Consider the following 72089-nt stretch of genomic DNA (forward strand, 5'->3'; position numbering starts at 1 on the left):
CTACCTGATACCTGTTGGACTGTTCCTGACTACTCTGTTTGCTGCCTGCCCTGATCCCGGCTTTTGGACTTTGACTACTCTGTTTCTGCCTGCCCTGATTCCGGCTTTGGACTTTGACTATTCTCACGGATTTACCTTCTGTACCTGATCTGCCCGTCTGTGTTTGACCCGGCTTGCCTGCACCCTGCTGTCTACATCCTGCTGCTGGACTACAAGACACCTCCCTGCTGTCTGCATCCTGCTGCTGGACTACAAGACACCTCCCTGCTGTCTGCATCCTGCTGCTGGACTACAAGACACCTCCCAGCTGTCTACATCCTGCTGCTGGACTACAAGACACCTCCCTGCTGTCCACATCCTGCTGCCGGACTACAGGACACCTCCCAGCTGACTACCTGATTCAGCTCTCTGCTCCAGCCTTCCAGTCAGGCACTTGTGCCCCTTCTCACTCCCGAGCCCCTGTCATCACTACCAGGGGTTCCCGAGTCGGAGGTATACGAGAGGCCGTTCCCTGCATTCCGGGCTCGTACGTGACAGTAAGACAATCTTTTGAGAATTGTTTTCAGGCTCAGGTAACCATCCTGGATTTCTGCAGCAGTAAGTCGGAGTGGTGGGAGCTTGCCAAAAGCTGGATTAGTGGGTTTTTCAAGGCCATAGCAAAAAGGAAACAGCTTGGTAAGTACATTGCCTACCAGCAGCTACGGAGAAAACTTGATCACCTTGTCTCGAGTGGTGGAGATTCCGGGGCAATATCCTGAGGTGAAACTTCTCCTTAGGAAGTATCAGTATGACCGGCACGCTTCTTTGGTTCTGGAAAGGGACTACGGGAAATATCACTCGCCCCACCCTTATCAGAACTGCAAACAAAGCGCAGCAGTTAAGACGGTTGTTGGGCTAAGGGATAGTACGGGCTCTTTGACGAAATCCAGGTCAGGGATCCTGGAGGTCTTTTTATGTGGATCTTCTGGGGGAGAAGTACCTTGATCGGGCAAAGATGTTGAGTTTTCTGAATTCTACACCAGGTCTGGGAAATAACATTCCGCTTGTAAGTTTGACAGGGGGAATCACAGCAGAAGAGGTAGTCAAAGCTATAGATGGTCTGGCTATTAAGAAAACCCCTGGGCCAGATGGATCGGCTGAATTTTATAAGACTTTCAAATCCAGCTTGGTACCTTATCTTGTGGAGGTATTTAACGGCTGTCTGCTGGAGGGTTCGCTCCCTCCCTCCATGAGACAATCTGCTGTGATTCTGTTGTCAAAAGGCAAGGATCCCTCGATGATTGAGAATTGGGGCCCCATTAGCCTTCTCAATGCCGATAGAAAGATTCTGGCGAAGATAATTTTCTGGCGCTTGTCGTCAGTAGCAGACAGATTGCTTTCTCATCAGCAGCACTGTTTGGTCCAGGGCAGAAGCACTTTTTCAGCGGTGTTAGCTGTCCAGGAGGCTCTGGAACGTTGCAGGGCTGAAGGCTGGGGAAAGTATTTGCTGGTACTGGATCAGGCGAAGGCTTTTGATCATGTCAATCATGAGTACCTCTGGCTTCTCCTTGACAAGTGTGGCCTGGAGGGTGGGTTTATTGGAAGGCTTAAGACTTTATACAGAGAGGCAGAGAGCTTCATGCTTGTTAATGGTTAGGTTGGACGGCCCTTCGGGGTTGGATCGGGGGTGCACCAAGGGTGTCCGCTGAGCCCTTTGCTATACGTGTTAGCAATCGACCCCTTCATCAGAAGGCTAGAGAGCGGACCATTGTGCGGGGTGCCGGTGGGCATTACTGGTGAGTCGCCCTTGAGGGTTGTAGCCTATGCTGATGACGTTTCTGTCTTTATCTCTGGGACAGAGGAGGCGCAGGAGGTGGTTTCAGTTATAGAGCAGTATTCCGAGGCATCAGGCTCCAAGGTCAACCGTGATAAAAGTGACGTTTTTTGGATGAGTGAGGGAGGTGAGAGCTTTGCACTTCCGGACACCTTCCCGAGGCCTCAGCAGAAAGTCAAAGTATTAGGCATCGAGTTTGGCCCTGATGATTACAGTAAGTCAAATTGGGAAGCCAGGCTGAATGATGCTGATGTCAAGGTGAAATGCTGGAAAGGGTGGCGGCTCACCTTGAGGGAAAGGGTGGACTTGATTAAGACCTACCTGATTCCTACCTTTCATTCCATGTCAGCTTTGTTTGCATCTTGCCAGAGTCTTGCTATACCAGGATTTATAGTTGTTTCTTCCAATTATTATGGGGGAACAGGCTGAATCTTGTGAAGCGGAATGTGACTTACCTATCTAGGTGGAAGGGTGGCCTAGGGATGCTCAACCCGGTTGTGTTCTTCTCTCTGATGTTTTTGAAACACAATTTTGGTAACATGCTAGCAGAGAGACCGCCTGGATGGGTAGGTATTTTCCAGATCTGGTTTAGACTTTTTCTGGGCTGTTGGGAGAGTGGCGGGCCAGTTAAAAGCCTAAGGATCAAGCATGGTAAGCTCCCAGCTTATGTTGCCCTGTGCCTGAAAATTCTTAAACGGTGGCATGTGACAGCGGAGGATATCAGGTCCCTTCCTAGGAGACTCCTGGGTGAGAAGATCGTGGGTACTGTCTTTCATGCGCCACTGGCCTTAAGGGATTGCCCAGGTCATATTATAAGGGAGGGTTTACGTTTAATAAATTCTGAGTGGATTCCTTTGAAATTTAGGGACCAGGCCTGGCTCGCTTTCCACGATAGGCTCTATGTGAGGGGGAACGTGAAGTGCCACTCTTTGGACAATCGTGGTTGTCCAAGAACGGAGTGTCAGGGTGAAGTGGAAACCATGGACCACTTCTTGCTTCAGTGCCCTTTCAATATCGAAGTATATAAAACGGTGGGGTCGGCTCTGAATATTCCTTTCCTGCCTTGCATGTCTTATGCTGAGTGGGTGTATGGAGCATTGCAGAATCGCAAGGGATTTGATTTGGAACTCTTTTTCTAGTCAGCTTAGTAGTCCGATATTACACCTGGAATGCACGGTGTCAGGTATCCCTTCGGCAGAAAGTCCTTCCTGTTCCGGTGGTGGTGTGTGAGATTCTTGGTGAGGTAGGAAAAATTCGGGGTCTCGAGAAAGACAGATTGCGGCAAAGGGTCTGGATAAAGGCGTGGAGGAATAAAAGGTCTGTAGCTGCTGTTTGTTGATCTCTGGGAGTTGGGTTCTTTCCCTGTTTTCTCTCTGGACACTCCCTTTAGATTCAAGGATAAACATAATTTTGAAGAAAGGCTACATACACATGATAATCTATGTTTCTTGGTTTGAATGTTAATCAAGTTGAGTAATGTGTAGAATTTTTGAAGATGTCTGTGCTATTTAGTCATCTATGTATATGTATGTATATATATATATATATATATATATATATATATATATATATATATATATATATATATATATATATAGTATAATATAATACAGTGATATTCCTCTTGGTTGAGGAAAAAAAAAACCCTTTTGTTCATATATTATAGGTTGAAGTAAGCCTTTATTATTATGTTTAGTCGTGTATTCAATATGTTATGCATATTTAAAAAATATATATATATATAATATTTATTTTTTTGTATTTTTGTATGAAAAAAGTTGGAATGTGTTTCTTGTTTGCAAGATTCTCAAATAAAAAAATTGCCAACTCAATATTGAACCCTATGGACTAATGCCCTGTACACAGGGTCGGACTTTCCGATGGAAAATGTGCGGTCGGAGCTTGTTGTCGGAAATTCCTACCGTGTGTGGGCTCCATCGGACATTTTCCATCGGATTTTCCGACACACAAAGTTTGAGAGCAGGCTATAAAATTTTCCGACAACAAAATCCGATCGCGTCAATTCCGACCGTGTGTGGACAATTCCGACGCACAAAGTGCCACACATGCACAGAAGAAATTCCGAGACGGAACAGCTCGGTCTGGTAAAATTAGCGTTCGGAATGGATAGAGCACTTTCGTCAGGCTGCAATGTTTAAAATAGTTTAATACAGCGCACTCTCTGCTTCTTTATAATGCTAGAAGAATGAAGTCGTTTTGCTGCTCATATTCACACAGACTTCTCACAAACTTCTTTCTTTATTGTAGGTGGTGGGTGGTATGTCCTAATAGATACGGCACCTCATCCCTGAATAGTAATATACAGAAGGGGCAAAGGTTATGGGATTATTAATTAATGAATGAAATTGGAACACATTTATTATAAAATATATTTTTATTAATATATAAATTTAAAAAGTATACATAATTAATACATATACATTCTGAACAGGTGGATTCAATACAAACAACAATCTTAATATTGACCAACACCAAAGATGATAAAAGGTAGTCGAGTGTCACTTCATCCCAACTAGTTTCGCCAATACATTGGCTTCATCAGGGGAACATTTGAATAGTCGAACCCAACCCTGTAGACTTTATAAAGAAGGTCCTCACACAGCAGGCGTTGGCCCTCCTGCATGCCCTGCAGTTTGGTGGCAGCCATGCAGGCAAAGGCCTCTTCAGGAGTGGGGGTGGCTCTGAGGGACGCAGAAGGCTCCTGAATGAGCCTGAGTGCTGAATCCTGCACGTTACTCCCCTTCCTGGGTCTTTTGTTTGGAAGGCGGAGGGGAGGAACCTGCGATTCGGTCAGGCTCCTACTGGGCCCGGCCTTCTCCTGGCTGCCACCTAGCCCCACCTCCTCCTGGCTGCAACTTAGCCCCTCCTCCACCTGGCTGCCACTTAGCCCCGCCTCCTCCTGGCTGCCACTTACCCCTGCTGCCTCCTGTGTGCCACATTCCACAGCCTCCTCCTCCTGGCTGAGGTCTTCCTGTGTATGAAAAAGGGACATGGTTTTAGTTTCTTCTTCATCAATCACACACAATTTTCATCTCATGACTGTTGCCAGTTTAATGTTATCAAATATAACAGACTATCATTCTGAGCCTAGCATTTTTCATTCTTGCCCCAATTATTTTTGCCCACTACTAGTGATCAATAATAACATCTAGTAAACATCATTTATTGCTTGCCCAGAAATCTGTAGAAGAATGCTATACCTGGCTCCAGCTGGGCTCCTCCACTTCTTCCTGGATGGAAGTCCCAGGTTGGACATCGGAAGCCTCAGCTGGGGTGGAAGATAGGGTGAAAGGAAGAGTGGAAGGAAGAGTAGAGAGGGATTCCCTGACTCCAGTCTGGTCTGACAGAAATTGCAGTCTCTCATAGTACCACAGCCTGGGGACATAAACGTCATCTGCTGCTGCTCCTGATCTCTGGGAATCCGTGACCTTCTTGCGCTCCCTAAGATAAGTGCTCCTCAGGCCACCAATTTTGGCTTTTAAATAGGGGATGGTTGCCGTGGGGACCAGCGGCTTCACCAACTCCAGCAGTTTCTCCAGCGCTGCCTGCCTCTTTTGTTTATGATTATAATGAGGATGTTTCACCTGCCACAAACAGGGCAGCTCCCTGTATTTGTCTATGAACAGGGGGAGGAAGTTGTGGTCATTGAAGCCATCCATTTTATCTGCAAGACACAACACAAGACAAACCCTAATGTCAGGCGAAACTCTCCTAATCTTGTTACAATATAGGCCTCAATCTAGAAGCAGTATAGGCCCAATTTTAAATCTTACCTTCGTTATCACGATCGGCGCCTCTGATACTCCTTCCTCCGCTCACAGATCATATGTAAGACGCACGCGTGTTACGCTTTATATACACTGCGCATGCGTGAAACTGGGCCCGCCCCTGACGTTCTTTCTAGTCCATTCCCCACCCCTTCTCATTCGGCGCAGTGGGGAAGAGCACATGGCGGAGACACAGCAGGTTTCAGATAATTACACCAACGAGGAGGAGGAGGAGGAAAGCCCAGAGCCAGAAACGTCTGGATCCAGAAAGAGACGATTTAAGGCCTCAAATATGTCCTTTGGGGAGATGTTGGAGATGGTGGACATCCTGAAGAAGACCGACTATGACGGGAAGTATGGACCTTACCCCAACCCCAATGTCAGAAAGGCCATGACGATCGATCCAAGGATCAGCTCAGGAAGCGGTGGTCGGACCTGAAATTAAGGGAGCACGAGCAGTACAGAAGGATCAGGAGAGTGCTGCAAAAAAGTAGTTGTCCTCTGTTCCTATTCTTTCTTTTTATTACGTTCGTGCTGCTCCATGTGCTTTTATTTACTGTTGTACAGATTAAAATGGCAACTTTCATGTTCATGGGCACATTGTTCGTTCGTATGAAACATTGTTCTTTCGGCCTAGAAAACACCATTGTTTTGGCCATATGCATTTGAATACATTTTTTCGGCCCTATTTCTATTCAAATAATTTTGTTGTCTAGATGGGTTTGTAAGTAGAATGTAATGCAAACTAGATTCTGTGTAAGGAGAGGACACTCAGCAGCTGTTTACACATCTGGACGCTGGAGCACTAGTGTGGGACACCAGAACACCCTTTTTATTAGGGGTGTCTCCATCTGTGAAGCTTGTACAAAACAGGTAAGTATTCCAGCTTGACAAAGGGAAAAAATATTTCTTCATCTTGGAACTCTGCCCAAATAGACAATTGTACCCCACTTCCAAGCAATGTTTCATATTCCTATTTCTGCCATGAAATATCTGTGTGCTAAGTATACCTATTTTTTTTTACATAGGGGAGAAAAGACTCGGAGGATACCCCTCATCCGTGGAGACCACAGACCCCCCACCTCACGAAGAAGTGGAGACCCACCAAAGACAACAGGAGGAGGAAGAGGAAGGAGATGTGGTGGAAAGAGATGGATGCCGGCATATTTATAATACATGGTGTGTTTTTGTTTCTATCTTTTTAGATGATTGTGATATTGTGGATCCTGGGCATTTCACCAGTGAAAGTGCACAGATCCTGATCGGGGAGATCATGGGGTATAATAGGGACTTGGAAAACATTCAGAAAAACATCAATGATGTTCAAAAAAAATGAAGAACATCACTGATGTTTTAGAGCGAGTTTGAAACAACTCCAAATCCCTTCCCTCTTTGGTGCTTTTTGTAATCTCAAAATTTCTCTTCTTTTTTGACAGATTTGAGAAAAGCCAAATTTTGAAGATGCACACAGTGTGTCAACATGTGCTATCTGCCATCACCGGAGATCAATGTATGCGTTTTGGGGGTGCAACCCCTTCCTCAATAATAAAGTAGCTGGGAGGAAGGGGTTGCACCCCCAAAACATGTCCCTTGATCCCCCCTGATGGCAGGTAGCACATGTTGACATTCGGCAATTTGTGTGCATCTTCAAAATTTGGCTTTTCCAGGGGTGACTTCACCCCATCTGAACGCAATATCAAACACAGTTTATAAATACTCAGTTCTGATATTGCCTTCAATTTCTTTAAAAGTTGAACTTTGTAAGTTACAGATTTGTGTCTTTCTTGTTGGTTTTAAACATGCCTGTTTTACCCTAAATGGACATTTCTACTTTTAGTAATGTGACCCAAAAAATTGTTATACATCAAACATGTTGGTTTGTTTTAAAAACCTTTGATAAATGCACATGTGATTTGTGCTGGTATTAAAAAGATTGATAATCAAGAATGTGTGGATTATTGTTTCAACGCTCCCAAACTTTTGTTGTGCTCAAATTGGTGTTTTCGGCGACATTGGGGGTTATTTCCTAAAGGAAAATCCACTTTGCACTACAAGTGCAGTTTCAGTGCAGTTTCAAGTGCACTTGTAGTGCAAAGTGTCTTTGCCTTTAGTAAATAACACCCAACAGTGCTTTGTAATGTTACACAATCACGCCATTTTCAGGACTCACCACATTTCTGTCAGGGTCAGTTGAAAGAAACACAAGCAGTAAATGTCACCAAAGATTTTAGTAGTTAAAATGATTTTTTTATTTTAAAAATGTTTCAGACATTGTCTGGCATATTGATGCCCCCCCTACCCGCAAAGTAATCAAGGTATCTAAGACAGACCTCACAGGCACTCGGTGGGGAGCCAGGACGGCCACTTTCAAGCGCCGTCAGGGTTGGTTCATTATGAATTCTGGCCTCAGGCCCAACTGAGGCAGCATAGTTGGCAGAATTTTGCCTTAAAAAGTTGTGTAGAACACAGCACGCCAGGATGATATGGTTCAGTTTGTACTCCGCCATGTGTATGGGTGTAATAAATAGGCAGAATCGGCTGGCCATGATTCCAAATGTGTTCTCCACCACTCTTCTGGCTCTGGCCAGCTGGTAATTAAAAACCCTCTGGTCCGGGGTGAGGGTCCTCATAGGGAATGGCCGCATAAGATGGTCCCCCAGCGCAAACGCTTCATCAGCAACGAAGACGAATGGGAGTCCTTCCACATTGTCTTCTGGAGGTGGCAAGTCCAAGCTGCCATTCTGGAGACGCCTGTAGAACTCCATCTGGGTGATGACTCCACCATCGGACATCCGGCCATTCTTCTCCATGTCCACATACAGGAACTCATAAGTAGCCGACACCACTGCCAACATCACAATACTATTGAACCCCTTATAATTATAACGGTATGACCCCGAGTTGGGTGGTGGGATGATGTGGATGTGTTTCCCATCAATTGCCCCGCCACAGTTAGGAAAGTCCCACCGCTGGGCAAAGTGAGAGGCCGCAGTCTGCCATTCCTTTGGGTTGGAAGGAAACTGTGGAGTCAAACAAGAAAAAAAAAATAATCATTTTGCACCTAAACAGGGAAAGCAGATTAGACACAAACATTCTTGGCCAACATCAGTATAACATTTATTTTAGGGAGTTTTGAAAGACCAAGGTATAAGGTCCACCTATCAGATTCCCCCCCCAACCATGGGCCATTTCTAACATTTTAGGGGGGAGATCTTTTGGACAGGTAACCCTCTCCACTGCATTGAGAGATGAATGCCTAAATAATGTAGATTAGACACAAACATTCTTCGCCAACATCAGTATAACATTTATTTTAGGGAGTATTTAAAGACAAAGGTCTAAGGTCCACCTATCAGACCCCCCCCCTCTCATGGGCCATTTTATACATTTTATGGGGGGGGGATGTTTTGGATAGGTAACCCTCTCCACTTCATTGAGAGATGAATGCCTAAATAATGTGTATTACTTTGGCCAGCCCCTCCTTACTTACACTATTGACAGCCCACTGGACAGGTAAGAAGTGTCATAATACAAAGAGATAAATACACACTGTACACATTTTAGCACATTTTTACATTCTGCAATTACCTATCAAGATCATAATAGGATACAAAAACTTTAAACAGTACCATTTTAAAGTATTCAGGCAGGCCCTTGCACTACATGCTTTGGGGAATTCATCCATAAATATGACAACAAAAGAGGTGGGTATAGTGTGTATGGGTTTGGCAAAGTCAGCAGATAGAGGATTGAGGATAGATAGAGGATTGGTATCAGCTGAGTTAGCAGTTGGGGGGGAGGGAGGGTTCCAAATGATTTTGGGACCCAAAAAAAAAGCCCCTGGCACTCTGCCTGAATTTCAAACACACATCACAATTTTCAACATTTTAGGGTGTGTTTAGAGTAAAGCACTACTATGGAGCTGACAAAATACACTGTTAAGTGACTACATGAGGTGAATATAGGGCCAGGAGAGCATGCTGGGGAGGTAAGTGAAGGCAAATATGCATGAAGGACAAAAAAATAAGTACATAAAAATCTAGCATGCATGAGGACAAAGGGGACATTCACAGCATATTACAATCATGGTAATTAGGGAATGAGGAAAGAAATACAATATATTATCAAACATTAAATACAATAAAATGTGATATAAAAGGATAAAAATCTTACCTTAATATACTCCTTCTGCAGGACCTGGATGATGGCAGAACATGTCTCCGGGATAATGATCCCCAGAGCCTGGGGGGGAGATACCTGTCGAGAACTTGAGGTCCATCAGGCTTCTCCCCGTTGCCAAGTACCGCAGGGTGGTGACGAGCCTCTGCTCCGGAGTGATGGCTTGCCTCATGCAGGTATCCTGCCTGCTAATATAAGGGGTCAGCAAAGCCAACAAACGGTGAAATACGGGGTCCGTCATCCGGAGAAAGTTCCTGAAATCATCAGGATTATTCTCACGGATCTCACAGAGCAAAGGCATGTGACAGAACTGATCATGCTGGAGCAACCAATTCTTGGTCCATGAACTCCTCCCCACCCTGTTCATGGACTGGACTTGTGTCAAGGTAAGGACCCCAACACCAAGCCCCCGCACAGCACGAACTCTACGAGGAGTACATATATGCAACATGGCTAGAAAATGGTCGGCTGCTCAGAACGAAGTAACAGAACGCACTGAAGAACAGCAAGGCCTGTGAAAAGCGACCTGAAAAACAGCAACGGGCGGACAAGAACGCACTGAATAATCCAATACGAACTGACTGCACGCACTGACGAGCAGATACAAACCCACAAGCACAAACTGAACAGCAGAAAATGATCTGAAAACCACGAGTCTGAAAAAGCGCGAATCGTCTCTCACCAAACTTTTACTAACATGAGATTAGCAAAAGGAGACCAAAGGGTGCCGCGCTTGGTTCAGAACTGCCCTTTTCTAGTCTCGTCGTACGTGGTGTATGTCACCACGTTCTTGGCGATTGGAAATTCTGACAACTTTGTGCGAGCGTGTGTATGCAAGACAAGTTTGAGCCAACATCTGTCAGAAAAAATCCATTGATTTTGTTGTCGGAATGTCCTATCAATGTCCGATCGTGTGTACAGGGCATAAGAATGGAATGCCATTAAAGTTCATGGGCATGTAAAGGCAGGCGTCCCAATAGTTTTGATAATATAGTATGTAAAACACCTAAAACACAGCAAAGGAACATAATAACTTACTAAATTGTGTACAATCTGCACTCGGTAAAGCAGTACAGGTCAGGCAGGTGTAATATACCACCCTTTATATGACAGCAGCCCAGACTACACCATGCCACATGAAAAGCAGCATCTCCAGTGTCCCTCCACATACACAAACTCTACATGAAATGCTGCATCCCTAGCATCTCTCCAGACATGCACACTCCAATGGTCTGTCTCATACTGTATATAGCAGCTACTATGTGTTTGTTTAAAATAGTAGGCCTTAAAGCATTGTCTTTCAACCTAAGTATTTGAGCATTTCGAGACACTCCAGTCTAAAGCCTGGTTCACATTACTGCATGTTACAGAATGAGTGCAAAATCGTATGCATTTTTGAAACACAAACATTCTGCCCTTCAGCATATGCACAGGAGTTGCATCATTCTTAATGGTACCCCCTAGCATTGGCAAACTCTGTGTTTTGGTTCAGCATGATTTTAATAAAAGGGCAGGGGACATCTTTCCCTGCATTTCTGTAGGTAGGCCAGCCCAATGAGTGGAATGCAGCTTCAGAGATGTTAACCAATTGCTTGTTCACATGTGTGGTTGGTGGGTAGTAAGACTATGTGGTTGAGCCATTTTTACCACCCCCAACTGCCCCCTTTAGCTGCAGAGGCAGCAGCTGGGCTGTGGATGGAGTATTCCGCCAGGTGAATGGGGCAGCACTGCAACCACCCCACAAGTGCATGCATTTCACATGGTTGCAGAGTGGTGATGCTCCATTTAGGGGGTTAAAACATGTGGTGAGGAGGCGACGTATTGCCAAATGCCTCTGAAAAGTTCAAATCACTTTGTGGCAGTCCTTGTTGCTCTTATGAACAAGCCCTAAAACAATCTGTTACACACATACTGTACATAAACACACATGTAAACACACATATACATTCAAACATACACACACATATATAGAGACACGCACACACACATACGCGCACACACACACACACACACAAACACACATACATACACACACATAAAGTACATGTGCACACACATCACATATTCACATATAAATACACACATACAGTATCTCACAACAGTGAGTACACCCCTCACATTTCTGTAAATATTTTATTATATCTTTTCATGTGACAACACTAAAGAAATCCGAAGGACACAGCAATTGCAGAGTGCATAGGATGTTCGCCCCCAATGAGCGTGCAGGGATCGTGGTTCTGGGAGGACATCCATGGAGGCTCTCCCAGAATAAGAGTGTCACGCTGTAGCCATTTTTAGGCTATAGCGTGGGCATGAAGTGGTTAAGCTAGCCATAGCTAGACAAATGTTTTAATGAGAGTAATGAGAGTAATTGAAAATTTGACCATACCTAGACATTATGGGTGACGGAGCACCCTCTGGTTCAGTTCGCACCAAAACACCTCGAACAGGCAAAAAGTTCTAGCGAACATGCGAACCCTATTAAAATCTATGGGACACAAACATGAACAATTAAAAGTCCTCATTTTAAAGGCTTTTATGCAAGTTATTGCCATAAAAAGTGTATGGGGACCCGGGTACTGCCCTAGGGGACATGTATCAATGCAAAAAAAAGTTTTTAAAACAATATTTTTTTCAGGAGCAGTGATTTTAATAATGCTTAAAGTGAAACAATAAAAATGAAATATTCCTTTAAATATCGTCCCTGGAGGGTCCCCTTAGTCTGCTTGTAAAATAGCACATCTGTGCGATGTGTAGAACAATATCGCAGCAATAATGACATTTCTAAAGGGAAAAATGCTATTTAAACTTGCTCGCGGCTGTAATGTATTGCTGGCTCACAGCAATATAGATGAAAAATCATTGAAAAAAAATGGTGTGGGGTCCCCTCTCCCAGTCCATACTAGGCCCTTTGGGTCTGGTATGGATTTTAAGGGAGACGCCAAAATGAAAAAAAAAATTGGTGTATGTCCCAAAATCCATACCAGACCCTTATTTGAGCATGAAGCCTGGAGGTCAGCATGGGAGGGTCGAGCGAGCACCCCCTCCTCCTGAACCATACCAGGCCACATGCCCTCAACATGGGGAGGTGGGTGCTTTGTGGTGGGGGGGGCTCTGCCACCCCCCACCCTAAAGCACCTTGCCCCCATGTCCTCTTCCCAACAACCCTGACCGGCGGTTGTCGGGGTCTGCAGGCGGGGGTCTTATCGGAATCTGGAAGCCCCCTTTAACAAGGGGGCCCCCAGATCCCGCCCCCTATGTGAATGGGTAGGGGTACATTGTACCCCTACCCATTCACCAAAAATAGCATCAAAAATTAAAAACCACAAGAAAAATTTTTTCACTATTTCTTTATTAAAAAAAAAAAAAGTGTCCCACGATGTAAATACATTATCAACCACGCTGCCTGACTGACCCGAAAAATAGAAAAAAAAAAAAACTCCGCCTCCATGGGAGGCTTCCCGGCAACTGCTGTTTTTTCACTTTGACAGCGTCACATTACATCAGAAGGGGGAAGGTCACTCGGTTACGCCACCAGGTGGCCTCACCCTTGCCTATATAACTGCTGTCAAAGCCAAAAGACAGCAGTTGCCGAGAGGCCTCCCATAGAGGCTGAGCTTTTTTAATTTTTTCTATTTTTAGGGTCCATCGGGTGGCATGACTGAAGCTGGATGGACATTGCGGGACACTTTTTTCTTTTTTAACCACTTGCCAACCACTGCACACCGATATACATCGGCAGAATGGCACGGGTGATCAAATAGGTGCACCTGTACGTCCCTTCCTGTGGGCGGGGGACGTGATCGCACCCCCCGAGCATGCAGCAGTCAGATTTGTTAGAGAACCGATCAGTCCTCAGGTCTGGGCCAATTATTTATGGCCTGGACCTGCTGATCAGTCCTGATGAAAGAAATCCTTCCGCTGCCTGTGTAAGAGTAAACACAGACAGGGGAAGTGATGTCATCTCTCCTCGTGGAGTCTTTTAGATTCCAGTGAGAGGAGAGAGGATGTCTAAACATGAGTTGCACAACACTACACTAACACCAGTACACATAGGTACACTTGTCACCCCCCCCCTCAATCGCCCCCCAGTTAACCCCTTCACTCCCTGTTACTGTGTCACCAATTGCAGTTTTCAGATTTTTCACTGATCACTGCATTGGTGTCATTTGTGACTGTAATAAGTGTTAGGGCAGTTAGTAGTAGGCCCAGGTAGGTCTAGGGTACCCCCCTAAACCCCCCTAATAAAGGTTTAACCCCTTAATCACCCCCCAGTTAAACCTTTCACCCCCTGTCGCCAGTGTCACTAATCAATCTTTTTTCTGATTGCCGTATTTGTGTCACGGGTGACTCTAGTTAGCCAGTTAGTTGATTCATTTCTTCGTCGGGCTTTTATAGCATCAGGTAACCCCATATATTACTTAATAAAGGTTTTAACCCCCTGATTGCCCCCTAATTAACCCTTTCACCCCCTGTCACCAGTGATCGCCGCATTAGTGTTACGGGTGACGCTGGTTAGTTAGTTTGTTTTTTATAGTGTCAGGGCATCCGCCGTATATTACCCAATAAAGGTTTAACCCCCTGATCACTCGGCGGGAGATATCAGTTAGGTTTTAGCGTCAGTCAGGGTCTGCGTTGCCCCAGGCAGAGTCAGATTAGTGCCAGTAGTGCTAACACCCACGCATGCACCATACACATCCCTTAGTAGTATAGTGTCTGAATGGATCAATATCTTTGATCTGATCAGAACTATATTAGCATCCTCAATAGTTTAGGGTTCCCAAAAATGCAGTGTTAGTGGAATCAGCCCAGATACCTGCCTTTAGCCCCTCTGCCCAGCCCAGACCAACCAAGTGCAGTATCAATCGATCACTGTCACTTACAAAAACACAACACACATGACTGCATCATTGGCAGAGTCAGGCTTGATCCCTGCGAACGCTAACAGTTTTTTTGGTAGCGTTTGAAGCAGTCGCTGACAGTCAGAAGCTCTTTTTCCTGTGAGTCTCACTACTGTACCAGTAAATTTAGAGACCAAAATGTCAAATCGAAGGTACAGTAGTGAAGAGGCCTACACGTTTCTGAGCATGACAGATGGTGAAGAAGAAGTCACCCATCTGTCAGATTCAGGCTCAGAATACGATCCTGTAGATAGCAGCGGCACCCTGACAGATAGCTCTGATGACGGAGTAGTGGTCCCTGCCAAGGTCAGGCATACCCGACCCCATTCTTCTGCTGTTGTTGAGGTGCAAGAAACGCAGGGCTCTCGTATGGAGCAGAGAGCCAGAATTAGTGCCGCTCATCCTTCTGGTGAACTGGCAAGCATCAGCGACCTAGTACATCCTTGTCATAGTCAAACCAGCATTGCAGTATCACGTGGTGACGTGGCGAGTCCCATAAGTGCAGTTCAAGCTGGTGAGGTGGCTAGCACAACTAGTGTCCCACAGCCACCAAGAAGACAAAGACGGGTCCGTCAAGCCCATAGTGCCCTTCCTGCTGCATTTGCTAATCCGAATTGGGAGCCTACCACTTCTGCAGCACCCGTTCTTCCCCTATTCACTGGCCAACCCAGAATTCAGGTGGAAACAGTTGATTTTACGTCACTTGATTTTTATTTGCTGTTTTTCAGCTATTTTTCTCTATAGATCTATTGTGGACCAAACCAATTTGTATGCTGGTCAATTAATCACCGCTAATCCCAATTTGATCCTTGCCAGAGAATGGAAACTAATAGGGTTTCCAAATTTAAGACCTTTCTGGGCCTATCCCTCCTCATGGACATAACTAAAAAGAGTGAGTTGCGGTCATATTGGTCCACTGACCCAATTCACCATATGCCCTTGTTCTCTGCCTCCGTAGCCAGGGCACGATACGAGCAGATCTTGCGGTTCATGCACTTCAATGATAATGAACTCTATCGTCCTCAGGGTGACCCTGGATATGATCCGCTCTACAATATCCAGCCCCTTGTAAACCACTTCAGCCAACAGTTTGCAGCCTTGTTTACTCCCGATCAAGTTGTCTGCGTTGATGAGTCCCTGATTAAGTTTTCTGGCTGCTTGTCTTTCAAACCGTATCGTGGCTTGTAGATTCCTGTCTTAGGCTGGGGGAGAGAGCTTGCTTGACGTATAATAATTTACTCGCTGTGAAGTGGAGGGATAATAAGAATGTTTTCGTCTGTCCTCCCGACGACGGTCCAAATTCCTATGGTGACTGGTGTTGTGGAGAAACCCCTCTGTGTCCACGAATATAAACTTAACATGAAAGGAGTGGACCTCAGTCACCAGTTGTTGGCGCCGTACCTAGTTGCCTGTAAGGCCAGATGCTGGTACAAAAAAGTGTCTGTATACTTATATTAATTGGTTACAACCACTACAACCGTTACAGTTACAAATAAAAGTGTAATAAAAAATAAATAGTAAAAAAAAATATATATATCTATATCTATATATATAGATATAGATATATATATCTATATATGTATATATAGATGTATATGTATATGTATATATATATATATATATATATATATATATATATATATATATGTATGTATATATATATATATATATATATATATATATATATATATATATATATATATGTATGTGTATATATATATATATATATATATATATATATATATATATATATATATGTATATATATAATTAAAAAAACAGAAATAGTTGTCGTTTTATTGTTCTCTCTCTCTCTCTCTCTATTCTCTCTCTATTGTTCTGCTCTTTTTTACTGTTTTCTATGCTTAACTGCAATGTTTTATTGTCACTATGTTTTATCATGTTTGCTTTTCAGGTATGTCATTCTTTTATACTTTACTGTTTACTGTGTTTTATTGTTAACCATTTTTTTGTTTTCAGGTACGCCATTCAGCTGCAGCACTGATTTATTCATCTTGACAGCAACAGCGTTTGCTCCCGCGATACGTAAATCAGCGACTCCAGTGCTGTAGAAGGTGATTTCACCTTTATGCCCCGGTCGGACATTGATCGTACATTTCGACAACAAAATTCATGGATTTTTTCCGACGGATGTTGGCTCAAACTTGTTTTGCATACACACGGTCGCACAAAGTTGTCGGAATTTCAGAACGCCAAGAACGCGATCACGTACACCACGTACGACGAGACTATAAAAGGGCAGTTCAGTACTAAGCACGGCACCCTTTGGGCTCCTTCTGCTAATCTCTTGTTAGTAAAAGTTTGGTGAGAGACGATTCGCGCTTTTTCAGACTCGTGGTTTTCAGATCGTATTTCTGCTGTTCAGTTTGTGCTTGTGGGTTTGTATCTGTTCTTCAGTGCATGCAGCGAGTTCACATTGACTTGTCATTGTGTTCTTGTTCGTTCGTTACTGATTTTCAGGTCGCTCTTCACAGGCCTTGCTGTTCTTCAGTGCGTTCTGTTACTTCGTTCTAAGCAGCCGACCGTTTTGTAGCCATGTTGCGTGTACGTACTCATCGTAGAGTTCGTGCTGTGCGGGGGCTGGGTGTTGGGGTTCTTACTTTGACACAAGCCCAGTCCATGAACAGGGCGAGGAGGAGTTCATGAAGAATTGTTTGCTCCAACATGACCAGTTATGTCACATGCCTTTGCTCCTTGAGATCCGTGAGAATAATCCTGATGATTTCAGGATTTCAGGATACCCCGTATTTCACCGTTTATTGGCTTTGCTGACCTCCTATATCAGCAGGCAGGATACCCGCATGAGGCAAGCAAAGAAGTTAATCGCCACCCTGCGGTACTTGGCAATGGGGAGAAGCCTGCAGGACCTCAAGTTCTCGACAGGCACCCCCCCCCCCCAGGCTCTGGGGATCATTATCCCAGAGACCTGTTCTGCCATCATCCAGGTCCTGCAGAAGGACTATATTAAGGTAAGATTTTTATCCTTTAACATCACATTTTATTGTATTTAATGTTTGTTAATATATTGTATTTCTTTCCTCATTCCCTAATTACCATGATTGTAATATGCTGTGAATTTTAGTTTTTTTTTTTTTTGTCCTTCATACATATTTGCCTTCACTTACCTCCCCAGCATGCTCTCCTGGCCCTATATCCACCTCATCTACTCAATTAACAATGTATTTTGTCAGCTCCATAGTAGTGCTTTACCCTAAACACACCCTAAAATGTTGAAAATTGCTATGTGTGTTTGAAATTCAGGCAGAGTGCCAGAGGCTTTTTTTGGGGGTCCCAAAATCATTTGGAACCCTCCCTCCCCCCAACTGCTAACTCAGCTGATACCAATCCTCTATCTATCCTCAATCCTCTATCTGCTGACTTTACCAAACCCATACACACTGTACCCACCTCTTTTGTGGTCATATTTATGGATGAATTCCCCAAAGCATGTAGTGCAAGGGCCTGCCTGAATACTTTCAAATGGTGATGTTTAAAGTTTTTGTATCCTATTATTATCTTGATAGGTAGTTGCAGAATGTAAAAATGTGCTAAAATATGTACAGTGTGTATTTATCTCTTTGTATTATGACACTTCTTACCTGTCCAGTGGGCTGCCAATAGTGTAAGTAAGGAGGGGCTGGCCAAAGTAATACACATTATTTAGGCATTCATCTCTCAATGAAGTGGAGAGGGTTACCTATCCAAAACACCCCCCCCCATAAAATGTATAAAATGGCCCATGAGAGGGGGGAGGAATCTGATAGGTGGACCTTAGACCTTTGTCTTTAAATACTCCCTAAAATAAATGTTATACTGATGTTGGCCAAGAATGTTTGTGTCTAATCTGCTTTTCATGTTTATGTGCAAAATGATTAATATTTTTTTCTTGTTTGAATCCACAGTTTCCTTACAACCCACAGGAATGGCAGACTGTGGCCTCCCACTTTGCCCAGCGGTGGGAGTTTCCTAACTGCGGAGGGGCAATTGATGGGAAACACGTCCACATCATCCCACCACCCAACTCGGGGTCATACTATTACAACTACAAGGGGTTCAATAGTATTGTGATGTTGGCAGTGGTGTCGGCTACTTATGAGTTCCTGCATGTGGACGTGGGGAAGAATGGCCGGATGTCAGATAGTGGAGTCATCGCCCAGACGGAGTTCTACAGGCGTCTCCAGAATGGCAGCTTGGACTTGCCACCTCCAGAAGATGAAGTGGATGAAGCGTTTGCACTGGGGGACCATCTTATGCAGCCATTCCCTATGAGGACCCTCACCCTGGACCAGATGGTTTTTAATTACCGGCTGGCCAGAGGCAGAAGAGTGGTGGAGAACACGTTTGGAATAATGGCCAGCCGGTTCCGCCTATTTCTTACACCCATACACATGGTGGAGTATAAACTTAATCACATCATTCTGGCTTGCTGTGTTCTCCACAACTTTTTAAGGAGCAGTTCTATGAACTATGCTGCCTCAGTTGGGCCTGAAGCTGGAATTAATCTCAATGAACCAACCCCGACGGCGCTTGAAGCTGGCCATCCTGGCTTGCCACCCCTGAGTGCCTGCGAGGTCCGTCTAAGATACATGGAATACTTTGCGGGTAGGGGAGCCATCAATATGCCAGAAAATGTCTGAGACATTTTTTAAATAAAAAAAAAAAATTAACAGAAAAATTATTTGCTTACACTTACTGCTTGTGTTTCTTTTAGCTGACCGTGACTGAAATTTGGGGAGTCCTGAAAATGGCGTGATCCAGTAAAATGCGATAGCACTGTTGGGTGTTATTTACTAAAGGCAAAGACACTTTACACTCCAATTGCACTTGAGACTGCACTGAAACTGCACTTGTAGTGCAAAGTGGATTAGCCCTTAGGAAATAACCCTCATTGTCTCAGAAAACACAAATTTTAACACAAAAAAAGTTTAGGAGCAATGAAAGAAGAAGCCACACATTGTTGATTATCAAGAGTTTTAATACAAGCACAATCACATGTGCATTTATAAAAGGTTTTTAAAACAAACCAACATGTTTGTTGTATAAAATATTTTTAGGTGATATTAATAATAAAAGTAGAAATGTCCTTTTAAGGTAAAACAGGCATGTTTAAAAACCAACAAGAAATACACAAATCTGGAACTTACAAAGTTCAACTTTTGTAGAAATTGAAGGCAATATCAGACATGAGTATTTATAAACTGTGTTTGATATTGCGTTCAGATGGGGTGAAGTCACTCCTGGAAAAGCCAAATTTTGAAGATGCACACAAATTGCCGAATGTCAACATGTGCTAACTGCCATCATGGGGGTTCAAGGGACGTTGCACCCCCGAAACGCATACATTGATCTCCCGTGATGGCAGATAGCACATGTTGACACACTGTGTGCATCTTAAAAATTTGGCTTTTCGAGAATATAATAAAAAATGTGAAAAAAAAATTCAGGAAAAAAAAAAAACAAAATTAGGGATTTTGAGGGGTTTTAAACTCTCCCTAAAACATCAGTGATGTTCTTTATTTTGTTTTGAACATTATTGATGTTTTGCTTGATGTTTTCCAAGTCCCTATTACACCCCATGATCTCCCCGATCAGGATCTGGGCACTTTCACTGGTGAAATGACCTTCATCCACAACATCACGATCACCTAAAATATAGAAACAAAAACACACCATGTATTAAAAATATGCCGGCATCCATCTCTTACCTGAGCCTGTGGTCGCAGACACTCAACTGTTGTGGTGACAATTTCCATCACGTCTCCCTCCTCCTCCTCTGGTTGGCTTTGTGGGATTTTCAATTCTTCATGAGGTGGGGGGTCTGTTGTCTCCTCTGATGAGTGGTGTCCTCCGAATCTTTTCTCCCATATGTAAAAAAAAAAAAAGGTATACTTAGCACACAGATATTTGATGGCAGAAATAGGAATATGAAACATTGCTTGGAAGTGGGGTACAATTGTCTGTTTTGGCAGAGTTTCAAGATGAAGAAATATTGTTTTCCTTTGTCAAGCTTGAATACTTACCTGTTTTGTACAAGCTTCACAGATGGAGTCACCCCTATAGTATACACTGGAGCACCCGTGTGGGCCCCTTAATAAAAAGGGTGTTCTTGTGTCCCACATTAGTGCTCCAGTGTCCAGATGTGTAAACAGCTGCTGAGTGTCCTCTCCTTACACAGAATCTAGTTTGCAGTTCATTCTAGTTACTAACCCATCAAACAAAATTATTTTTAGAGAATTAGGCCAGAAAAAATGTCTTGAAATGTATCTGGGCAAAAAATGGTGTTTTATTGGCCGAACGAACAATGTTTCCTACGAACGAATAATGTGCCCATGAAAGTTGCCATTTTAAACTGTACAACAGTAAAGAAAAGCACATGGAGCAGCACGAACGTAATCAAAATAACGAATAGGAACACAGGACAACTACTTACTTTTTTGCAGCACTCTCCTGATCCTTCTATACTGATCGTGCTCCCTTAATTTGAGGTCCGACCACTGCTACTGAGTTGATCCTTGGATCGCCGTACCCCAAAATTTCTCTGCAGACTCTTAACTTTTGCCATGATCTTGGCCTTTCTGATATTGGGGTTGGGGTAAGGTCCATACTTCCCGTCATAGTCGGCCCTCTTCAATATGTCGACCATCTCCACCATCTCTACAAAGGACATATTTGAGGCCTTAAATCGTCTCCTCCGGGATCTGGACATTTCTGGCTTTGGGCTTTCCTCCTCCTCCTCCTCGTTGCTGTAATTAGCACGCACCTGTTGTGTCTTCGCCATGTGCTCTTCCCCCACTGCACCGAATGAGAAGGGGCGGGGAATAGACTAGAAAGAACATCAGGGGCGGGGTTTTACGCATGCGCAGTGTATATAAAGCGTAACACGCGTGCGTAGTACATACGATCTGTGAGCGGAGGAAGGAGTATCGGAGGCGCCGATCGTGATAACGAAGGTAACATTTAAACTTGGCCCTATACTGCTTCTAGATTGAGGCCTATATTGGGACAAGATTAGGAGACTTTAGCCTGACATTAGGGTTTGTCTTGTGTATTGCAGATACAATGGATGGCTTCAATGACCACAACTTCCTCCCCCTGTTCATAGACAAGTACAGGGAGCTGCCCTGTTTGTGGCAGATCAAACACCCGCATTATAACCATAAACAAAAGAGGCAGACAGCACTGGTGAAACTGGAGTTGGTGAAGCCAGTGGTCCCCACGGCAACCATCCCCTATTTAAAAGCCAAAATTGGTGGCCTGAGGAGCACTTATCTTAGGGAGCGCAAGAAGGTCCAGGATTCCCAGAGATCAGGAGCTGCAGCAGATGACGTTTATGTCCCCAGGCTGTGGTACTATGAGAGACTGCGATTTCTGTCAGACCAGACTGAAGTCAGGGAATCCCTCTCCACCCTTCCTTCCACTCTTCCTTCCACCCTATCTTCCACCCCAGCTGAGGCTTCCGATGTCCAACCTGGGACTTCCAGCCAGGAAGAAGTGGAGGAGCCCAGCTGGAGTCAGGTATAGCATTCTTCTACAGATTTCTGGTCAATAAATAAATGATGTTTACTAGATGTTATTGATCACTAATTGCTGATTTAATATAGGTTTTACATATCAATAGACAGTAGTGGGCAAAAATAATTGGGACAAGAATGAAAAATGCTGGGCTCAGAATGATAGTCTGTTATATTTGTTAACATTCAATTTGCAACAGTCATGAAGTGGAAATTGTGTGTGATTGATGAAGAAAAAACTAAAACGATGTCCCTTTTTCATACACAGGAAGACCTCAGCCAGGAGGAGGCTGTGGAATGTGGCACATAGGAGGAGGCTGTGGAATGTGGCAGCCAGGAGGAGACGGGGGTTAGTGGCAGCCAGGAGGAGGTGGAGCTAAGTGGCAGTCAGGAGAAGGCCAGGCCCAGTAGGAGCCCGACAGAATCGCAGGTCCCTCCCCTCCGCCTTCCAAACAAAAGACCCAGGAAGGGGAGTAACATGGAGGATTCAGCACTCAAAATTGCAGGGCATGAAGGAGGGCCAACGCCTCATGTGTATGGAACTGATTTATCAAATCTTAAACAAGGGGTTGAGGGGCGAAATCACACCCAATACCCACCTGAGTGAGTTGGACCATCCTCCTCCTCCTCCTCTTCCTCCTGCCACAACTCCACCACCACAGACACAGCGTAGAAGGAAACGTGGAAGGAAGACAAGAGAGTGATGGCCTGGGTTCAGTCTGGTCTGACAAAAGATGCAGGCTCTTGTATGACCACAGCCTGGGGACATGTATGTCATCTGCTGCTGTTCACGATCTCTTGGACTTCTGGACCAGATTGTACTCCCTTATATATGGACTCCTTAGGCCACCAATTTTGCCTGAAAATAATTGATGTGTGCCCTGGGGGCCAAAGGCTTCACCAATTACTGCTGTTTCTCCAGTGTTGCATCCCTCTTTCTTTGGTTAATACATTTTTGGTTTGATTTATTATACTCGCCTATGTGTGTTTTCCTTCAAAAAGGACAGTTTTTTTGTGAGGAGGCAGGTACATTTCAAAAATACAATGTGAAATTAACAAGAGACACCAACACCAAGCAACCTCCTTGAGATTAAATAATACAAGATAATAATGGTGTTGTGGTAAACTGACACACAAAACACACCCAAAAATATTCTGGAGTTAAAAAAAAAAAAACACAAGATCAGGCGTTCAAAAAATCCAAAAATAATTATTTAATCTAAAAACATCAAAAAAAAATTTTTTTCGGTAGATGTGACAAATAAAAATATATTGATGAAATCATGATAAATAATAAAGAAGTCTGGGAGAATATGAGCAGCAAAACTACTTCATTCTTCTATGTAAGCTCTAACGAGTAGGGCCCTCTGATTCCTCCTGTATTGAATTGTACTTGTACTGTCCTCCCTAATGTTGTAAAGCGCTGCGTAAACTGTTGGCGCTATATAAATCCTGTATAATAATAATAATAATTATAAAGAAGAAGAGAGTGCGCTGCATTAAACTATTTAAAACATTGCAGCGTGACGAAAGTGCTATATCCATTCCGAACGCTAATTTTACCCGACCAAGCAGTTCTGTCTCTGAATTTATTCTGAGCATGCGTGGCACTTTGTGCATTGGAATTGTCCACACACGGCCGGAATTGACATGATTGGATTTTGTTGTCGGAAAATTTTATAGCCCGCTCTCAAACTTTGTGTGTCGGAAATTCTGATGGAAAAAGTCCGATGGAGCCCACACAGGGTCGGAATTTCCGACAACAAGCTCCGATCGCACATTTTCAGTCGGAGAATCCGACCGTGTGTACAGGGCATAACAGTTAAAAAAAAAGAGCATGTATGCCGAAGCATGGGGTCAGGGATGGAGGGGCGATTTGCCCCTAACATTAGGGAGGATTGCCCCCATGCTTCGGCATATATTTCTTAGGCACAGATTGCGTTAAAACCTTCAGGCTTTCTAAAGGCGTAAAATTGTGACTTTACTCCTCACTACTTATCACACGAGGAGGCCCTGAAATGTCCAGATAGCACAACCCACCCCCCCCAAGTGACCCCATTTTGAAAAGTAGACACCCCAAGATTTTTGCTAAGAGGCATGGTGAGCATTTTTCAGCTGTCATTTATTTTTGAAAATGAAGAAAGAATAGACTTTTTTTTTTTCTTTTTTCAATTTTCAAAACTTTGTGACAAAAAGCAAGATCTGCAAAATACTCAACATGCCTCTCAGCAAATAGCTTGGGGTGTCTACTTTCCAAAATTTGTGGGGTTTTGTGCTATCTGAGCATTTCATGGCCTCCGAAACTATAATAGGCAGTAAGGAGTAAAATAAAAAATGTACGCCCTTAGAAAGCCTGAAGGCGGTGATTGGTTTTCGGGGTCCTGTACGCGGCTAGTCTCCCAAAAAGTCTCACACATGAGGTATCCCCATACTCAGGAGAAGCAGTAGAATGTATTTTGGGGTGTAATTCCACAAATAATTATGGCACGTGTGAACAATATATCATTTAGTGACAACTGTGGGGTTTTTTTTGTCATTTTTCAATCACTTGTGACAACAAATAAAATATTCAATGGGCTCAACATGCCTCTCAGCAATTTCCTTGGGGTGTCTACTTTCCAAAATTGGGTCATCTGGGGGGGTTTGTACTGCCCTGCCATTTTAGCACCTCAAGAAATGAGATAGGCAGTCAGAAACTAAAAGCTGTGTAAATTCCAGAAAATGTACCCTAGTTTGTAGACGCTATAACTTTTGTGCAAACCAATAAATATACGCTTATTGACATTTGTTTTCACCAAAGACGTGGCTGAATGCATTTTGGCTTAAATGTATGATTAAATTTAGTTTATTGGATTTTTTTTATAACAACAAGTAGAAAATGTAATTTTTTTTCAAAATTTTCGGTCTTTTTCTGTTTATATCGCAAAAAATAAAAATCGCAGAGGCAATCAAATACCATCAAAAGAAAGCTCTATTTGTGGGAAAAAAAGGACCCAAATTTTGTTTGGGTAAAGCATTGCATGACCGGGCAAAGCACCCTCCCCATGTTGAGGGCAAGCGGCCTGGTATGGTTCAGGAGGGAGAGGGGCGCTCGCTCATCCCCTCTCTTTCCTGGCTTGCCACGCTGCATGCTCGGATGAGGGTCTGGTATGGATTTTGGGGGGATCCCCACACCATTTTTTTTTACATTTTGGCGTGGAGTTCCCCTTAAAATCTATGCCAGACCCAAAGGGCCTGGAATGGATGGGGGGGGGGGGCAGGTTGTTTTTTTTTTAAAAAAGAATTGGTGTGGCGTTCCCCTTAAAAATCTACGCCAGACCCAGAGGGCCTGGTATAGATTTTGGGGGGACTCCATGCTGTTTTTCTTTCCTAATTCTGTCATAGGGTTCCCCTTAATCACTTCAATACACTGTATTATATACTCTGCACTGCACTATATACCCTGACTGCACTATATATTCTCCACTGTATTTTATATACTACACTGACTGCACTGTATCCTCTGCAATGTATAATATATACTACACTGATGACACTATATACTCTCCACTGTATTATATATACTACACTGACTGCACTATATACGCTGAACTGTATAATATATACTACACGGACTGCACTACATAATCTGAACTGTATTATATATACTACACTAACTGCACTAATTACTCTGAACTGTACTATATATACTACACTAACTGCACTATATACTCTGAACTATAATATACTGTATATACTACACTGACTGACTGCACACTACACTACCTGCCTAATCTCCATTCATTCACTATACAGGGATACAGTGTGAGTAGCAGCCTTATATAGTGTGGGGCGTGGACTTAGCCCCTGACCCATGTTTGGCCAAAGGCACCCTGCCTTTGGCCAATCGTGGCTCTCTCAGCACATTGCGCTGTGATTGGCCCTAAGCATGCAGGTCAATTCACTATGATCTCACAGTGCATTATGGAGCTATCAGCGGCAGGCGAACTTGCCATGAGCGGCCCTACAAACGAACAGTTGATGTTCGAGTCTAACTGACATTCGCCTCCAACATCGAGCCCATCCCTACTAGACATATCTTGTACCAGTTGAGAAGAAAGATCAAAAAAGTGCTCAAATACTGATTCAAACAAATTTGCCATTTTTGGTTTCTTTTTTTTAAACACAGACATCTGAATATTTCATATTTACTGTTGCATCAGTTGGGTAAATTCCATAGTGCATTGGCTGGATTATTTTATGTTATTTTTCATTAATGAGATCAGAAAATACATACTGTTAATGCATACATTCGGTGATGTAACTACATCTCAAAACTATAATATGGAAATATATAATACAACTAGAATTTCAAGTAAAAGAAAAAATGTTTTCAACTATTATTTTAAAAATTGTGGTATGCCCTTGGTACATTCATTCATTTAATATTTTTGTTCAATAGATTTTGTTTTTCCCCTTTTAAGCTATATTCTGCCTTATTCATGAATAAGATGGAAATAATATGACCTCAATTAACTTTTCATATTTCCTTTTCATTCTGAAAAGTTCAGTTGAAGCATATTTTGTTCTACAGCAAGCATTTGCATAAAAATGTTGAGGTCTTTAAAGCAAACCCTTGAAACATTACACATCTTGTCAGATAGAAATTTTGATGCATGGTTGCAACTAGATTAAGTGACTTGCAAAAAATTCAGCAATACCTCAATTAAGCCAAACCCAAGAAAGAAAATAATAATGCAATATGTGTAGCATGGATTACTCATTAAATCTATTACTGCCAGATAATACTAGTACCTTTTTCTTTATTACAATGTTTTGACACTGTATGTGTTACATAGACATAAAATCATCAAAGTACACAGTGCGTATGTAGTACATCTTCTGCAACTCCATCTATCAAAATGACAGTTAGGAGTTGATTTGTAGAGGCACCAGCTGTAATAACATAACTGCTGCTGTCAAAAAATGGGCTAGCTGACACAGTGTTTAGAAACACTGTTCAAACATGAGGTAGAGAGATATAAAAATAACAGTGTTACTTTTGTAACTATTTTATTTTATTCATTTGCAGATCAATGGGGTATGCTTTGATCTTCATATGGTGTAATTTAAAATGACAAAGAAAAACATTTTTTTTCTTAAAGTGGATCTAAACCCTTTCCTATACCCAGTGAAGTGAACAGCCTCAGATGATATACAGAGATGAAACAAATCTCCCTACATAAGTTTTACATCTTTCCCTTTCTACATTCTTTAGAAAATGCAGATCGTGTTACAAATGGGGATAAGCCGAACACCCCTGGTTTGGTTTGCAGCAGAACATGCGAACAGGCAAAAAAATTTGTTCGAACACGTAAACACCATTAAAGTTTATGGGACACGAACATGAAAAATCAAAAGTGCTAATTTTAAAGGTTTGTATGCAAGTTATTGCCATAAAAAGTGTTTGGGGACTCCGGGTCCTGCCCCATGTATCAATGCAAAAAAAAAGTTTTAAAAACACCCATTTTTTCAGGAGCAGTGACTTTAATAATGCTTAAAGTGAAACAATAAAAATTAAATATTCCTTTAAATATCGTGCCTGGGGGCTGTCCTTAGTATGCCCATAAAGTAGCTTTCCCATGTTTTTAACAGTGCCACAGCAAAATTACATTTCTAAAGGAAAAAATGTCATTTAAAGCTGCTTGCGGCTGTAATGTATTGTCAGATCCTGGCAATATAGATAAAAATACCAGAAATACAAAAATAATGGGCTGATGTCATCCCCATACCAGGCCCTTCAGGTCTGGTATTGATATTAAGGGGAACCCCGCACCCAATTTTTTTTTTTAAATGGTGTGGGGGGCTCCAGGCACTATATACTCTGAACAGCAGTATATATACTATACGGCCTGCCCTATATACTCTGCAGAAAATTGGGCCTTAGGTATTGGTGGTACCAGAACACCGTAAGCCCTCACAGTTACTCTTGTTGGGCACAGGAACGGGCCCTACTGTGAAAAATTATATCAAGAATTGTAATTACATGCCCCTGTTAAACAGGGGCAGAAAAAAATGGGCCTTGGGCGGTGGTGGTGGTGCCACAACACTGTAAGCCCTCAAAGATACTTTTGTTGGGAGCAGGAATGGGCCCTGCTGTGAAATATTATATCAAAAATTGTAATTACATTCCCCTGTTAAACAGTTGCAGAAAAATTGGGCCTTGGGTGGTGGTGCCACAACACTGTAAGGCCTCACAGTTACTCTTGTTGGGCGCAGGAACGGGCCCTGTGTTGAAATATTATATAAAAAATTGTAATTACATGCCCCTGTTAAACAAGGGCAGAAAAATTGGTCCTTGGGTGGTGGTGGTGCCACAACACTGTAACCCCTCACAGATACTCTTGTTGAGCGCAGGAACGGGCCCTGCTGTGAAAAAGTATATAAAAAATTGTAATAACATGCCCCTGTTAAACTGGGGCAGAAAAATTGGGCCTTTGGTGGTGGTGGTGGTGCCACAACACTGTAACCACTCACAGATACTCTTGTTGGGCGCAGAAACGGGCCCTGCTGTGAAATATATCAAAAATTGTAAGAACATGCCCCTGTTAAATAGGGGCAGAAAAATTGGGCCTTTAGTGGTGGTAGTGGTGGTGCCACAACACTGTAATCCCTCACAGATACTCTTGTTGGCACATGAACTGGCCCTGCTGTGAAATATTATATCAAAAATTGTAATTACATGCCAAACAGGGGCAGAAAAATTGGGCCTTGGGTGGTGGTGGTGGTGGTGCCCTAAACTAACAATATTGTTGGAAGCTAGCATCATCAAGATTGAGGATTAAGGAGGAAGATTGTTGGGCACTCCCATTGATACCACGAATCCTAGGGTCCTTTCGTAGACTTTGCAGAATCAGGGAGGCCATGCAGTGTAAGTTTGCAGAGGGATTTAATTCTAAGTCCTCTGGGTCACTAAGGATCACATAATCCGTAACTACCTCCTCCCAGCTACGTACTTACCTTGGGTTTCTGGGGACTGAAAACCATCCCTTGAAGACTGCTGCTGAGTGTTATCCTCTACATCCATGCTGACACAATCCTCCTCCTCCTCCTCTTCTTCCTGTGTGTTTGGCGGGCCTGCAAGAATGCTATCTGGATAAAGGGGGCCTTGAGAGGTAAGGAAGTCCTCCTCTTCCTCCTGCTGTTCTGACTCAAGTGCCATGTCCATTATTCCACGAAGCGTGTGTTCCAACAGGAAGACTAGAGGGAATGTGTCACTGATGCATGCATTGTCGCTGCTCACCATCCTTGTGGCCTCCTCAAATGGTGGCAGGACAGTGCATGCATCCTCGATCAGTAGCCACTGGCATGGCGAAAAGAAGCCAAGCTCCCCTGACCCTGTCCTGGTGCCATACTCGCACAGGTACTCATTGATGGCCCTTTGCTGTATGTGCAGCCGCTGCAGCATTGCCAACGTTAAGTTCCGCCTGGTGGGCATGTCACAAATGAGGCGGTTGGTGGGCAGGTTGCATTCCCTTTGAGCACTGGCAGTGTATGAGTGTATGTATAGCATGTCCAATTCTTCTGCACTGCTGCTGGGACCCCCTTCCCGCTACACAGAAATTCTCAGCTCTGATTAATTACAGCCGGAGTTGATGTGTAAACAAAGCAGCTCTTGCAGCTACTTAGCAGTTTGACTCTGTGTTTATCAACAACACTGTTCAGGGAAAATAGAATGGCACCAAAGTAGCACAGCAAGGCCCCTTCCACACAGGGCAGATCTGTTTAGCGGAGTCCGCCAGCTCAGCGGGAGATCACTCCATTGATCTCTGCTGAGCCGGCGGATGACAGGTCCATCTCTGCTGCTCACTGAGCAGGGAGGGGCCTGTCAGACCCCCGCTGATTCCTATGGGGAGATCGGAAGGAAACGGACAGCATGTCCATTTTTATCAGATTTCATCCGATCCACCAGGTGGCTGGCTGAACGCATTGCCATACATCTGATTTTAGCAGAACGGATGGCAGGCGGGTGTCAGTGGACAAATCTCCACTGAGATCCGCCTGCCTATAGGAGTCAATGAGTGGCCCGCTCCGATCCACCTGAAAAACAGACAGGCGGATCCGAGCGGGCTTGTCGCGTGAAAGGGGCCTTACTTTTGTATCTATTCTGTTTACTAATCTGTGGATCAATGAGATGAACTTCAATATGCAGATAATTAGTCATTTAAAGCAACCTGACAAGTAAAAATACGTTGTGTTTTTTTTAATAAAATGTTTAACTTTATATTAACCATTAGTTTATTCTAATCAGTCCTAATTAATTCTTTATTCCCCTTCTCCATTTAGTGATTATTATCCTGCTGTTATTTTTTTTTTTTTAAGTATTAATTTTTAAACTTTATTTATTTAGTTTTTTTTGTTCATTAATATTTTTAAATATTTTTTAAACATTTCACAAATATTTACACATTTCACATTTAAAAAGTGCAGTATTGAAGACAAAACAAAATTCATTTGTAAATAACTTTTTTTTGTATCATAAATTTATGTAATTTTATACAGGACAAATTACAGAATAAAATATAGACATTAATGGCTGTGTGTTGAGTTATTTTGAGGGGACAGCAAATTTACACTGTTATACAAGCTGTACACTCACTACTTTACATTGTAGCAAAGTGTCATTTCTTCAGTGTTGTCACATGAAAAGATATAATAAAATATTTACAAAAATGTGAGGGGAGTGCTCACTTTTGTGAGATACTGTATATATATATATATATATATATATATATATATGTTTATATATACAGTGGGGACAGAAAGTATTCAGACCCCCTTACATTTTTCACTCTTTGTTATATTGCAGCCATTTGCTAAAATCATTTACGTTCACTTTTTTCCTCATTAATGTACACACAGCACCCCATATTAACAGAAAAACACAGAATTGTTGACATTTTTGCAGATTTATTAAAAAAGAAAAACTGAAATATCACATGGTCCTAAGTATTTAGACCCTTTGCTCATATATTTAACTCAGGTGCTGTCCATTTCTTCTGATCATCCTTGAGATGGTTCTACACGTTAATTTGAGTCCAGCTGTTTGATTATACTGATTGGACTTTGAAAGTCACACACCTGTCTATATTATACCTTACAGCTCACAGTGCATGTCAGAGCAAATGAGAATCATGAGGTCAAAGGAACTGCCTGAAAAGCTCAGAGACAGAATTATGGCAAGGCACAGATCTGGCCAAGGTTATAAAAAAATGTCTGCTGCACTTAAGGTTCCTAAGAGCACAGTGGCTTCCATAATCCTTAAATGGAAGACGTTTGGGACGACCAGAACCCTTCCTAGAGCTGGCCGTCCGGCCAAACTGAGCTATCGGGGGAGAAGAGCCTTGGTGAGAGAGGTAAAGAAGAACCCAAAGATCACTGTGGCTAAGCTCCAGAGATGCATTTGGGAGATGGGAGAAAGTTGTAGAAAGTCAACCATTACTGCAGCCCTCCACCAGTCGGGGCTGTATGGCAGAGGGGCCCGACGGAAGCCTCTCCTCAGTGCAAGACACATGAAAGCTCACATGGAGTTTGCTCAAAAACACCTGAAGGACTCCAAGATGGTGAGAAATAAGATTTTTTGGTCTGATGAGACCAAGATAGAACTTTTTGGCCTTAATTCTAAGGGGTATGTGTGGAGAAAACCAGGCACTGCTCATCACCTGTCCAATACAGTCTCAACAGTGTAGCATGGTGGTGGCAGCATCATGCTGTGGGGGTGTTTTTCATCTGCAGGGACAGGACGACTGGTTGAAATCGAGGGAAAGATGAATGCAGCCAAGTACAGGTATATGCTGGACGAAAACCTTCTCCAGAGTGCTCAGGACCTCAGACTGGGCCGAAGGTTTACCTTCCAACAAGACAATGACCTTAAGCACACAGCTAAAATAACGAAGGAGTGGCTTCACAACAACTCTGTGACTGTTCTTGAATGGCCCAGCCAGAGCCCTGACTTAAACCCAATTGAGCACCTCTAGAGAGACCTAAAAATGGCTGTCCACCAACGTTTACCATCCAACCTGACAGAACTGGAGAGGATCTGCAAGGAGGAATGGCAGAGGATCACCAAATCCAGGTGTGAAAAACTTGTTACATCTTTCCCAAAAAGACTCATGGCTGTATTAGATCAAAAGGGTGCTTCTACTAAATACTGAACAAAGAGTAATATAACAAAGAGTGAAAAATTTAAGGGGGTCTGAATACTTTCCGTCCTCACTGTGTGTAGATATATATATATATATATATATATATATATATATGTATATATATATATATATATAATATTTTTTTTTATTATTATTTAACACTGGTCAAGAAAACGTGTGTTTTGTTTAGTTTTCTTATGTTTTATAGTCCAGGAAAAAAAAAATTGTTGCAATACTACTAAAACAAAGCCTTGTTTGTTCTTAAAAACACAAAAGAAAGTTATTGCAGAATAAACAGGTCCATTGCAGAATTGTAAACATTTCTCTGGTCCTTAGGGGGTGACTAGGTTTGAGAACGGAAGTTACATAGTTATATCCCATAGTCTGTCTAGTTCAACCTGTGTGGGGTGTGTAAATGCATTTATTATTGTATTTTGTTCACTAAGATTCCTATTTAAAAGTTTTTTAAACCTGTTAACACTTCTCACATCCTTACCATTCTAACAGTAAATAATCCCCTGCACAGCTTAAAGGGGTTGTAAAGGAAGAAAGTTTTTTTGTATCTTAATGCATTTGATGCAGTAAGATAAAAAGCCTTCTGTGTGCAGCAGCCCCCCTCACCCCCCCCCCACCAAATACTTACCTGAGGTCCCTCTCTGTCCAGCGATGTCAATGAGTGTCTCAGCCATCTGAGATTCTCCCTTCTGATTGGTTAGACACAACGGCAGTGCTGTTAATAAAAGTCAGCTAGCGAATCGGGGGAGAAAGTGGGCAGGGCAGGGTAAGGGCTCCATGTCTGAATGGACACACGGAGCTGTGACTCGGCTCAGGTGCCCCCCCATAGAAAGCTGCTCGCTGTGGGGGCACTGAACAGGAGGGAGGGACCAGGATCACAGAAGAGGGACCCGAGAAGTGAAGGATTCAGGCTGCTCTGTGCAAATACACTGCAACAGAGCAGGTAAGTATAACTTTTTTTTATTTTTATTGGAAAAAAAATGAGACTTTACAATCACTTTAAGGTTAAAGCGATTGTAAGGGCTCACTTTTTTTTTAAATAACAAACATGTTATACTTTCCTCTTCTGTGTAGTGGTTTTGCACAGAGCAGCCCAGATCCTCCTCTTTTCGGGTCCCTCTTTGCTGCTCCTAGTCCCTCCCCCCTTTGAGTGCCCCTCAGACAGCAGCTTTTTACAGGTTGTCACCCAAGCTGAGTCAGAGCTCCCTGTATCCAATCAGACATGGGGCACAGGGGCACAGCAGACAGCAGCGTTGTTAATCTGGGGGTATGGTAGTGTTGGATGGACTAGCAGATTTAGGGGCCGGTTCACACCACATGCAGTCCAGTGCATTTTTTTTCTGGATCAGAAATAGGGATGAGTTTCAAGTTTGAGTTGAACGTAAGTTCGACTCAACGTAAGTTCGACTCGAAAATTGGGCATTCGCGCATTCACCAAACAGCGAATTTTATGGGGCATTTGCGGCAAATTCGAGCCCCCCATAATGTACTGCAGGACCGCAGTGCATTGCTGTATGATGATTGGCCAAAGTATACACCTGACATTCATTCTTTGGCCAATCACTGTACGCTCCTCAGTGAGAGCCAGAATCGGCCAAAGGCAAGGTGCCTTTGGCCAATCATGGCTAAGGGGGACTAAGTCCACGCCCCGCACTATATAAGGCTGCTTACACAGCGCCCGTATAGTGTGTTATAGTGGACGGAGATATACAGATTGAGCTAGATTAGGCAGGCAGGTTAGTTAGTGCCAGTGCATTTTATATATCTATATATACAGTCAGCACTGCCTGAACCCTCTTGGGCATGGAGTGCACCAGAGCTTCATAGGTTGCCACTGGAGTCCTCTTCCACTCCTCCATGACGACATCATGGAGTTGGTGGATGTTAGAGACCTTGCGCTCCTCCACCTTCCATTTGAGGATGCCCCACAGATGCTCAATAGGGTTTAGGTCTGGAGACATGCTTGGCCAGTCCATCTCCTTTACCCTCAGCTTCTTTAGCAAGCCAGTGGTCGTCTTGGAGGTGTGTTTGTGGTCATTGGAATACTTCCCTGTGGCCCAGTCTCTGAAGGGAGGGGATCATGCTCTGCTTCAGTATGTCACAGTACACTTTGGCATTCATGGTTCCCTCAATGAACTGTAGCTCCCCAGTGCCGCCAGCACCCATGCAGTCCCAGACCATGGCACTCCCACCACCATGCTTGACTGTAGGCTTGCTCGTCCCCTCCCTTTCCTGACCTTCCAGGCTGCATGCTCGGATAAGTTTCTGGTATGGGTTTAGGGGGGCCGCACCATTTTTTTCGTAATTTATTTTCAATAGCCAGGTGCCAGCGAATGCAACCACGAGTCAATTTAAATGCGATTTGACTCATTTTTTTTTCTTTAGAAATGTAATTTTTGCTACAGCATGTTCTATGCATACTACAGAGGCGTCACTTTACAGGTAGACTAAGGGGACCCCCAGGTACTATATTTAAAGGAATTTCTAATTTTTATTGTTGTACTTTAAGAATCATTAAAACCACTGCTCCAGAAAAAAAAAATGTTTTTTAAAAATGGTTTTGCATTGATACATGTCCCCCAGGGCAGTACGCAGACCCCCATACCCCTTTAAGGGCCAATTACTTGCATATAAGCTTTCAAAATGGATACTTTTGCTTTTTCCTGTTCAGCTCCCATGGACTTTAATGGGGTTTGCCGTTCGGGTCAGAATTTTTCCTCTGTTCAGGAGTTGGGAACCGAACAGAGGGGTGTTCAGCTTATCTCTATTCACTAGTAACTAGTAAGGGCAATAGGAATTGTTGGTTGTATGATTATTGAGTTTGTATATAAGTGCTGTGATTACTTTTATTTACTTTCTGAAGTAAGCAGCCCTTTTGTTTTTGTTTTATGCTAAAATGAAGCTATTTTGTTTTGTTTTGTTTAGACACCAAATAAGTTCTCCTTTAAAGGTCTCCTTTTATTTTTGTTCTAAAATCCAGCTTCCCTATGTAATATACCTATAATGTACCTCAGTTACAGAACAATACAAGCTTTCTTTCATTTTGAGAATAATGCTTATCCTTAGCCCTTGCTATACTTCTTAGAAAGCTTCAGAGACTCCCTGGTATACAGACAGAGGCTGGTTCCTCTCACCTGGAGTGGTGTGTCCCTCTGCTATTCGCAAAGGATGTGGTGAAAGCCCTTGTACAGCTTGGAGCTGCATAGCAGGAGGCCACCATGGTGCAACTGCAAACCTGAAAGGACATTAATCAACACATAACCCAACTGGAGGCACAGCAGAGAACCAGAGGGGATCACAACCACCATACAGAAGCTTAGATGGAATCTCGTCAGGAAGGTGTTCTGCCATTGGGAAAAAGCTCATGCAATTGGACCCAAGGGCAATGGGAAGCAGTTCTAGCCACACTAAGTATTCATGGGACTTGTCATTTCCGGAGCCACAAGACAACAGGACACCACAAGACAACTTATTCACTCAAAAACAAGAAGGGAAGGAAAGGCGCCTCTGGGTGCAAATTTTTCTTAAAAAGCTTTAATATACAGTAAAAGCCAAATGGCTGAATTAGCTTTGAAGAATGAGTGCAGCCGTCACGCCATCCATGGCCTGCACGCTCAGGAAACGCGTCGCATTCCAGTGACGTCACCACCTTCGCCTGGACACCAGCTTGCGCTCCAAACCTTGTGTTGGCACACACTCCACCGCGGCCGGCAGAGCACCATCCAGCAGTGTTTGAAAAATTGTCACAGAGCACCTCCATTGGTAGGAACCAGGATTGACTGCACTGAGGATTCCCCCGTTGCTGGGACTACATCCATGCCTATTTTAATGCCTATGACATGTACCTTGGATGTGAGCCTGTCGTGCAGAGGGAGACCTCTCGTACGGCTCTGATTCCGGGATCACTGTAGTGGGAACAGTGTCCGCTTGGCAGAGACAGGAACAGGCTTGATTGCTGCAGATGCAGGAATGCTGAGAAGTAGCAAGCAGGTGCGTACAGATGCAGGACTGTAAGCAGGTGCACATGGATGCAGGACTTGTAAGCAGATGCACACGGATGCAGGACTTGTAGGCAGATGCACACGGATGCAGGACTGGTAGGCAGATGCACACGGGTGCAGGACTGGTAGATAGATGCACACAGATGCAGGGTCAGACAAGCCAGGTTACAGCAGCGGATCAATCAGACAGAAGCAGCAGGCAGAGAATGGTCAAAGCCCAGGCAGAATCGGCAACAGGAGATCAAACAAACAGGAACACAGAGCAGGTCAAAGGCAAGCCAAGGGGTCAGGACTTGAGACAGCAGCGAGGTCAGGAGAAGCCGGGTAACACTGGAGCAGGTGCAGGTTCAGGATCAGGTACAGGATGAGCTGCAGATCAGACAGCAAGGATGCATTCTGAAGAGGCCCCTTTTAAGGATCACTGGGCACCAAAGCTGCGTTACTGTGCGCGTGTCCACGGTCTGCGCACGCGCATGCTCATTGGCTGAATGCCTATGGACTGGAACACATCCCAATGGACCTTTGTGCCCGTGGCCAGTTGCAGAGTGTCAGAGAACCATCACAAATGCTCGTTCCCGTGTGCCAGCCAGACGTACGGTAAGAACGAGCGAGCCCCGGATTAGGCATGCACGTAATGTGATTGTACGAACGAGGGCACGTCAGCGCGTGCACGTTCGCACGCCAATGAATCACGGCGCGAGGCGCCCTATTTAAATGATCAGCATACTAGCATCAGTGCTGGATTGTCTCAGCTCGTTCCTGAACCCTTGCTGTTGCCTTGTTTACTTGACCCTGATCTTGAACCTCTGCCTTCCTCGACCACCCTCTCGGATCATCCCTACATCTCTACCTGCCTTGCTTCCTGTACTGAACCCGGCTTGGACTCCTGACTACGGCTCTGTCTCCCGATTCTGTACCTAGCTGCCAGTTTGTTGCCAACCTCCGCCAGTCCCTGACTACGAATCTGCCTGCCGATTGTGTACCTCGCTGCCAGCACGTTGCCAACTCCTGTCTGCCTTTGACCCTGCAAGTTCCTCTGCTGGACCTCTCCTGAATCCATCCAGTGATCAGCATTCCAGCTTCCTTCCGAAGACTTCCGTGTTCCTGATCCTGCCAGCAGGCACCTGCACCCTTCCGCCGCCCTAGCAACCCTGTCTCAACCTCCAGGGGTGCTAGGACCGCCCTCGTCATTTCAGACTCCGCTGTAAGGTACGTGACACAGAGCCATGCGCAATACGTCTATGACAGCCTATTTCTACTTCTCAAATGTGAGTTGCCATTTGGCTTTTATTGTATATTAAAGCTTTTTAAGAAAAATCTGTACCCAGAGGCGCCTTTCCTTCCCTTCTTGTTTTTCAGTACACTGGGAACATGGTTTCTGTTCCCCCTGGATGGCTGCCGTGAGTGTGGATCATCTCTCCCCCCACTTCCACATCACCCCCCTTCCCTTGTTTTGCTTTTCTCCCCTGGTTTTATTTTATCTTATTTTTGGACTTCTTTTAATACAATGATATTGATTGTGGACTTGAGGCCCTTTCAATTGTATGCATACATTACTATGCTTTTTTCAGCACATCCATCTAATGTCTTAGTTATAACAATGTTTTAGTTTTGCGCCTTCTACTTGTATACAACTTATTCACTCCTTGGTTATTTCCCTCCTTGACTAATGCAACTCTCTCCTCACTAGCCTACCTTTACACAGGCTATCCCCCCTTTAGTCTATTATGAATGCTGCTGCTAGACTAATACACCTTACTAACCAATCCGTAACTGCTGTTCCTCTTTGCCAATCCCTTCACTGGCTTCCCCTACCTCACCATATAAAATTCAAAATACTAACTACAACATACAAGACCATCCACAACATCGCCCCCAGCTACATCAACAACCCCATATGCAGATATCACTCAAATCATTCTCTCCGCTCCTCCCAAGACCTCCTGCTCTTGTTACCTCCTCCCATGCTTGCCTCCAGGACTTCTCCAGAGCCTCTCCCATCCTCTGGAACTCCCTGCCCCAGTATGTCTGGTCAGCCCCTAGCCTGTCCACCTTTAGGCGATCCCTAAAAACTCCCTTACTCAGGGAAGCCTACCCCACCTCCACCTAAGACCTGTACCTGAGTTCCCCCTAGCTACTATCACCAAAGTTACCACTACAGCATTGGTCTGCAGTGGGGATCCACAAGATTGAAGACCTATACCAACAACTTCACCTTACAGATTTCCAGAAACTCTGCCTCATACAACCTTTTTAGTAAAGACTTCTACATTTACCTCAGGATCCGTCATATTATTCCCTTAGTAACCATTACTGATGGGACTGTCTTTAAGGATTTGCTATCCTTCTGCACTCGACTATCCACCAAAACCAAGGGGAAATTATTAACCATGTCACACATGCTTGATACCCACATCCAAGGTTGAAGTAGCATACATTCTTGCCCACCTCTGAAAGTGTTATAGAGCACCAAAATGCTTGGAGAGAGGGCAAAAAACATAATATTTAACAAAACTAAGGCATAAAAATACACTTACAAAAAATTACATCAACTAATTTGAACAGAGGTGGGTATGTGATGGAGTCTCAATTGAAAAGGCATACAAGGTGGTTGATGGGAGGTATTTTTCCCTGTCATGCTTATGCAATAGAGTTTTCTGTCAGCTTACCTGTCTCCATGTGTTCATCTCTAAAGACGAGCTGCCTCTCACCTGACTGGTTTTATAACCTCTCCTCTAAGCATGGCCCCACCCCAGGCCCTATCAGGGAACCCTATATTAACCTGTGCACTGCAAGCCTGTCTGCTTGTTACCCTGACGTTTGGCGTGTTATGTTTATCCTTGTCTGCTAGTCGCCCTGACCTTTGGCTTACCCCTTACTTCCCTGTCGTTCCAGCCTGCTGCCTCCTTCCTCTTCTCCTGTAGTCTACGGTAAGTGTGAGTTGTGAGACCCTGGGGACTGCGACCTGGAACTAGACTGCAGCGCAGTCCATCCTCACCACTAGAGGCTCTGGTGAACACCCGCTGGCTCTTAGACTCCGCACCCTGGGGAATCTATGCTCTAGCTCCCACTGGGATCCATGTTAGTTATCCTGTAGACCTGCTTCCTGAACCTTCCAGGGTTCAATCCGCAGCAGTCAGTTCTAGGGTCCACTACCTTAGCGGTGCACTTCCAACTCCTACAGAGTGCATCTGTCACTTGGTCCCAGGTGACCTGACAGTTTGATCAGCCATAGACCCGGCTGATGTGCCGCTACCCGCAGATGATCCGTTGCAGGGCTTAGTTCACAGAATTGAGACCCAGGAATCGCATCAGACCCAAGTGATGCGATTCCTTCAGGATTTGGCATCCCATTTTGAACAGGTTCAGGCCTCATTAGGACCCCCGGTTCAACAACCTCAACCGCTATCTGCTGCTGCATCTATCACACCAGTCGCAGCCACACATTCATTACGACTGCCAGCTCCGGCCCATTTCTCTGGGGACTCCAAGGCTTGGGTACCTTAGCCAGTGCATGATTCATTTTGAACTTCAGCCCCAAAACTTCCTGTCCGATCGGGCGAAAGTAGCATATATTATATCCCTCCTGTCCGGCGAGGCGCTAGCTTGGGCTGCCCCTCTGTGGGAACTGAATGATCCAGTGGTTTCTAGCCTCTCAGATTTCTTGAAACTTTTTCAGAATATCTTCGAAGAACCGGGTCGTGTCTTCTCAGCGGCTAGCGCTCTTTTACGTCTCCATCAAGAGTCTGCTTCTGTGGGACAGTATGCTCTTCAGTTCCGTATCCTCACAGCTGAATTGAGCTGGAATAATGAGGCCCTAGTTGCAACCTTTTTACATGGCCTCTGTGATAGAATGAAGGATGAATTAGCAGGAAGATCCCTTCCTGCTGATCTGGACGGTGTCATCACCTTGTGTAACCAGATCGATATTCGCTTTCAGGGGAGGGCCCTGGATAAAAGACGCCAGCACTCCCCGTTCCTTAGGCAGCTTGAGGTCCCAGTCCCTTCTCTTCGATCTGAGGAGCACCCCCTGTCCGCTGAGGAACCTATGCAGCTGGGCTGGACCAAGTTGTCTCGTGAAGAATGTGGTAGGTGCAGAACTCTGGGCCTGTGCCTCTATTGTGGGGCCAAAGATCATTTTCGTGACACTTGCTCTCTTCGTCCGGAAAAACGATCGGGGCTAATACATCTGGAATATGGAGTATTAGACCCTGAAGTATCACCTTCACCTTCTCGTCTTCTTCTTTCTGTGTTCCAATCATGTTGGCGCTTCCTCTCGTTCGGTCTTGGCACATCTGGATTCCGGAGCCGCTGGCAATTTCATGGATTGGGAAACTGCATCTTCCATGACACTTACCCTTTTGCCCCTTTCAACGCCATTGGTGGTCTTGGCGATTGATGGCACAGTTCTCCCAGGGGGTCCTATCCACTTCCAGAACCTTCCTGTTAAGATGTCGGTAGGGACACTCCACCAGGAGTGGATATCCTTCCTTGTCTTACCTAAAGCTTCATCTCCTATCATATTAGGTCTTCCTTGGTTACGGTTCCATTCTCCACACATTGACTGAACTGCTGGACGGATCCTGGCTTGGGGTTCCTCCTGTTCCTCTTCCTGCCTACTCAAGGTTACCCCAAAAGAGAAACTTCCTGATGCCACCATCCCAGTATCTTCTGCTCTTTCCGCTGCATATAGCGATTTCTGGAATGTCTCCTGCAATAGTCAGGCTGAGGCACTCTCTGGGTCATGTGGCACTCTGGATGAGGAGCCCACCTGTGAACTTGAGCCGATCATTCACTCCAGTTTGAATGGTCATTTACATTTGCCTGTTCCTGGACCCCCCTTGGACGCACACCCTGGCTGACTCGTCTACCAGTTCCACAGTCGCTACACCCTGTGATGCGATTCTGGTGGTCGCTGCACCTGGCAATGCTGTTCAGTCGGCCTCTGCAACAGTTCAGCCTATGCCCAGTAAAGCTATCCAGCTTGACTTCTGTGACACATCACTTTCTAACCAACCTGGTCTCAGGGATCCACTGACTTCTGCCCAGTCTGATGGTCCTGTGTTGGATGTCCAGCTCATCTTTAAGGGTCTGGGGAACCCTGCTCAGACTCCTGATGGACTTCTTATGCCTTTACCCATTCCTAAGAAGCCTTTAGCCCTCAATAAGTCCTCTCGTCCTCTCCCTACCTCGGTTTCAGTCTCTGAGGATAATCTTAAGTACGAGGTTAGTCAAGTTCTCAATTCCCTGCGCCGTAGAGGCATTCTTCAGTACCTCATACATTGGGAAGGGTTTGGTCCTGAGGAGAGGTCTTGGATCACTGCATCTGAGATCTTTGCACCTCGTCTGTTGAGGAGGTTTCATCTGGAGTTTCCCTTTAAGCCAGGGCCCAGGCCGGGGAGGGGGAGGCCTCATAAGAGGGGGGGTACTGTCATGGTTATGCAATAGAGTTTTCTGTCAGCTTACCCGTCTCCATGTGTTCATCTCTAAAGACCAGCTGCCTCTCACCTGACTGGTTTTATAACCTCTCCTCTAAGCATGGCCCCACCCCAGGCCCTATCAGGGAACCCTATATTAACCTGTGCACTGCAAGCCAGCAGTGCTGATCAACCATTGTGTGTTAGCCTCTGTGTGTACCTGCTGTGTTTCCTACGTCTGATTCCTGTTACCGACTTTGGCCTGTTCTCGACTCTCCCTGTCTGCTTGTTACCCTGACCTTTGGCGTGTTATGTTTATCCTTGTCTGCTAGTCGCCCTGACCTTTGGCTTACCCCTTACTTCCCTGTCATTCCAGCCTGCTGCCTCCTTCCTCTTCTCCTGTAGTCTACGGTGAGTGTGAGCTGTGAGACCCTGGGGGCCGCGACCTGGAGCCAGACTGCAGCGCAGTCCATCCTCACCACTAGAGGCTCTGGTGAACACCCGCTGGCTCTTAGACTCCGCACCCTGGGGAATCTATGCTCTAGCTCCCACTGGGATCCATGTTAGTTATCCTGTAGACCTGCTTCCCGAACCTTCCAGGGTTCAATCCGCAGCAGTCAGTCCTAGGGTCCACTACCTTAGCGGTGCACTTCCGACTCCTACAGAGTGCATCTGTCACCTGATCCCAAGTGACCTCACAGTCTCTCAGAATGGGTATTAGGGCGGTCAAGGTCTCCAGGGAAGCCTACTGGGGTCTCCCTTTAAAAAAAAATCCTGCAAGGCAAGACAGATACATTCTATCTTTCTCTCTATTTAGAAGAGAAAGAAAACAGGGGTGGGTCGCACGGTGTGGTGTTGTTTTCTGGTGTGGAGTTGTTTTTCAGGGGTTGGGCTTAACCCCTTAGTTCCAGTGAAGGGAACTCCTAAGGTGTCAGCATTCCAAGACATTTTGGACAATTTCATGCTCCCAACTTTGTGGGAACAGTTTGGGGATGGCCCCTTCCTGTTCCAACATGACTGCGCACCAGTGCACAAACAAGGTCCACAAATACATGGATGAGTGAGTTTGGGGTGGAGGAACCTGACTGGCCTGCACCGATTCTTAAACTCAATACGATAGAACACCTTTGGAATGAGTTAGAGCGGAGATTACAAGTCAGGCACTCTAGTTCAACATCAGTGCCTGACCTCACAAATGCGCTTCTGGAAGAATGATTAAACATCCCCATAGACACACTCTTTAACCTTGTGGACAGCCTTCCCAGAAGAGCTGAAGTTGTTATAGCAGCAAAGAGTGGGCCAACTCAATACTGAACCCTACAGACTAATGCCCTGTACACACGATAGGATTTTCCGATGGAAAATGTGTGATAGGACCTTGTTGTCGGAAATTCCGACCGTGTGTAGGCTCCATCACACATTTTACATAGGAATTTCCGACACACAAAGTTTGAGAGCTGGCTATAAAATTTTCCAACAACAAAATCCGTTGTTGGAAATTCCGATCGTGCGTACACAAGTACACAAGTTCCGAGTACTGCTCGGAATCAAGCAGAAGAGCAGCACTGGCTATTGAATTTCATTTTTCTCGGCTCGTCGTACGTGTTGTACGTTACCGCGTTCTTGATGTTCGGAATTTCCCACCAACCAAGTTTGAGCCAACATCTGTCAGAAAAAATCCCATGGATTTTGTTGTTGGAAAATCCTATCGTGTGTACAGGGCATTAGACTGGAATGCCATTAACGTTCATGTACGTGTAAAGGCAGGCGTCCCAATACTTTTGACAATATAGTTTATATGCGGCGCCCAGCTTTAAAGCCGACCTAATGGATGCTGCATATGTGTGTTACTGTGTCGTTATGGGGTTAAGAGACCGCATGGTATGATGTCTAACTGTCACAGAGCTGCCACTTAAGTCCCCTGTCACAATAAATATATGGCTGGTTTCACTACTTTGCCATCTTCAAAATTGCTGTTGGTTTGACTATATTAATGACTTTGCTTTTATAGCACAAACATTTTAATGTAAAAATGCTGATATAAGGATGGTTGTTGTCCTAGGAGTATAGCCAGCCTAACCAATATACTGTAGCTGATATTTTGGCAAATGTTATAACATAATAATTATTATTACTACATATTTATGCGCAATATATTTTCTTGAGCATTCAGTTTTAAGAATATAAACATGTCACATTTGGTTTTACATTCATACAATAGATATTGTGTCTAAGGCTATGTTTCCACTATTGCAACCCCAAAGTCGCACAATTTACAGTGTGACTTTGCAATGCAATTTTTGATGCAATATCATGCGACCGGTGAGAACCATGTGAGAATAAGTCGCACCGAAGTTGGAACAAAGTGGTGCAAAACCCTTTTTTGGAGTCGCTGCGACTTGAGTTGCACCAATTAGAATGGGGACCATTGAAATACATACAGTAGGTTTTGACTTGTCATGCAACTTCACATGTGTCCAATCGCACAACAACTTGCAGTTGTGGAAACAGAGCCTTATACAGTGCCTTGAAAAAGTATTCACCCCCTTTGACATTTTCCACATTTTGTCATGTTACAATCAAAAACATAAATATATTTTATTGGAATTTTATGTGATAGACACATAATTGTGAAGTGGAAGGAAAATGATAAAAAAAAAATGTTAAGTGTGGCATGCATTTGTATTCAGCCCCCTTTACTCTGATATCCCTAACTAAAATCTAGTGTAACCAATTGCCTTCAGAAGTCACCTAATTAGTAAATAGAGTCCACCTGTGTGTAATTCAATCTCAGTATAAATACAGCTGTACTGTGAAGCCCTCAGAGGTTTGTTAGAGAACCTTAGTGAACAAACAGCATCATGAAGGCCAAGGAACATACCAGGCAGTCAGGGATAAAGGTGTGAAGAAGTTTAAAGCAGGGTTAGGTTATAAAAAATATCCCAAGCTTTGAACATCTCACAGAGCACTGTTCAATCCATCATTCAAAAAGACATGGCCGTCCACCTAAACTGACAGGCCGGGCAAGGAGAGCATTAATCAGAGAAGCAGCCAAGAGGCCCATGGTAACTCTGGAGGAGCTGCAGAGGTCCACAGATCAGGTGGAAGAATCTGTCCCCAGGACAACTATTATGCCTCGTACACACGACATTCCGACAACAAAATCCATGTTTTTTTTCTGACAGATGTTGGCTCAAACTTGTCTTGCATACATATAGTCACACAAAGTTGGTCGGAAATTCCGAACGTCAAGAACGCAGTGACGTACAACACGTATGACGAGACGAGAAAAATGAAGTTTGATAGCCAGTGCTGCTCTTCTGCTTGATTCCGAGCATACATGGCACTTTTTGCGTCGGAATTGTTTACACACGATCGGAATTTATGCAAACAGATTTTGTTGTTGGAAAATTCGAGAACCAGATCTCAAATTTTGTGCGACGGAAATTCCAATGGAAACTGTCCGATGGAGCCTACACAAGGTCGGAATTTCCGACAAAAGGCTCCCATCGAACATTTTCCGGCGGAAAATCCGACTGTGTGTACGGGGCATTAGTCATTCACTCCGCAAATCTGGCCTTTATGGACGAGTGGCAAGAAGAAAGCCATTGTTGAAAGAAAGCCATAAGAAGTCCCATTTGCAGTTTGCAAGAAGCCATGTGGGGGACACAGCAAACATGTGGAAGAAGATGCTCTGGTCAGATGAGACCAAAATTGAACTTTTTGGCCTAAAAGCAAAATGCTCTGTGTGGCAGAAACTGAACAATGCACATCACCTTGAACATACCACTGTGAAACATGATGGTGGCAGCATCATGTTGTGGGGATGCTTTTCTTTAGCAGGGACAGGGAAGCTAGACAGAGTTGATGGGAAGATGGATGGAGCCAAATACAGAGCAATCTTAGAAGAAAACCTGTTATGCCCCGTACACACGGTCGGACTTTGTTCGGACATTCCAACAACAAAATCCATGGATTTTTTCCTACGGATGTTGGCTCAAACTTGTCTTGCATACACACGTTCACACAAAGTTGTCGGAAAATCCGATCGTTCTAAACGTGGTGACGTAAAACACGTACGTCGGGACTATAAACGGGGCAGTGGCCAATAGCTTTCATCTCTTTATTTATTCTGAGCATGCGTGGCACTTTGTGCGTCGGATTTGTGTACACACGATTGGAAATTCCGACCACGGATTTTGTTGTCGGAAAATTTTATATCCTACTCTCAAACTTTGTGTGTCGGAAAATCCGATGGAAAATGTGTGATGGAGCCTACACACGGTCGGAATTTCCGACAGCAAGGTCCTATCACACATTTTCCGTCGGAAAATCCGACCGTGTGTACGGGGCATTAGTCTGCAAAAGACGAGACTGAGGCAGAGGTTCACCTTCCAGCAGGACAACGACCCTAAACATACAGCCAGGGCTACAATTGAATGGTTTAGATCAAAGCATATTAATGTGTTCGAATGGCCCAGTCAAAGTCCAGACCTAAATCCAATTGAGAATCTGTGGCAAGACTTGAAAATTGCTGTTCACAGATGCTCTCCATCCAATCTGACAGAGCTTGAGCTATTTTTCAAAGAAGAATGGGCAAAAATGTTAATCTCTAGATGTGCAAAGTTGGTCTATCACATAAAATCCCAATAAAATACATTTACATTTTTGATTGTAACATGACAAAATGTGGAAAATTTCAAGGGGTATGAATACTTTTCCGAGGCACTGTAGATAGCATACATAAAGCTGTTACTTATAACATACCTGTGAAAGTTTTTTTTTTTTCGGGTACTGGTGTAGATAATGGTAGTTAGTCACATTAAATTGGACATCTGAAACATTGAAGATGATTCATCACTCATCTAAGTGGTTTGCTAAAATCAAATAAGAGTAGAGAACATAGCCCAGCACTTATTTATGAATTATATCTCTGCTGCAGGAAAGAGGGTAGCGTATTAAGCTTGTGTAAACATATTCCACACCTTGTTTATGGCAGATGCACAGTTATGAAATATAGCAAATATTTAATAATGCCAATTAAAGAAAATTTCTGGTGGAGAACATCAACAGAGCACAGAGCAGGGCAATTGCAGATTATAAGGCACTTTTGCCTTTATGGTAATATCAGTATGCCAAAATATTTACAGCTGCTGTCCTAGTTATTTTTTTTCCTAAATGGTAGTGTTATATGTTTTCCACTGCAGGTGTGGTGCAGTTACTTGCTGAACAGCTGGAGTACAGCTGGAGTAAAGCAAATGCAGGCTATTGGTATCAGGTGGCCTCTGGGTTACCAGCAAAGAGGTGTCAGCAAACTTGGAATCTCTTTGGCTTCTTTCTCACTTTCCTCTCCTTCCTGATAACCCTTGTGTCCTAACAGTCTAACAGACACGTACAAACCTCAGCATGCTCATCAAAAAAATGAAACTCTTCTATTACATACCATATGATTTTTTTACACACAGAATGCCATTTAAGCACCATAAAGTTTTACCCCCCTTCATGACCAGGCCATTTTTTGCTATTCGGCACTGTGCTATTTTAAATGGGAATTGCGCAGTCAGGCAACACTGGACACAAATGAAATTTGTATATTATTTTTAAACACAAATAGAGCTTTCTTTTGGTGGTATTTGATCATCATTGTTTTTTTTTTTTTTTTGTTTTTTTTTGCGATATAAATGAAAATAGGCCAAAAAAGAAAAAAAGAAAAAAACAAGATTTTTTACTTTCTGTTTTAAAACATATTCAATAAAACCAAATTTCTTCATTAATTTAGACCAACATGTCTTTGGAAAAAAAATCCCAATAAGTGTATTTTAATTGTTTTAAAGTTATAGCATCTACAAACTATAGTATATACAGTATCTCACAAAAGTGAGTACACCCCTCACATTTGTGTAAATATTTATTATATCTTTGCATGTGACAACACTGAAGAAATTACACTTTGCTACAATGTAAAGTAGTCAGTGTACAGCTTGTATAACAGTGTAAATTTGTTGTCCCCCTCAAAATATATCAACATACAGCCATTAATGTCTAAACTACTGGCAACAAAAGTGAGTACACCCCTAAGTGAAAATGTCCAAATTGGGCCCAATTAGACATTTTCTCTCCATGGTGTCATGTGAGTCGTTAGTGTTACAAGGTCTGAATGGGGAGCAGGTGTGTTAAATTTGGTGTTATCGCTTTCTCGCTCTCATACTGGTCACTAGGAGTTCAACATGGCACCTTATGGAAAATAACTCTCTGAGGATATGAAAAAAAGAATTGTTGCTCTACATAAAGATGGCCTAGGCTATAATAAGATTGCCAAGATCCTCAAACTAAGCTGCAGCACAGCGGCCAGAACCATACAGTGGTTTAACAGGACAGGTTACACTCAGTATAGGCCTCGCCATGGTCGACCAAAGAAGTTGAGTGCACGTGCTCAGCGTCATATCCAGAGGTAGTCTTTGGGAAATAGATGTATGAGTGCTGCCAGCATTGCTGCAGAGGTTGAAGGGGTGGGGGGTCAGCCTGTCAGTGCTCAAACTATACGCCGCACACTGCATCAAATTAGTCTGCATGGCTGTCGTCCCCGAAGGAAATCTTCTAAAGATGATGCACAAGAAAGTCCCCAAACAGTTTGCTGAAGACAAGCAGACTAAGGACATGCATTACTGGAACCATGGCCTGTGGTCTGATGAGACCAAGATAAACTTATTTGGTTCAGATAGTGTCAAGCGTGTGTGTCGACTCGGCAACCAGGGAAGGCGTACAAAGACAAGTGTGTCTTGCCTACAGTCAAGCATGGTGGTGGGAGTGTCATGGTCTGAGGCTGCATGAGTGCTGCCAGCATTGGGGAGCTACAGTTCATTGAGACATGAATGCCAACTTGTACTGTGGCATACTGAAGCAGAGCATGATCCCCTCCCTTTGGAGACTGGGCCGCATGGCAGTATTCCAACATAACGACCCCAAACACACCTCCAAGATGACCACTGTCTTACTAAAGAAGCTGAGGGTAAAGGGGATGGACTGGCCAAGTATATCTCCAGACCTAAACACTATTGAGCATCTGTGGGGGATACTCAAATGGAAGATGGAGGAGCGCAAGGTCTCTAACATCCACCAGCTCTGTGATGTCATCATGGAGGAGTGGAAGAGGACTCCAGTGGCAACCTGTGAAGCTCTGGTGAACTCCATGCCCAAGAGGGTTAAGGCAGTGCTGGCAAATATCCGTGGCCACACAAAATATTGACACTTTGAGCCCAATTTGGACATTTTCACTTAGGGGTGTACTCACTTTTGTTGCCAGTGGTTTAGACATTAATGGCTGTGTGTTGAGATATTTTGAGGGGACAGCAAACTTACACTGTTATACAAGCAGTGTTGTCACATGAAAAGATAGAATAAAATATTTACAAAAATGTGAGGGGTGTACTCACTTTTGTGAGATACTGTATATTTGAACATTGATAAATCCTGATGTACTGATGGCCAATCTCATTTCTTGAGGCCCTTAAAATGCAAGGACAGTGCAATACCTCCCAAATGACTAATTTTTGTAGAAAGTCTGGGGTATTTAGTAAGAGGCATGGCAAGTTTTTTGAAACTGTAATTTTTTTGTCACAATTTTTTGGAAAGTGAAGAAATAAAGATTTGTTTGTTTTTTTGTTTTCTGTTTTTTTTACATACTGTCACCAGCGCAGTACAAGAGTATCATATGACTGGTGTGTTGGTGATTAGGAACACTGACTAGTGACTGTATGTTAAAAACAATATATATAATTTTTATTCATTTTTATTTCAAAATTATAATTTTTTAAAAACTTTTTACATCTTTTTACTATTTATTTTACATACTTTTGTCAGAGTAGTTCAGTGTGACCATAGTAACACTACACTACTCTTAGGGGATGAACAGTGTTTCTTTCTTTTTTTTTTTACACTTTGATTGCTGTTACAATGATGATCATTATAACACCAATGCTTTGAACCATTATGAATGAGTTTCATTCATAATAAATGTGACTACCAGTGATCTGTGATTGGCTACAGCTAATCATATGGTACAAGGTGCTGAGAGTGACCCAGGTACCATGTGATAGCTGTGGGCCAATCACAGCTCAATGGTATAGGAAGCAGAGCTGAGATTCATTCATAAAAGCCTTGTTAACATTGTGATCGTGCGATTCCAATGTGTGTTTGTTTGTGTGTGTGTGTGTGTGTGTGGGGGGGGGGGGGGGGGGGGGGCAGCAGCAGCAGGCACTATGATGTACAGTCAGCAGGTGGTTAAAGAGGACTTCGGTACAGACACCATAGTGAGGGGAAGTCCTCACCTTGGCTGTATCATATGACTGGAGAAAGAAAGAAACGGTTGCTGTCTGGGAAGCATCGGGTGGTGACTTTATGGGGTATTGTGGGTGCCCGACATTTTTGGTTTTTTGTGTTGCAAAGCATAGCTGTGCAAAGTCACACAACACCAAAAAAAGTTGGCTGGTTACAGCATTTCCAGAGAATGGGCACCTTGTGTGGACCACATCCCCTGCACCTCCCTAAGTATGCCACTGATACCAGGAAAGACAAATATCATTGGTATAATTAAATCAGCTTTTGCAGCTACAGATAATGCTCTAGACTTAGTTTTGTAAGAAATCGTAGACCAGCAAGACTCTAGCAGCACCACTCCTGTCGTTCCAGTTGCTGTCATAGATAAAGTATTTACATACACATATGATTCCTGATTGCACCATGCATCAGCCCTGAATAATGGAGTGTGTATTTTAACAACACAACAAGAGTGCTAAACATATGACTATGACATTCTTACAGACCTAGGAGGAAGTCGTATTTCATTTTTCTCATGAATATGCAAGTGCTCTATAGAAGCTTGTGAATGGTGAAATAAATATTAATAATATATCTGAAACCTACTGCAGACTATGATTATCAAAGTAAATGGCCCATAAAAACAAATAATACATTTTTCCATTCCATTTTAACTTAGAAATGCTCAATCTGAAAACTTGCTTGAAAAAGCTATTTCAATAACTGCAGTCTGAAGCTGTTGCTACCTATTGAACCTATGTTTTAAATTAGAGCTGTAAGAAAAGGCCATGATGTATTTCTGTTTATTCAAACAGTCAATCTAGTAAACCGCTCAGGGAATTATTAGACAGACAAATTAAAACAACAGATGGACATGCAGAAGCATGCTCAAGGACTCCTTTTCAGCTACCCTCCTGACAATATCTGAAATTCACTGGTGTTCTATTTACAGTAGCTATTTCAAATGAAGAGCCTTTCTTTATTCTGCCTAGCTGTCAGTCTAGCAAAACCCAAAAGATATGCTTTTGAAAGTGTGATTGCATCTTCCTTCCATATAATTTGAAGTTTCAATAGCAATCAACCTGTAAAGTAGCTTTCACGTTTTGTTAACAATGTAAAACACAGACAGCACCTTTATTTTTAATAATGCAGACATTATAAGAATATGTTATGTCACATTGAGCAATTTGCAGCAGTTCTATTTTGCACAGAGATTGTATTTGAAGAAGATAAACCTAATTTTCTTTCATACGTCTTGGTAGAAGAAGAGAAATAGTGATTGTGTTTTGAAAACAAGAGGCACTTCTCTTGATCGAAGCCATTTTAAATATTTGCCAGATGCACCGCATGTTATATTGGTTTAATTTGTAATCCTGCAATGCGCTGCACACTGCATACATTAGTATTAGGTAAACTATTATGACACATCTAAATCCTAAGGATTATTTGCACAAACTAACATTTGCTCAAGAATTAACCTAAATCCATCATTAGAAGAAAAAAATGTAATCACAATATGCTGCAGTTTTCAGCATAAACAGAGTATGTCATATATACAATCATATTATTGGATTGTTATGCAATATGCCTTTAGCATTACACTGTAATTTCTGCATATAAACAATAAAACATGTTGAAATAACTAGTTTTATGTTATTTTCTCGTAATGTTTGGCCACAATACTCAAAGGGAACTCGCTTGTGAAATTGCATGTCAGGATACTCCAATGCCGTATTTGCCTGGCCTTACAACACGCAATGGTAAAAAAAAGAAAACAATTACATCTCCACATCATTTTATTTCTTTAAATGAATCCCCCTTATGAAAATGTCTGACATTAATCCTTTTGACATTCCAGCACTAATCTTTGTGTCCTCCTCCACTGCCATCCTCTGGTCCTCTTCCTGATTAAATGATGCATATACTAGTTCAGCCTACTTCCTGTAAGCTCAGACCAAAATGGGCACACCCTCCTGAAGTCTTCATCATATCAGCCTAGGCTGTCAATGCCATGGTGCAAAGATCAGATTTGATGTCACAATGTAAAAACAGTGTGAGAACAATGAGAATAGTCAGTCAGGTTGAAAAAAGACACAAGTCCATCTAGTTCAACTTTTAAGATGATACAAAGGATAAAGTTTCTCAGTCCCATATGCCCACATCCTAGAATACATTTAAAACAAAATTATTCTTGTAGCAATGGATTTTGTCTGGGCCTACAGTGAGAGGTACCCCAAAATAAATTCATAAAACCATAATGTTTATTGTATAAATATTTAAAATTGTATATAGCACCATATCAAATATTTGCAAAGTAGAGTTCACAGATCTTATTTCAATTCAACATCCACATGTTAGCTTAATGCATTTTAAACGCTTCAAACATCTTCACCAGGAACACAAGTTAACAGTATGTGTATAGGGAAATCCAGTAGTATAAAATCAAAAGTTTACATACAGTTTGCTGGAGTGGAAATTCTCAATTCCAGAAGGGGACATCCCAGGGACATAAGCATAATGGACCAAAAGATGTAATAAGATAATCCTACACTTTTTACATCAAGAGTAAGAAGCTTCAAAACCAGATACCAGTTTGATGGGATCTACTTGGGGGATGTAGTCTGGAGTATTCTGATCTGTTGACTACTTGGAGCGCATATATTGCTATTGTGGTTAAGGATCTGGTGTGCTGACACATCCCTTCTATGGATGGCGGGATTTAACTCTAGACCAGAATAGATTTGGATTTTTTCATGAATGTCTTGTTCCTTGCTTCTGAAGCTTCTTACGTTTGATGTAAAATTGAAGGATTATCCTGGAGAATTTTTTACATCATTTATCCTTATACCCCTTGGATAACCCCTTCTCTACCCATAAAAAAATCCATTGCTACAAGAATCCTTTTGTTTTTCAATCAAAAATAAATAAACACATAGAAAACCTCTATATACACAATCCTATACCCACAGTTGATCCAGAAGAAGGAAAAATAACCCCAATAAAGCTTGATCCAATTTTCTCAAGAGGGGGGAAAGCAATTCCTTCCTGATCTCCCAAGAGGCAATTGGATATTCCCTGGATCAACAATTTCTGGTGCTGTTACCTATAAATGTTAATATCCTGTTATATTTTGTGCACTTAGGAATACATCCAACTCTTTTTTAAAACAATCTGCCGAACTGGTCAGAACCAGCTCTTGAGGGAGTCTGTTTGACATTTTCACAGAGCTTAATGTGAAGAAGCCTTTCTATATGTGGAAGTTAAATCTATTTTCCTACAGACATTAAAAGTGGGCCTTTATCCTCTGTGCTAACCTGAACATGATTAATGCTACATCAAGTTCACTATATGGACAGCCTATGTATTTGTACACAGTGATCATATCCCCTTTAATTTCCTTTTCTCAAGAGAGAATACATTCAGTTCAGCTAATCTTTCCTCATACCTGTGAACTGGTGCCTAAAATTGAACTGCATATTCCATATGAGCTCTTACTAAGGATTTGAACAAAATTATGTTTCTCTATTTGGAGTCTATACCTCTTTTTAATAAAGGAAAGTATTTTGTTTGCTTTAGAGACTGCAGCTTGGCATTAAATGTTATTATTAAACCCTCAGCGCTGACCGCACACATATGTGTGGCATCACAGAAAGTCTTTTTTCTGTGGGGCAGCGCACCCCACAGCGCACTCCCAGCACAGAGACCAGGATCTCACAGAGAGCCCCGGGTCTCGTACTAACAATCGGCACCCGGGACTGCCTGGGTCACCTGATCGCTGTGATAGCCTCTGATTGGCTATCACAGTGATCAGCCAATGTGAGCCTGCCCCTGGGTTTTTTCCACTTCTGAATGAAGAGAATGATACATTGTATCTTCTTATTCTTGCAGGAGAGGAATTGTAAACAATTCAAGTTTGTAAAAAAAAAATAAGATCAAGGTTGCCAGGGTTATTGTTAGGGTCAATGCCAGGGTCAAAGATCATGGTCAGTATATTTTGTGTAGGGTTAAAAAAAATGTAATTGGTATCAGTGTCAGTAATGCCGTGTACACATGGGCAGACTTTTCGGCATCAAAGGTCCGACGGTCTTTCCGATGGACTTTCGATGGACTTTTGATGTACTTTCGATGGACTTTCGAACAAACAGGCTTGCCTACACATGATCACACCAAAGTCCAATGGATTCGTACGTGATGACATAAGACCGGACTACAATAAGAAGTTTATAGCCAATAGCTGCCCTAGCATCGTTTTTCATCCATCGGACTAGCATACAGGCGAACTGATTTTTTGACTGGACTCAAATCCGTCGGAAAGATTTGCAACATGTTTTAAATCTAAAGTCTGTTTGATTATTGACCGAAAAAGTCTGCTGCAGGTCCGATGAAGCCCACACACGGTCGGATTGTCCGATGTATTCGTTCCGTCGTATCAGTCTGATCGAAAAGTCCGCCCGTGTGTACACGGCATTAGAGTCAGTGTCAGTATGTTTTAGGCAGGATAAAAAAAAATGCTAATTGTGCACCATTCTTTCTGAGCTGTACTGTACTGGGTGCAAACAACAACTAACATACACATATATGGTATCGCTGCAATTGTCAGGAGCAGGAGAATAATTTTTGGGTTGTTCTTTGCTGGTAAATTATGATAATAGCAAGAAATATACAGATAAATTAAACTAATTTGGGCCAGTTTTCTTTTGATAATAAAAAAAAATCAAGAGGTATCCATTACCATTCACCACCAAAAGAAAGCCCAATTTGCCTGAAAAAAACAAGGTATAATCCATCTGGATACGCTAAGTAGTTGTGTTGATATGTACAGTTTTACTAACACATGTCAAAGCTGCAAAATTGAGCTTAGGTTTTTAGATTTGTTTTACCCTTAGGTGTGAAGTGGTTAAGTCTATGATCTACCTGAACAGCCAGATTTTTCTTAATCATTGATTACCATTCATTAACTGGTCTCCGGCATGGAGGGCCACCCACTGTCATCACTGGAGGTGAAAAAGAAAGACCCCAAATTAGTCGAGAGAATACCAGTGGGGGTTCTGAACAACTTGGATTTAGGCTTTTAAAGCAAAAGTAAACCCATCCATAAAACAGTTTCATTTTCAGCACGTGCTGAAATGTAACTCTCCCATTGGTTGTGCTCTCAATCAAACTGTCAAACCATCCAATGGCTGGTGTCAAAACTGATCACACGTGCAGCATCATGGCAGTTGTAGATTAAACAGAGGCAAAGATGGCAGCTTCTTTGGCTGAAAATGATAGGGGGGTTTACTTAGACTTTAATTATGTTATGGTAAAGGTAATATTAAAAAAAAAAGCAAAAAGTACATCCTCCCAACACCTTAATAATATTCATTTGATTTATAGATATAGTGTATTTTTAAACAGCTTACGTTTTTAGACGTTATTGCAGCTTTTACCTTTTATGTAATTTTTTTTTTCCACAAAAGATTTTTATTGAAAGAAAACAGCATTACATGTACATTATATTTTGTGTAACATCTGTAGATGTAATCAAAACAGGATAACATGTTAGGGTAGCGTGTAATGTTAAGAGAAGAAGAATCATAGGAATTAGAACAGTGGTTTCGTACATATAACCAGATAGTTTTTAAAGGCCTATAGGCCTTTCGTGGATATCCAACATCTATATACCTTAAGGAAGGTTCCTAAGAGGGATCAAGTATCGTTGTGTATGGTTGTAGGACTCCGAAGACCAATATCAACAGGTCTAGCCGCAGCCTTAACTAATGCCTTAGACTTGATAAACCTAGAGTGGGCGAAAAAACAGGGGTTAAAGGTGTGGCACTTAGATGAGTTTGGCTGGTCATGTCGTTATCAAGGCATAAAGTGGGTGGAAGGGAAGAAGGAGTAAGAATTTGAAAAAAAAGGGAAAGGAGGAGAAGAAGATGTGGCATAGAAGGGGAAGGGCAAGAGAAAGGGGAGAGAGGAAAGGGAGGAAGGTACGGGATAAAATATAAAAGATAAAAGATGAAAGATAAAAGATAAAAGATAGTGGGGGTCACTCCTCGTCCCCGGAACCATCAATGACGCCGGGGAATCCTTAGTGGGCATTCAGGATAAAAGGATGCTATAAAGGAAAGAAGGACTTGTAATAGTCCGAGTTTTTAAAATGTGTCCAACAGGCCCAGGTCTTTGTAAATTTTTGGATGTGGTCTTGGGAGGTATGTATTAATTCTTCCATTTCCTCTATCTTGGCCACTCTGGACAACCATTCTATAATGGTTGGGGTGTCTGTCGACCTCAAGTGTGTGGGAATGCAGAGTCTGGCCGCATTGACCATATGCATGGCCAACGATTTCTGGTATGTATGTTTGTGTATAATGGGGGGATAATGGGCATCCCTGAAGGGTAAAAAGAGAAAGGGAGGGCGCACTGACCTAGTGCATTACCACTGGTAAAACTTTAATAAAGTGTAAAATAGCAAAATATATATTCACAAACGAGCATGGATAACAGGCAAGGACATCGTTACAGGTATGCAGTTCTGAACATCGACAGATCAGGGCCTGTTGTCCAGCGGATACAGCGATGGCTGATGCGTTTCAGGGGAGAACCCCCTTCCTCAGAGCCTAAGCGGTCAATGGCTGCTCACATGTATGGTTTCCTCTATATATGTGTGCGTGTATATTCGTACATCCCAATCACCACCAACACCCACCAACACCCACCCACACTAGTCACGCCCACCTACACTAGTCCCACCCCCTACACCCCTCTACATCCCTGATGGGTACCATTGCTTATGGAGAAGGCGTTTGACAGGAGGTCGTTAGTCTTCACCCTAGCTGAGGGATTAGTATACAGAGCGTTGATATGCGCAAACATGCGGGGTAGGATGCCTATTCCTTTTAGTACCTCATGCATATAGTCCCATGCCACCCTGTCAAACACCTTCTTGGCATCAAGAGACAGGAGAAAACCCTTGGTTCCAGACAGAGTAAGCCGATGGTGTATGTTTAAAGTGCGAATGGTATTATCCCACTTGATCTGATGATATAAGACTGGGAATCAGGGGAAGCATCCTATTTGCTAGTATCTTTGCATATAATTTTATATCTACATTGAGTAGGGAAATTGGCCTATAGTTAGAGACTTGTGAAGGATCTTTGCCTTCTTTTGGAATAACTTCTAAGTGAGCTTCTAGCATTCTGCCTAAGGGCGCGTGGGGACTTGAAAAAGAGTTAAATGTTTGTAACATTTTAGGTGCTAGTTCATCTAGAAAACATTTGTAATATAGTAGAGGGAGGCCATCGGGACCCGGGCTTTTACCTACTTTCGTTTGTTTTATTGCTAAGTTTAATTCCTCCCTGGATATTGGGCTTTCCATGGCTTCCGCCTGTTTTGCAGCAATAGGTTTAGGGCAGTATTGAGCTAAGAATTCGCTTAGTTGGGAGGAACAGTTGGGCATATTGGTCAATTCTCCCTGCCCCCGTGTTAAGTTATAGAGTTTCGAGTAGAATATTTCAAAATGATTGGCTATGTCTTCGTTCTTTGAGAAGAGTGTACCTTGACTATCTCGAATGTGGTGTATTACAGAATAAGTTTTAGCTGCCTGTATTGTGCGAGCCAGCAGTCTCCCGCTTATGTTTCCATGTTCGTAGAACACTTTCTGTTTAAGAACATATCTCCAGCTGGTGCGTTTTCCTAGCTCATCTAACAAAGTAGAGCGGGCATGTAGAAGATCCTGCAGTGTAGCATGTAGGGACGACCGTTTATGGGCTATTTCTAGATGGTTGATAAGTGATTTGATCTGCTCTTGATGCCTTCTTTTAGCTATTGTTGCCAATAATATTAATTTCCCCCTTATAACACACTTATGTGCTTCCCAAAGCATACAGGGTGTAACTTCTGGAGTAGAATTTTCTTTAAAATACATTTGGATTCGGGCACCTATCTGTCTAAGATTTTCAGGGTCTTTTAGCAGGGATGGGTTTAGTCTCCAGGTTTTCATTGTTTTGTTTGATTCCGGAAATGTGAGGGTCATTGTAATGTGGTGGTGGTCTGACAAAAATATTGGTTCTATGGTGGCCTGTGTGAGGAGTGATAAGTCTGTTTGTGAGAGGTAGAAGTAGTCAATCCTGGAATATTTTTGATGTGAAAGGGAAAAGAAGGTGTAGTCTTTGTTATTAGGGAACATAATGCGCCATGTGTCGTGGAGTGTTAGGTGTTGTAGTTGGATTTTAATTTGGCGAAGTGCTCGGTATGAGAGAGCAGTTGTGCCTGTGGAAGTGTCTAGGACTGGGTTGAGTGGGACATTAAAGTCTCCTCCCATTATAACAATTCCTTCCAGGAATGAAGAGAGGAGGTCACACATTTCCCTGAAAAATTATATTTGGTGTTCATTCGGGCAGTATATATTTGCCAATGTGACCGGTTTGGAAGCATATTTTCCTTTAAGAAAGATATATCTACCACCAGGGTCTACCATCGAGTCCAATAGTTGGAAATCTGCGTGTTTGGAAATTAGTATGGAAACCCCTTTTTTTTAGAATCTGGGTTTGTGGAATGAATTACTCGTTTATCTATATGGTTCTCAAGTTTGGGGATTGTGTCCGATCTAAAGTGTGTTTCCTGCAATAAAAGAAAATGGGCTTTGTGTTTGGAAAATACTGTTAGAATTTGAGACCATTTTTCTGGGAGGTCGTGGGATCCACCGATCACCAGTGCGAGAGTTTACCGGAGGCGGTTATAGGCACGCCTAACCACCTAATGGGGGGGATTCCGGAGTGTCAGTTTCACTCTATTAGGGAAACTGAGGGGGAGCAGTACACTGTGCACGGAACATGAGATTTAGCACTAAGGAGAATGGAAAAGAGCAAACTGGTAATCAAAGGATGTTGCGTAAAATTTGACCGGTTTTATAGAACCAGGTTTGAAAATTAACGGGCTCACGTAGAGACCGTCGAGCATGTGAGTTTACCTAGTTCAGCAAACAACAATTGTTGCGGTTGTGAAATGGATATAAGATGTATAGAAAGTGGGAGCAAGACAGGTAGAAACCCAGATTAACATAAATATAGCACAAGTATCCCTAGGGAAGACCAATAGTTACCCAATGTGGTTGAGAATTACTGGGGGATTATAGATTTATCCAAACATTCAAATAGATCTTTAAAATTGTACACTTATGAATATAAAAACATTTAAACCTGCAACAGCTATTTCCTTGTCAAAAGAAGTTTATTGAGTATACAATGTTATAAAGATACATAAAGTAAGTTTACAAGGATCTATAAAGTAAGCTCATTGTTTTACAGTAGGGTTTCTATAGGTAAATACCGTATTTATCGGCGTATAACACGCATTTTTTTCCCCTTAAAATCAGGGGAAAGTCGCAGGTGCGTGTTATATGCCAATCCCCGCTGATCCCGAGCTGTCCAAATTTCAAAATCGCGGACCGCGATTTGAAAATGGCGCCGCCGGAGCCGAAGTACACAGAGCCGGTCCTCGGCTCTTTCCGGCGGCTCTCGTTTACTTTCGGCTCCACTCGTAGTCCCGAGCGGAGCTATCCGAACCTACTCGGATAGCTCCGCTCGGGACTACGAGTGGAGCCGAAAGTAAACGAGAGCCGCCGGAAAGAGCCGAGGACCGGCTCTGTGTACTTCGGCGCCGGCGGCGATTTTGAAGCCCTGGAAGCAGGGACAGGGGATCCCAGGCTGCACTGGGGCAAGGCTGCACTGGGGCAAGGCTGCACTGGGGAAGGCTGCACTGTCAAGGCTGCACTGGGGAAGGCTGCACTGACAAGGCTGCACTGGGGAAGGCTGCACTGACAAGGCTGCACTGACAAGGCTGCACTGGGGAAGGCTGCACTGACAAGGCTGCACTGGGGAAGGCTGCACTGACAAGGCTGCACTGACAAGGCTGCACTGGGGAAGGCTGCACTGACAAGGCTGCACTGACAAGGCTGCACTGACAAGGCTGCACTGACATGGCTGCACTGACAAGGCTGCAATGAAGGGCATTTAAATGTAAGTTTTTTTCCCTTCAACTTCCCTCCTAAAAGTTTTTTTTCCTTAAAATTCCCTCCTAAATTGGGGTGCGTGTTATACGCCGGTGCGTGTTATACGCCGATAAATACGGTATAATGAAATTTCAAATATTAAACATTGGGTTTACGTAAACCTAAATGAAAGATATAGATCATTTCCTTAATTACTTTTGTAGGTATTTAAATGATTTATACCTACTATACATATTGTTTACAAGTAGAGTGTATATAGGTCAAATAAATTCTGATAATGAGCTTTAATTGTAAGGTGGAGAAAAGGAAAGAAAAAGAAGAAAAAGGGTTGAAAGGTAGAGGTATGGTCCACAAGGTTGTCCCGCTCGTCAGTTTATTATTCTTTTTAGTTCTCTTTGAAGCCTTAGAATGGGTGTCTCTGTAAGTCATTTAATCTGTTACCATGGCAACAGGACAGAGTCATTGAAGTTTGACAGGAACTGTTGTTTTATCCAAGGATGCCAAAGTTTTTCAAATTTTGGAATTTGATTTTGATCGATGGCTACCATCTTAGCATGGGACATTGTATTATTCATTCTGTGAATTGTTTCTGCTAGTACCAATGTAGGAGATTTCCATGCCTTGGCCACTGTTTGTTTTGCAGCCGTTATTAGTTGGATCATAAGTTTGAATTGAGAGAGTGTTAACCATTCCGGTTTTAGATTAAGTAAAGTTAAATATGGATCTGGTTGTATTATTTTTTTAAATATTTTAGATGCAATCACGAAGACTTCCTTCCAGAAGGTTTGGATTACTGGGCACGTCCACCATATGTGTAAATATGTGCCTATTTCTGGGCATCCTCGAAAACAAAGAGCTGAGGTATTAGGTGAATATTTTGCCACTCTAGCGGGTACAAGGTACCAGCGAGTTAGGACTTTATAATTTGTCTCCAGTGCTAAGATGTTGGGTGAAGATGACTTAGATGTGAGCCATATGTTAGACCAGTCCGTGTCTTCTAAAGTTCGTCCCAGGTCCTCCTCCCACCTCTGAACGTAAGAGGGTCTATTAAGATTTGCTACTCCATATAATTGATTATAAAGTGATGAAATTGTACCTTTAGCAAATGGATCTTTTGTACAGATTGATTCAAAAATGGATAATTGGGATAATGGTGTATCCCCCTTTAGGAATGGTGTATAGAAATTTTTGATTTGGAGATATCTAAATATCTCAGAGTTTGGTAGATCATATTTTTCTCTAAGCGATGGGAATGAAAGGAATGATTTAGATGCTATGAAGTCATTTAGTGTCTGAATGCCTGATGTTGTCCAAGCTTTAAACGAATTTGGGTAGATCCATGCCGGATAAAAGGCCGGATTTCTGATAAAAGAAAGGAGAGGATTGTGTGGAGATTGTAACTGATATTTGGTTTTTAGTTTATCCCAGAGAGATAAGAAGTGTTTAGTTATGGGATTATGAATTTTAAAGCGGTCTTTAGGATCAAGCCATAATAAATTTGATATTAATAGAGGGTCATTTTCTGAAGCCTCTATAAATACCCATAATGGGATTTCCTGTTTTGCATGGTATTTGGACAGACTGGCCAAATGTGCTGCTCTGTAGTAGTTAGTAAAATTGAGGGTATCCCAGGCCTCCTTTATTTTTGGGAAGATGTAGTGTGTGTATAGGTATACGTGGTTTAGAAGAGCCCCATATAAACGAAGTTGCTCTTTTTTGTACTATTCTCAAAAAATAGGAAGGAATTGGAATAGGGAGGACTCTGAATAGATAAAGCAATTTGGGTAGAATAGTCATTTTACTTTGCATTAATCTTCCCTATCCAGGATAAAGGAAGTTGCGACCATTGTTTTATTAGATTTGTGATCTGTCTTAATACAGGAGGATAATTGGTTGAGAATAAGTCAGAATGAGATGCTGTTAAATGAATTCCAAGATATGGGATTGATTTTTCTGCCCATGTGAATAGGAGTGCAGCCCTAGCCGGGATCAATTCCATGTTTGTGAGTGAAATATTAAGCATTAGGCATTTCTTAGGATTAATCATAAGGCCGGATAGGGCTGCAAATCCATCAAGAGCTGGTATTAAGTTAGGACCAGAGACCTGTGGTGATGATAGAAAAAGTAATATATGTTAAAAAGTGGGGTCCAAAACCCCATTTTTGTAATGAATATTGCATATATTGCCAGGATACTGTGTCAAATGCCCTCTTAATATCGAGAGATAGAAAACATAAAGGGATTTTCCGTTTTTTAGCAATATGTGCCAATAACACTGCCCTGCGTATATTATCGCCTGCCTGTCTATTTGGCATGAAGCCTACTTGATCTCTATGTATTAATTTTCCTATAATGCTATTAAGGCGTTTTGCTATTATTTTTGCTAATAATTTAATATCGAGGTTTAACAGAGAGATAGGCCGATAATTCACACAGGAAGTATCATCAGAATGGGGTTTTGGGATCATACAAACAATTGCCATTAGTGTTTCTTGCCGAAAAGAATGTCCATCTTGAAGTTTGTTAAACGTTTCAGTGAGAATGGGAGAGAGTATTTCTGAGAATGTTTTATAGTATAAAGCCGAGTAGCCGTCTGGGCCTGGTCTTTTGTTAAGTTTTAGGTCTTTTATGGCGTTAGCAACTTCATCTATAGTTATAGGCTCATCCAAACTGCTTTTTTGATTCTGAGATAACTCAGGTAAGGTTATTTTTGAGAAGAAGGATTCAGCCTCTGTAGGATTAAATTCATTGTTTGTCTTATATAAAGTTGTGAGATGTGAGTGAAATTTATGGACTATTTTAACTGGATTACAAGTGTAAACATTTTTTGATAATTTCAAACGTATTGGTTTGAAAGATTTGTTAGTTGAATTTAATGCCCGAGCCAAATATGTACCTGGTTTGTTTGTATTCATGTAGAAATTGTGTTTGGAGCGTTTGAGGGATTTATCAACTGACTCAGTGAGAAATAGATCGTATTCCAATCTAGATTTTTCCAGATGAGATTTTGTACTCTGAGATGGATTATCTTGAAATGATATGTAGGCTGCATTAAAATTGAGTTCTAGTTTTTTTGCTAGATTTTTGCGTTCCCGTTTAAATAGTGCCATTTGTCTTTGTATTGTACCACGCAAGACAGGCTTATGAGCTTCCCACAGTGTTATTGGGGAGATGTCTGTTGTATTATTAATTGATATGTATTCCTTTAAAGCTTGTTCAATGGCCATCTGATGTAGTGGGTGTTTGAGCATTATGTCCGGTAAGTACCACGTTGGGTCATGCGCTTTTGGTATGGCTGAGGCTATAGTAGTGTATACTGCATTATGGTCAGACCACGGAATCGGAATTATATCTGATGCAATAATTTCTGGTATCATTCCTATTGTTAGAAAAATATGATCTATTCTGGTGAAGGTTTGATGAGGGTGCGAGAAATAAGTGAATTTCTTTTTCATTGGGTTACTTTCTCTCCACGAATCTACCAGATTGTATTTGGAAAGAAGTTGAGAAAAAGGTAATCTAGAGGTTATTTTGGATGGTGTAAAAGGTGATTTATCTAGAAATGGGAGGAGGACCTGGTTCGAATCCCCACACATTATCACTGTTCCTATTTTGTGTGTATTAATCACTTGTAATATATGTGAGAGGAATGGTGTAGGTTGTTTGTTAGGAGCGTAGTAGGAAATCACCGTGATTGCTGTATCCATTATATAACCCATGAGTATCAGGTATCTACCTTCTGGGTCTTTAATTTCTGATGATAAGGTGAATGGTGTGGATCGGTGAAATGCAATTAGAGTTCCCCTTTGCTTGGTACAGGCAGAAGCCGTGTAAATTTGTTGATAAAAAGGAGAAATATATTTTGGAGTAGAATCTTTGGTGAAGTGTGTTTCTTGGAGGCATACTATGTGAGCCTTCTTGTTATGGAAAGTACGGAAGGCTTTGGTCCTTTTTTGAGGGACATTTATTCCCTGAACATTCAGGGAAAGTATATTCAGTGGTGCCATGGCAATAGATCAAATAGTTTTGACTTACTTTTTGTTATGCAGAGCTGACTGCGCAGATCAACCTGTGTGGACTGAAGAGATGAAAAGATAGAAAAGAAACCAGTGAATTCTGGAGTAAAGATTAAACAAAAAACATATGAGATTAGATGATACATTGTATAAATTATTTTTTGCAAGTAATCACAATTTACCCGTGAAAGAGAATAAATATCTCTCTCAGGGGAATAAGTGCCTTCGTCACACTCCCACATAATATGGTTGGGAGAATGAGGAGGGCTAATGGGGGTACACGGATCTTCCGCTTACAGGAGAGAAGTGCTATGTCAAAAGACATCAAAATGATGTTTCATTAATTGGAGTGCAGAATATAGTTATTGTTGAAATTATTTATTCCAGGGTTCTTGTATATGGTTAGTCTTGCCCTAGGCTAAATAATTCAGTTAGAAAGGTACTGTTAACCACTTGACGACCGCCTCACGCCGATTTACGTCGGCAAGGTGGCACGGACAGGCAAAATCACGTACATATACGTGATTTGCCTTCCGTGGGTGGGGGGTCCGTTTGGACCCCCCCCCCGGTGCCCGAGGCGCTCGTCTTTTGTCCAGCGGCGATCAGAGGTGAGGGGGAGGTCATCCGTTCGTGGCCCCCCCTTCGCGATCGCCGCCGGCCAATCAGATCACTTCCTTTGCTGCTGTATGCTAAACAGCAGCAAAGGAAATGATGTCATCTCTCCTCGGCTCGGTATTCCGTTGCAGCGCCGAGGAGAGAAGACTTCACTGTGAGTGCACCAACACTACACAACACAGTAGAACATGCCAGGCACACAAAACACCCCAACCCCCCCCCCGATCGCCCCCCGATCCCCCCCCCAATCACCCCCCCCTCCCTGTCACAAACTGACACCAGCAGTTTTCTTTTTTTTTTTTTCTGATTACTGCATTGGTGTCAGTTTGTGACAGTTACAGTGTTGGGACAGTGAATATTAGCCCCCTTTAGGTCTAGGATACCCCCCTAACCCCCCCTAATAAAGTTTTAACCCCTTGATCACCCCCCGTCACCAGTGTCGCTAAGCGATCATTTTTCTGATCGCTGTATTAGTGTCGCTGGTGACGCTAGTTAGGGACCTTAATATTTAGGTTCGCCGTCAGCGTTTTATAGCGACAGGGACCCCATATACTACCTAATAAATGTTTTAACCCCTTGATTGCCCCCTAGTTAACCCTTTCACCACTGATCACCGTATAAGTGTTACGGGTGACGCTGGTTAGTTTGTTTATTTTTTTTAGTGTCAGGGCACCCGCCGTTTATTACCGAATAAAGGTTTAGCCCCCTGATCGCCCGGCGGTGATATGCGTCGCCCCAGGCAGCGTCAGATTAGCGCCAGTACCGCTAACACCCACGCACGCAGCATATGCCTCCCTTAGTGGTATAGTATCTGATCGGATCAATATCTGATCCGATCAGATCTATACTAGCGTCCCCAGCAGTTTAGGGTTCCCAAAAACACAGTGTTAGCGGGATGAGCCCAGATACCTGCTAGCACCTGCGTTTTGCCCCTCCGCCCGGCCCACCCAAGTGCAGTATCGATCGATCACTGTCACTTACAAAACACTAAACGCATAACTGCAGCGTTCGCAGAGTCAGTCCTGATCCCTGCGATCGCTAACATTTTTTTGGTAGCATTTTGGTGAACTGGCAAGCACCATCCCCAGGCAGCGTCAGGTTAGCGCCAGTAGCGCTAACACCCACGCACGCACCGTACAGCTCCCTTAGTGGTATAGTATCTGATCGGATCAATATCTAATCCGATCAGATCTATACTAGCGTCCCCAGCAGTTTAGGGTTCCCAAAAACGCAGTGTTAGCGGGATCAGCCCAGATACCTGCTAGCACCTGCGTTTTGCCCCTCCGCCCGGCCCAGCCCAGCCCACCCAAGTGCAGTATCGATCGATCACTGACACTTACAAAACACTAAATGCATAACTGCAGCGTTCGCAGAGTCAGGCCTGATCCCTGCGATCGCTAACAGTTTTTTTGGTAGTATTTTAGTGAACTGGCAAGCACCAGCCCCAAGCAGCGTCAGATTAGCGCCAGTACCGCTAACACCCACGCACGCACCGTACACCTCCCTTAGTGGTATAGTATCTGAACGGATCAATATCTGATCCAATCAGATCTATACTAGCGTCCCCAGCAGTTTAGGGTTCCCAAAAACACAGTGTTAGCGGGATCAGCCCAGATACCTGCTAGCACCTGCATTTTGCCCCTCCGCCCGGCCCAGCCCACCCAAGTGCAGTATCGATCGATCACTGTCACTTACAAAACACTAAACGCATAACTGCAGTGTTCGCAGAGTCAGGCCTGATCCCTGCGATCGCTAACAGTTTTTTTGGTAGCTTTTTATTGAACTGGCAAGCGCCAGCGGCCTAGTACACCCCGGTCGTAGTCAAACCAGCACTGCAGTAACAGTAGTAAGTGCAGTTCAAGCTGGTGAGGTGGCAAGCACAAGTAGTGTCCCGCTGCCACCAAAAAGACAAACACAGGCCCGTCGTGCCCATAGTGCCCTTCCTGCTGCATTCGCCAATCCTAATTGGGAACCCACCACTTCTGCAGCACCCGTACTCCCCCCATTCACATCCCCAACCAAATGCAGTCGGCTGCATGAGAGGCATTTTCTTTATGTCCTCCCGAGTACCCATACCCAACGAACCCCCAAAAAAGATGTCGTGTCTGCAGCAAGTGCGGATATAGGCGTGACACCTGCTATTATTGTCCCTCCTGTCCTGACAATCCTGGTCTTTGCATTGGTGAATGTTTTGAACGCTACCATTCATTAGTTGAGTATTAGCGTAGGGTACAGCATTGCACAGACTAGGCACACTTTCACAGGGTCTCCCAAGATGCCATCGCGTTTTGAGAGACCCGAACCTGGAACCGGTTACCGTTATAAAAGTTAGTTACAAAAAAAGTGTAAAAAAAAAAAAATATATATAAAATAAAAAAAAATAGTTGTCGTTTTATTGTTCTCTCTCTCTCTCTATTCTCTCTTAGGCTATGTTTCCACTATTGCGTCCCCAAAGTCGCGCGATTTTGCCGCGATTTTTTACCGCGATTTTACCGTGACTTTTTACCGCGATTTGAAGCAATGCCTGTATCTATGGACCTCAAGTCGCATCAAAGTGGGACCAAAGTAGTGCAGGAACTACTTTGAAGTCGCTGCGACTTGAAGTCGCACAGATATGAACGGTACTCATTGGAAATCATGGGAAACAATTTGTCATGCGACTTTTCAGTCCCAAGTCGCATGAAAAGTCGCACTAGTGGAAACAGAGCCTTATTCTCTCTTATTCTCTATTATTGTTGAGCTGGGTCCCGGTGTCTTTCAATGTGCGGGGTGTTGATGAGCTTCTGGTGGATTTGCCCATGTTTTTAGGATGTATGGATTCAGTTTAGAGCTCTTCTCTCACGCCACCATCTCGGGTCCCGTCCAAGCCATGCCCCCTTTATGTAATTTTTTATTTTACTTTTTCAGTCTTATTATCCTATGTTTTCACTTTTGTATTAAATATAATTTTGTAGATTAGCCAATAAGGAAGATCGCGGGGGTCCAGCACAATTATTCTGTCATTTTTTTAAAATAACTGTTGAGCATTATTTTAAAGTCTTCTTCATAGACTTGTATTGTAGAAGGAGCAAGAAAACGTAAATATTGTGTAGCAAAGGCAGTAAGTAAGCCAGCATATGTGATGAGCATATAGGACCTTCCACATGCAATTACAAACTAAATTTAAAGACAGTATTGTTTAATTATTAATATACTATGTATTTATAACATTACTAGCAAAGTCTTCCTATTTCAGAACTGTATGGGTTGGACATGGGGGGGAGTCAGAGGAGGCAGCCGAATAGGATGAGGCAGCTGATAAAAGAAAGGTGTCAGTGTGGGAGTGAGGGAAGGGGTAGGAGGCATGTGTGTCAGAAGGTGAGCTGACCAGAGCTGGGGAGGGATGGTTGTCAGCAGAAGGTGAGTTGTCAACGAAGGAGGGCTGTCATTGACGGGTTGAGACAACCAGAAAATAATATGTTTTACTGGAGAAATTAAGTGGCAAGGGAGGTCTCAATGTCACTGTAGGTTGAAGTGGTTGGGAAGTGATTTATGTCAGCAGGTAGGGTGAAGTAGAAAAGGGGGGATAACTATCAACTGGGGTTCGAGACAAACAGGGAGGGATGTGAGTAAGAATAAACCTGACCATTTTCCACATTTCTCATTCAATTCTATAGTAAATTCTTCACCATGCTATGTCAGCACTTTCCCATATCTCCCCAGCTGACATTTTCCTGTGTTTCCAAAGAAGCAGTTGATAGGCCAGGCAGCTGTCACAGTCAGAGCCGCTGTCAGGTCTGGTGCCTGTGTTACATGGCTACATAGTTAGTAATGTTAAATAAAGACACCAGTTCATCCAGTTCAACCTGTGTGGCTGTAGGTGTATGTTTGTATATGTATTTATGTCTCTACCATTTCCCATTTCCCCCTGTATATTGTGTTCGCTAAGATACCCATCTAAAAGTTTTTTTTACAATTTGAACACTCCATGCTGACACCGCTGATTGTGGAAAGGAGTTCCACATCCTTTCTGCTCTAACAGTAAAGAACTCCTTAAGCAGTTTAGGGCTGAACCATTTCTCATCCAACTTCATTGAGTGGCCATAGGTTTTCTTAAGTGACCTGAGGCTGAATAGTTTTCTCTCTATGTTAGAATCACTATTTCGATATTTGTGTGTCACTGTCTATCATATCCCTTCTTAAGTTTCCCCTCTACAGGGGGAATAAATGTAAGGTATGTAGTTGTTCCTTGTATCTGAGGTCCTCCAGTTCCCTTATTAGCTTTGTTGCCTTTCTCTGTACTCTTTCCAGTTACAGCACATCCTTCTCAATAACTGGATGGGATATTTAATATTTTTCAGAACCAGAGTTTTGTAAAGTGGTAGAATTATAGTTTTATATCTTGAGTAAATACCCTTTTTAATGTATGCTAATAGTCTGTTAGCCTTGCTTGCTTCAGCCTGGCATTGCATGCTATTTCTGAGCCTGTGACCCACTAGGACCCACAGATCCTTTTCCACACTTGATTTCCCCAGAGGTTCTCCTCCTAGCGAGTGACTTGCTTTCATATTTTTAGCCCCCAAGTGCATTACTTTACATTTATTAATATTAAACCTCCTTTGCCATGTAGTTGCCCACCCCAAGTTGTCTTGTAAAGTATCTATAACTTGTTGTGAATGTATTACCTTCCTTAGCTTTGTATTATTAGCAAGCGCTAAGATTGAACTATTTATTCCAACCTCTATATCATTTATGTAAAAGTTAAAAACAGAATTGGACCCAGGAGGAGCCTTTGCCTTACAGTTTTTTTTTTCAAGGCATACAACCACTTTAACCACAAGGGACATTTTACCCCTCCTATTTAACACAGTTGCCTTTGCCCTGTCACATGTTACCAAATATTCCTGACTATCCTTTTTGGGGCTTTGCATTCCTACTAATAATGTATTTTAAAAATTTTAGGTGGATTCTTTTTACTCTCCTCTACTATGTGTCTCTTGTGATCTATTTTCACTGCATTGATCACGCTCTTACATTTCTGATTGCATTCTTTATAATGTTGGAATGCTGAAGGTGACCCCTTTGCCTTAAATTTTTTAAAGACTAGTTTTCTTTTCTCTTTAATATGCCCTTTTACACTAGAATTTGGCCACCCAGGTTAAACTTTAGTTCTTTTATATTTTTACCCTTTGAAATACACTGGCTGATGCCAATAGTTAATACACCGATCATAAGATTATTATCACTGGCAGGTAAAGAGAATAACATTGATTATCTCATTATAATAGCACCTGAAAATAGGCGGGATATATTAGGCGGCAAGTAACGTGTTGTTGCTGAAGTTGATGCATTGAAAGCAGAAATAATGGGCAAACATGAGGAGTTGAGCAAATTTGATAAGAGACAAATTGTCATGGCTATACGACCGGGTCAGAACAACTCCAAAACTGTAGCTCTTGTGGGATGTTCCTGGTCTGCCTTGGTCTACACTTACCAAAAGTGGTCCAAGGATGGAACACCAGTGAACCAGTGACAGGGTCATGGGCAGCCAAGGCTCATTGGGGGGGGGGGCTGGCTCACATAGTCCAATTCAATAGTAGAATAACTGTAGCTCAAGTTGCTGGAAAAAGTTGATGCTGGTTCTGATAGAAAGCTGTCAAGACTTTTTTTGTTTGGTTCTATCTAACTTTTTAAATTAATTTCTCTTGCTGAGGTTTTTTTCATATTCGCTGTATATATATTTTTAATGTTTTTTAATATTTTTGATATTTTTTAATTCTTTATTTATTGTATTTACAAACAGGCAGGTTTATTTTAACCACTTGCCGACCAGGCTATAGCTGAATGATGGCTACAGCGTGGTTGGCTAGTTCTGGGAGGGCATACATTGACGTCCTCCTGAACTGACTGGCAGTTCCTGCACGCCTCCTGGGGTGTGCACCCGGAAATGTCCATGATTGCCGGGTCATCCGGACCAGCGAATCATGGATTGGGGTAAAGGGCCAATGACAGTGGCCCTTTACCACGTGATGGCTCTGTCCATAACGGAACGATCACTTGTCTTGTCAACAAACCAGCACATGTCTGGTTCAGCTCTCTCCTCTCCTCACACCAATTGGTACAGCCTATGAGGAGAGGAGGGAGCCAGTGGAACAGCGTGAGTGGACTGGATCTGAAGTGCCCACAGTGCTGATCTGTGCCTCATCCTTGCTCATCCATGCCTCATCCGCACCCACCTATACCTCATCTGTGCCCATCCATGCCACATCCGTGCCTCATCCGTGCTCATCCATGCCTCATCTGTACCCATCCATGCCTCATCCATGCCTCATCCATACCTCACCCGTGCCTCATCCATACTTCACCCGTGCATCACCCATACCACATTCGTGCCTCATCCATGCTCATCCATACCTCATCTGTGCCCATCCATACCTCATTCGTGCCAGTCCATACCTCATCTGTGCCCATTCATGCCTCATCCGTGCCCATTCATGCCTCATCCATGCCACATCAATGCTCATCCATGCCACATCAGTGCTCACCCTTGTCTCATCCATGCCACATCCGTGCCTCATCTGTGCTCATCCATGCCTCAACCATGCCACATCAGTGTTTATCCGTGCCTCATCCATGCCCATCTATGCCTCATCCATGCCACTTCATTACTCATCCGTGCCACATCAGTGCTCATCTGTGCCACATCCATGCCTCCTCTGTGCCCATCCATGCCACATCAGTGTTCATCCGTGCCTCATCCATGCCATATCAGTGCTCATTTGTATCTCATCCGTGCCCATCCATGCCTCATCCATGCCACATTAGTGCTCATCCATGCCACATCAGTGCTCATCCATGCTTTATCCATGCCACATCCGTGCCTCATCCGTGCTCATCCATGCCTCATCCGTGCCCACCCATGCCTCATCCGTGCTTATCCATGCCTCATTTGTACCCATCCATGCCTCATCCATGCCTCATCCATAACTCACCCGTTCATCATCCATACTTCACCTGTGCCTCATCCATACCACATTCGTGCCTCATCTGTGCCCATCCATACCTCATCTGTGCCCATCCATACCTCATTCGTGCCAGTCCATACCTCATCCGTGCCCATTCATGCCTCATCCTAGCCCATCAATGCCTCATCCATGCCACATCAGAGCTCATCTATGGCACATCAGTGCTCATCCATCCAACATCCATGCCACATCCATGGCTCATCCGTGCTCATCCATGCCTCATCCATGCCACATCCGTGCTCATCCGTGCCTCATCCATGCCCATCCATGCCACTTCAGTGCTCATCCATTACACATCAGTGCTCATCCATGCCA

This window comes from Aquarana catesbeiana, linkage group LG05 (assembly GCF_042186555.1).
Source record: "Aquarana catesbeiana isolate 2022-GZ linkage group LG05, ASM4218655v1, whole genome shotgun sequence".
NCBI lineage: Eukaryota > Metazoa > Chordata > Amphibia > Anura > Ranidae > Aquarana > Aquarana catesbeiana.